This window comes from Cimex lectularius, unplaced genomic scaffold, assembly GCF_000648675.2.
Source record: "Cimex lectularius strain Harlan isolate CLEC.00 unplaced genomic scaffold, Clec_2.1 scaffold201, whole genome shotgun sequence".
Classification (NCBI taxonomy): domain Eukaryota; kingdom Metazoa; phylum Arthropoda; class Insecta; order Hemiptera; family Cimicidae; genus Cimex; species Cimex lectularius.
This window is the reverse complement of record NW_019392805.1, coordinates 222,605-289,284: the sequence shown is the minus strand read 5'-3', so window position 1 is coordinate 289,284 and position 66,680 is coordinate 222,605. Positions and strand designations below refer to the sequence as shown.

General features: G+C 36.8%; 2 protein-coding genes and 1 long non-coding RNA gene across 4 annotated transcripts; all 3 read left to right on the top strand.

Annotated features, from left to right (window-relative positions):
• Positions 1–25,026: 25,026 nt before the first annotated feature.
• LOC106673162 (RNA-binding protein Nova-1) lies at positions 25,027–51,142 on the top strand. Of its 2 annotated transcripts, none has more exons than XM_014405178.2 (8): positions 25,027–25,440; positions 37,167–37,316; positions 37,375–37,526; positions 40,533–40,686; positions 40,748–40,924; positions 44,378–44,564; positions 45,894–46,155; positions 46,653–51,142. In XM_014405178.2, the coding sequence occupies exons 1-8, from the start codon at positions 25,185–25,187 to the stop codon at positions 46,911–46,913; spliced, it is 1,599 nt and encodes a 532-aa protein (XP_014260664.1). In that variant the 5' UTR covers positions 25,027–25,184; the 3' UTR covers positions 46,914–51,142. The 2 variants fall into 2 exon arrangements, with proteins under 2 accessions (XP_014260664.1, XP_014260663.1); XM_014405177.2 differs by having other exon boundaries at positions 40,748–40,951.
• LOC112127339 lies at positions 42,835–43,587 on the top strand. The gene is made up of 2 exons (XR_002910518.1): positions 42,835–42,912; positions 42,986–43,587. It is a non-coding gene; the product is annotated as an uncharacterized LOC112127339 (long non-coding RNA).
• A 5,882-nt stretch (positions 51,143–57,024) lies between the features above and the next one.
• On the top strand, positions 57,025–65,611 carry LOC106673163 (probable maleylacetoacetate isomerase 2). The gene is made up of 8 exons (XM_014405179.2): positions 57,025–57,364; positions 57,454–57,505; positions 60,640–60,788; positions 60,856–60,933; positions 62,804–62,930; positions 62,988–63,090; positions 65,106–65,241; positions 65,313–65,611. Exons 1-7 carry the CDS (start codon positions 57,347–57,349, stop codon positions 65,230–65,232), a joined length of 654 nt encoding a protein of 217 aa, XP_014260665.1. The 5' UTR covers positions 57,025–57,346; the 3' UTR covers positions 65,233–65,241; positions 65,313–65,611.
• The last annotated feature ends 1,069 nt before the right edge of the window (positions 65,612–66,680 follow it).

The following is a 66,680-nucleotide window of genomic DNA, read 5'->3' as shown; positions in this document are numbered from 1 at the left end:
GTATAAAACTCAGAATCAACAGCCTTCAAATATAAAATCTTAATTATTCAACTTTCGTTAACAATAGTTTTTTTTTCGGAATGTGCAAAACATATAAACATTTTAATATTTTTTTTTATAGTTTTAATAATAGCCAGAGATCGGTTTATTCTCTAATTCTCAGAAATGGGCAATGATCATGAGGGATGACGTTTCGCGTAAAGATGTCTCTTGGCCAATGAGTCCTTGACTGTTTTCCCCTATTCCTCCGCTCGTCCAAGATAGATTGGAGTCTAATTTGAAATAATTAGGCAGGTAAATAGATTAAAGGTGAATTAAAAGAACCCAGACAGAAATTCATATACGAAAAGACAGCGGGGCAGATTAAATTTCTTATTCTTTCTAATCGTCTGCCCATCTTTCATTTGGCCTTTTGTTCCTTGATCAGTTAACTAAAAAGGAGATAGATATAAACGGCCATGTCCAATACACGATTTATTTAACTCACTGGTAAAATACAATATCAAATATTTGAGTTACTTATTCTACATATTCTACAAAAGGGTGAATGCCGATGCAAAATGGTAAAAGGGAGAAAGAGAGAGAGGGAGTGAGTGAATGAGTGAGTGAAAGAGAGAGAGAGAGAGAGAGAGAGAGAGAGAGAGGGAGAGGGAGATTGAGTGAGTGAAAGAATGAATATCGATTTATTTAAAAAATTTCGCAAATTTAGTTCGCGAACAAATTCTTTTTCAATTAAGGAGAAAGAAAGTAAGTGAATGAGTGAGGTAGAGTGAGCAAGTGAGATCGAGATAGAGAGAGAGAGAGAGAGAGAGAGAGAGATAGAGAGAGTGTGAGTGAGTGAGAGAGAGAGAGAGAGAGAGGACAGAGAGAGAGAAAGAGTGGGTGAGGGAGAGAGTGAATGAGTTAGTGAGAGAGTATAGTTGAGTTAGTGAGAGAGAGAGAAAAAAGTTAATGAGTAGTAGTAAGTAGTAGTGAGTAAATGATTGAAGGTGAGCAAGGGAGAGTGATTGAGAGAGAGAAAGTGTGAAGTGAGTGATAGAGAGAGTAAGAGAGTGAGTGAGAGTGAGATGGAGAGTTTGATTAAGTGATTGAGACATAAAGTGAGAGTGAGGGAGAATATATATGTGTGTGTTAGAGAGAGAAAGAGAGTGAGTTAATGAAAAAGTGAGAGAAAGAGAGAGAGGGTGAATGAGTGGGTGTGCGAGTGACAGTGATAGAGTAAGTGATGTAGTGAAAAAGTGAGAGAAAGAGAGAGAGAGTGAGAATTTATGTGGGAATGCTTTTCATTGAGTGAATTTTGTTTTGCATGGTTGAACAACAATTACGATTATCCGTCACTTATTATTCAGGTACAGCCTTTGACTACATAAGAGTAGAATCTTTAAAAAAAGATTTCTAGTTCGTTCGGTGTGTCAGCAACTGAAACGTCGAACTTAGCTACAAGGAAAATGCTACCCCCGACACGTTCTGCACGGAGACCCAGACTTCCTGTCAGTACAGTCCATCGTGGGATATCCTACGCTCAGATGGCTAGACACACCGAGCCCTGGAGTATGGAGCACCCCACACTACAACGCCAACCTGCATCGCTGCCTCACACACTCTTCTACAAACCTTCTGTCAATCCTGAATTCCTTCTTCACAGAATTTAGAAACCTTATTATAACTGTCATTTCTCTGTTCACCATAATCGTTATAAAACTTATTCCTACTTCGTCAACATGATCTCTTCTATGAACGATTCCCTTTCCATCCTACTCTGGAATTCATACGATGTCTATACACATACTGATATCTGTACACTACTACATGACCGAAAAGTGCACAATGCACTAATAACAGAAGCTCGACTGACGAAACACAAACACTTGCACATAACAGGACCCTGACGGTACAGCCCATGGAGATACTGCAGTGTTAATTCAAATCCCATTGCTTTCCTACAATGTACAGCCGGATATCCTTTCACTCCGCGTCCATTCCCATCGTCTCAATATACTGCCAACCAATAAAACAAAAACACCCTTCCACTTTCAATAAATCTTCGGATGTTTTGGGCCATGATTGTTCTTCAGCGGCGACTACAATGGTAAACACTTGCAATGGGGCTCCAAAGTGACCAACCCGCGTGGTCGCTCTTTTCACTCAGCACTTAATTCTCTCCACCTTTCCACTTAAACCGCCTGATCTTATAGACTTGTTCATCTTAAACAATCGCGGACCTCTCCACACTTCAATATCAACCATCCACGGTCTCTCCTCAGACCATAGTCCTATTCTCCTAACCATATCCGCCATTCCAGTTCTTAAACCGAATCCCGAATTTCTAATTAATGGTTCTGTAAATTGGAACGCCTTTCTCACCCAAATAGAACCTTCCATCGACCATTTCCTTAAAAAACCCAGACGTACTGGATGAAGCTTTGAATCTATTCACCACTGATATCCAGCAGGCGGTCAGGATGGCACAACTAGCCAGGCCTCTCAAAACACCCTAACTATCTAAGCCCCTCTTGATCACACATTGCGAACCTACTCTACCTAAAACGCCAGGCCCGACCCGCGCGGCACATACCAAGGCATCTTTCTGATCACAAATCTTTTACTTAATTATCCCGTTTGGCTAAAAAATAATTAAAACTCCACCACTACAATGCTTTTGATTCCTACTTATCCAATGTCTAATAAACCTCTCTGGATAGCCACGAAAAAAATCCTGAAACACCACATTCCATCTTTTCCCCACTTTCGAGACGATCGAACCTGGGCCGAGTCTGAGCAAGAAAAAGCCGATACATTTTCCCTCCATCCCCATTCTGAGCCTGACAATGTTTCAATAGACACAGATATTGATGGATATCTTATACCTCCCTGCCTCCGAAAGCCGTCACTCCCGCAGAGGTCAAATACATCCAGTCGCGCTTTCCCAACCGCAAAGCTCCTGGTTTTGGACTAATCACATCCCAAACTTCCTTTAAAAAAATCACATACCTACATAGCTTTACAATTGTACATTCCGCACTACCCCAATTTTCCCATCTTCTGGAAATACTAGAACACCATCCTCTTCCTGAAACCTGGCAAAACAATTCAAAAAGCCTTTTCGTATCGTCCTATTAGTTTACTTCCCATCATGTCCAAATTATTTGAAAAAAAAATCTCTTTAAAAGACTATTGCCAAAATTAAACTCATCCAATGTTCTCCCAGATCATCCGTTTGGCTTTCGCCCCATCACTCCACACTCCAGAAAGTGTTCGAGTAGGCCGCACATCCTACTCCCTCAGCTCAAAGAATATTTTATGGGATGTGGTACAAGCGTTTGCACAAAAGTCTCCTGTACAAATTAAAGTCCTCCCAAATACACTCTACTCAATCCTCCGCTCTTTTTAACAGTGCGGTCCTTCCGGTCCGACAAGGATCAGGTTACGCCGAATACTACTGTCTGGCCGTGGGAGTACCGCAGGGCAATGTGCTCGGACTACTCCTCTATACGTTTTATACTGCTTACTAAACCTTACACCCTGCTTGTATCTATTGCCGATGAAACAGCTGTACTAACCTACAACTCCTGCAGTTGCTTCGGAAGATCTTCAGGGGACATCACATGCATAGCAGATTGGTCAAGACATGGAAATTGAAGATAAATGGATGCAAGTGGTTCCATGTCACATTTACACTTCAAAGCAAATCTCCTCAATATACAATATACACTACATACTACAACAACGTTCCTATCCCCAAAACCGACTGCGTTCTTTATCTTGAGTTCCACCTAGACTCACGCTTAACGTCGAATCAGTTTATACGCCTGAATCGAAAAGTTCTAAACAGACGCTACGATTTACTCTATAAACTTACAGGACAACAATCCAATCAATCTAGTAGTTCACAGTACTACAACCGATTTGGACCGCATAGAACTGCGGGGCACCGCTAAGCCTTCTAATATCCAACGTCTCCAATCCTTTCGGAATAATGTTCTCAGATCAATTATAAATGCTACGTATTATGTCTCCAATACACTCCACAACGACTTAAAATCCCGTTAAAAAACATAATCTCTCGAAATTTTACCAAGTTCCACGAGAATCACTCTCATCGGTTTGGCCCAAGTCCACCAGAACCCATCTCTGATCTTTTAAGGCTTCTCAGAGGAAATGGCCCCGCGACCTCCTTTCTGATGAGAAGTCAGTGAAGTTCATCTAGCGAAGTGAAGTGGGAGAATAATATTGATTATTTGATCCCCACTATGTAAAATAGCTGTAAATGTGCCTATGTTAATCAAATTACACGTTGTAAACGAAAATTTCAGATTATAATAAAATATTGGAATTTGAAAAAAAAAAAGTTCGTTCGGAATGGTAGAAAGCAGGCGGCTGGTTAATCCGACGTACAGACGCAGAGATGGGTAATTGGATTTTATTTATAAACCCTACAAATTTATTTAGTGAAAATCGTGTTGCGTGTCCTGCCAGTTGTTGAACTTTTGTCACCAGTTTGATCGATCGCCAATCCTATTCTCCTATTTCCTCCCCGTCGATGTTATTTTAATACGCTCACTTAAATATTACTGCTTTGCTATCTGTTTTGTTTAAAATAAAATATAATAAAAATGATGGATCTTTTCTCTGTCTGAAAAAAATGACGGTTTGATAGTCGCGACTTGTGGGGCGTCATCGCTGATAGGTTTTGCTGAACTGTGTCAGACCGAACTATTGTCTGCGGTTTGATCAGCCCTGATGAACAAATTCTTCCTCTTTCACGTTATATAAATGCACCTATTTATTAGGATGTGTCATGAATTTGAATTGAATGCCCAGTTGGTCTTTTCTGATATGATGGCGTTTTTGTCAGACGGTTTTCCGCTTCCTCATCCCTGATCATGGTATTCGGAATTTATCTGATATAGAATAAAACCCTTGCTGTTTTACATGTTTCATAAGAAGACATTGTGAAATACCGAAGGCAATTTCTGTATAGGAAGGAAATGGAAGTCTTAAAGATCACATCCGACTATCTAAGATTCCGAGGGGGGATGTGATTGCAGCTTGATGCTTATTATGCGATTATTGCTTTTCTGCTGAACTTGTAACGCCTAAAAGTTAATGTTTAATGTTTAGTTTTATTAACTTAAAACAACTCGACGTCAAAGTGTAAAACTTTACAAGTCATGGCGATTTAAAAAAAAATTAAATGACCTTTTTTCCCAAACAGTTTTCTTGAGATATCCTACTTTTCGTTTTTTCCCCTCTTAAAAAGACATTTAGCCGTTGTGAGATTGTGAAAAAAGTAATTTTTATCCGCGTTGGCAACATTAAGGGAAATAAAGGTCAGACGTGTTTCTTATTAACCAAAGGCTCAGAAATATTACATAAAATTCTCCATGAAAGGCGAAATTGAAATTTAGAACAAACATTATTCAGCAGTTTAAATATGACGTGTTGCAGCATTAAAAACAAACAAGCAAAAAAAGTAATAAACGACGAAATGGATTGCAATTATCTCGTCGGTGATTCTTGCAGGAAAAAACAAACACATTTTAAACTCCAACGATTTGAATTGTACAATAAGAAAAAACAGGGAGAGTGAGAAAGAGAGTAAGGGAGAGAGAGAGAGAAAGAGAAAGGGAAAGAGTGAGAGAGATTGAGTGAATAAGTGAGTGAACGAGTGAGAGAGATGTAGTAAGTGAAAGAGCGAGTGAGATGGAGTGTGAGATGGAGAGGGAGAGAGAGAGAGAGAGACATTGTGTGAGAGTAAGTGAGAGCGAAACAGAGGTTCAGGGCGTGAATAAGTGAGAGAAAGTGAGTGAGTTACTGATAGAGTGAGTGAGTCAGTGAGTGAATAAGTAAGTGAACGAGTGAGAGAGATGTAGTAAGGAGAGAGCGAGAGGGAGAGAGATAGAGAGAGAGAGAGAGAGAGAGAGAATGAGAGAGAGGGCCCTTGTGTGAGAGTAAGTCAGAGAGAAACAAAGGTTCAGGGAGTAAATAAGTGAGAGAAAGAGAGTGAGTGACTGATAGAGTGAGTGAATAAGTGAGAGAAAGTGAGTGAGTGAGTGAATGAGTGAGAGAAAGTGAGTGAGTGACTGATAGAGTGAGTGAATAAGTGAGAGAAAGTGAGTGAGTGAGTGAATGAGTGAGAGAAAGAGAGTGAGTGACTGATAGAGTGAGTGAATAAGTGAGAGAAAGTGAGTGAGTGAGTGAATGAGTGAGAGAAAGNATTGAAAGATGTTAATTGGTCAAGCGGACCACGAAAACTAGTGAAAGCTAAGAGAGAGAGAAAGAGGGTGAGAGAGTAAGTGAGTAATTGAGAAAAAGAGACAGATATGGAGAAGGACAGGGAGAGAGAGCGAGTGATTTTTTTTTTAAACAAAAATCCAGGGCCGATCCATTCACAAATGTTTGGACAAATCCATTCAAATGTTTGGATTTGTAATGCTAAAAAATTTAGAACAGGGAAAAATTTCACGGATTTCCTGCCTGGTGAAATTGAACAAAAACATTTTCTAGTCACTTTTCCTCCAGAAATTATTCGTCTTCACTTAAAAACTTTTCCGGCTCGACGTTGGACATTAAATATTGAAAGCTCGGTATGGAACTTTTGGAAGCTGGGTCGGCTCGGTTGACAAAAGGAATGTTGGGGTCACTGCGGATAGTGAGGAAGGTGACGTAATTAACTTGAATTCGCTGGATTTCAGTTCCACTCCGTAATCCATATGGACAATGTGATCGCAGTAGTCATCTACAGAATTAGTGGAGATTTGACAGTCAAAAAAGATATCATCCTAAAAGTCTTCGCAGTTGTCCAAGTCTTCTGTTGTGTCTACTGTACAACATCAGTCTCGATACAGTCCTACGTATCTGACTTGAGTGTTGGTGGCCCTGTTGTAGCGGGAGTCGGTAGACTCGGTAGCGAGCGAAGGGACTTGTGTAGCAGGCGAGAGATGATGCTGCGAGTACCTTTCCTGCTGTAGCTAATAAAGTTCCGTCTTGTTTCATTTGATCAGTTGACAAAAGGAATGTTGGGGACACCGCTGATAGTGAGGTTAGTGACGTTATTAACTTGAATTCGATGGATTTCAGTTCCACTCCGTAATCCGTGGTGTTTGACAGATCTCGTCGAATAGTCAGCTTTATATACAGAGTACACATAATAAACAGAAATGCTGCAGGCCCATTGGCTGTTGCGTGGAAGGCGATACCATTGAGGAACCAGTGGTGACACATAGTCGATCACTAATGATAGGTGGTCATCCTAACAATATCCCTGTTCTACATCCAAACTATTCTTTCATAGAGTCAGCGACGACATACGTGTGTCTCGTCACTGCTATCTATTTCAAACGGATTTAAAGCCTCTCGTGCTGTTTATTGTAACGGCTTACTCCATTGATAGTCGATTGAGATCTCGTTGACGAGTCTGAATTAACCAGGTTGAGCTCCTACGTATATACACAGCTGGTGTAAATCTCAGCCTGCAGCGTGGAAAGCGAAATCATTGTTCAAGCAGTGGTGACAATGTCTTAACCACAGGTGATCACAAGTGGATGTCGGTAGTTCCTTGATGCAGATATGCAGTACACTGTTTTTTCAACGTGTACACTCATTCAGTCTTGCCCTCTACTTTATGTACCACTGATAAGCTCAGGATGTTCTTGGATGTTAGAAGTTCGAGTTGGAAGGCCGAAATACTGTGTCATCCTCATAGATGGTGTTGGTACATATAGGAAAGAGTAAAGGGTAAAGGGGGTGGCAATCGTCCATTCCCAGAATCTTTAGAAACCAGTTTAGAGTCCCAACAGTAGGTAGCTTAACTTCACTCTTCCCCCCTCTAGACGAACTACTGCGTTCAAGATATTTGATGGATACGTTTTCTGTCAATTTGTAATTCTTTAGATCAATCTGCATCATCGACCGCTGCGAGGTAAGGATCTGCCCGAAAAACGTCCTTCCGTTTCTTATTCTAATTCAAGGAGAAGCCACAGCAGCGGCTCACAAGCTCATAAATGGACAACTACTTGCAGGGATAGCCCATGTCAACGAAGAACAGAAACTGAAGGAGGAGGTACAGGCTTGGCCATACTAGGCATACCAATCGATGCCAACTAAGCCAAACTAGAACTTCATCAAGAAATACAAGGTATACAAGAAAGGGAAGAGAGGGCCTAAGAACACCTCTGAAGGCCAATTCCTACTGGTATACTGACGGCTCAAAAACAGATAGAGGCACGGGAGCTGGAGTGCTCGGGATGATTGCGAAGACTGAACTTAGTTTTTCAGTCTAAAATATACACATTTCAGAAAAATAGCCATTTTCTCTGACAGTCAGGCGGCATTTAAGGCCTTGCTATCAAGCGAGGTAAAGGCAAAAAGTGTATGGAATTGTACGGTAGCACTGGCAGAAGTCAGTAGCACCAATGACCTGACCCTGGGCATTCTGGGCATAGATATTGAAAGGGTGGACACGTTGGCCACAAAAGTAGCCAATGTTAATTCTTTAGGCATCGTACTCTATTGTGGACGGGTATCTTGCCACCAAAAAGGATCCTTAAATAATTCAAAAACTGTTGGAACAGCACCCCACGCCTGAGGCACCCCTGACCTCATTCCGACAGGGCACTGCCGTCTAAGTAAGCACATGCACCGGATAGGACTACAGACGGAAGAAACATTGTGCAGATACTACCAGGTCTATGTAGGTACAGGTTCTTGCAACTAGAAAAGGAAAAGCCGCAAGCAATATCCGCTAGCAAGGCTATGAAGGTTTACTAACAGCCTGAACATAGTCATAAGGTTCCCAAATACTCGGTCGTCCTTAAAAAGGGCAATGAGGATCTTTATCGTCCGCACCTGGCCGATTAGGCCCTATCAGACGTTTTGAATCTCAAAATGAGAGCTGACGTACCTCCGCATACGACTGATGTGTGTTACAGCCGCAGCGTTGGTGTAGAAGCTGTCCCAGCCCCGAGGGGCCAAGACGAACCTCGCTCCCCGTTTACCCATTCCGAGTGGTTGGGTCCGCAGACCGTATGCCGCGGGTAAAGGTCTATCTAGGCCGAAATCCATCACTCCCTAGATAGAGAAGGCCACTCTATCTCCCAGAGTATTGGGTCTCCCCTAGCGTAAGAACATTCGGATCCGCTCCGACCGGGGTTTTGTTTAAAGTGGAATTGCTAACCACTCCCTAGAGGAGACTCCCTTCGGACGCCATTCGTGTACATTACATACTTCGAGTAGGCACAACCGACCACTATCGTCGGATTCCCATCCGCCACTTCCCACGTATTCGAGGGACTCCGTCAGCGTAATCTGCGAGTCCTCAACGCTATACGCTTCGATGGGCCGATCGTATCCCGTGAGGCCGGGTTTATAACGATGGACATATGCAAGTGTTCAGCGAAGGTCACAGATAGAAGAACAGCCTCTGCTCTAAATCTCGCCAGGGGCCTCACAACTAAACCAGTACGAATCCATTCCCAATGTAGCAAGGGCTGGACTTTGGAACATTTCTGCTACCCCGTCGTACAGATGGTTACGCACACTCCCCCGTCTATGCAGACAGGATCTGGTACCACACCCGTCGTGTGCCTCTGATAAAGCATTCGCCGTCCGCTGCCGTCGTGGATGCCGACACGAATCCAGCTTGTGCTTTAGAGAGGTTGCCATTCTCCCAAGGCTACATCATTATGTTGTGCGTGGATACCCCGCTTGCATCCAAGTGTTGGGAGAGGTCTCAAGGAAGTATGCCGAAGGACCTGGATAGAGAAAGGCACGAGGCTCACCTTTTCATGTTGCACCCTCGTCTCGGCCACACTGTACCACCCATTGTCACCGTAGCTCCACATTAAGCCAACTATGGCTCCCCTGGGTGGATAGAAGAGATGAGATGGCCGTTCAAGCTCCGAACGAATCGACCGCCATCCCGACCAGTCATCTCGAGGGACGAAACCGAGGTTGTATGACCGCCCGGCATACACCTTGGATTAAAGTTGTTCATTCTCAGATACCCTTCTCCACATGGTGCCTGAATACGGTGCCAGTGATTTATAAAAATAGGGAAGCACGATAGATTAACTCAGGTCGAGGTGCAAAAGGCCTGGTGGCCGCCTTTTTTATCCCTACGCGCAGAAAAACTGCTGAATCGGTTTCGCTGATTTAAAGTTAGGAAGATATTCACTGCTGGAGATTCTTTTTTCTTTATTTTTTAGTACTAATGCTATACAAGGAAATAATCTTTTTTCGATAATCATAATACAGATAACGCGTAAACCCTTCGTCATCTCACATTACAGTGTGCAGAGAATAGGCTTTTTTTTTAATTTTTAAAGGGTCGTAGGAAAATTTCCTATGAATTTTTCCAAACTTCGCGTGCTGGCAATGAGTGTTACGTTTGAAATAATTGGCGATTCACCGTGGAACGGTCCTTCCAACCGAGAAAGTACAGCTTTACCGGTCTATTACGAAAATGTCAAGTTTCTCGTCGGGTTAATGGACTCGTTTTTGGGTCATTTTTATATCCATCGTGCAAGGGCGATGGAAATATTTCCAACTCCGAAGGGAGAAAACAGTATCAGCAGATCCTCATCGGATCTAATCTGCAGTAAAAAAAATTTCCCCTTGAAATACAGTTTAAAAAAAACTATATTGAGTAAGAACTCCGGTTAATGTACAATCGTGATAACTAAATCTTCTTCGATATCCTTGAAAATTAACAGTTCTAGTACTTACATAACCCGTGGTAAAAATATTTACGTTCAGATTCATTTTTTACCTTTTTATTACCCACGAAGAAAGGGACACCGATTCGTATTTTCCACATTATCACCCGTTCAATTTACGACCTTAACACAGGGAGATAAGATTTGCATATTAATCAACAATTATGTAAATTTACTCTTATGTTGCAACAGTAAGGTTTCGTATGAGTTTTTAAAACGTGTCCTTTTTAATTATGAGAATATTTCACACATTGGACTGACGGCGATTGTTCTTTTATATGTTGGAACATAATTGAACAAAATTAATTTTAAATAATCCCAAACTTTTCGTCTGCCTTGTCCAACGATAATTCTTTTCAACCACCATTCAGTCCATTTTTATCCAGCCAAGATATCTCCCTAAGGCTAGCCACTATGAAAGTCGCGAAACGCCAACCCAGTACCCTCGCCAAAAGGTCTCCTTGTCGGATCCTGGGCAAAATATTTACCAAGCGAAGTGTCAGATACTTTCCGATCAGCTTTGCACAATTTTCACTACTCATCTAGATCTGAATGTTCCACAGCACTCGTTTCCGCCGAATTCCTCAATTCCTCCATGGTTAATACCCAAAAACATTGGGACAAATCCACAATGTCCAATTTCCAACCTGAAACATTAATAGAATGAGAAATTCAAAGCTTCAAGTTCTTGTCCTGAGGAATATAACACATGAAAAATCAATAATTCAAGTCAAGTGAGTGAGTAAGTAAGAGAGAGAGAGAGAGAGAGAGAGAGAGAGAGAGAGAGAGAGAGAGAGCGAGTGAGGAGTGGGAGAGAAGGAGTGAGGGAGAAATAAAAAGTAAGTGGTGAGTGAATGAGAGTGTAAGAGAGAGAGAGAGAGAGAGAGAGAGAGAGAGAGAGTAAGTGAGTGAGTGAATGAAAGAAAAAGAAAGTGAGTGAGAAAGTGAACGAGTGTGTACAAGAAAGAGAGAAAAAGTGAGTGAGTGAATGAGAGAGGAGAGTACGTGAGTGAGTAAATGAAAGAAAACGAAAGTGAACGAGCATGTACAAGAATGAGAGAGAGAGAGAGAGAGTGATACGAAAGAAAAGACCAGCATAGAGAGTGAATGAGTGAGCAAATGAGATAGAGGAGTAAGTGATTGAATGAATGAATGAGTGAGTGAGTGAGTGAGTGAGAGAGAGAGAGAGAGAGAGAGCGAGTGAGGAGTGGGAGAGAAGGAGTGAGGGAGAAATAAAAAGTAAGTGGTGAATGAATGAGAGTGTAAGAGAGAGAGAGAGTGATACGAAAGAAAAGACCAGCATAGAGAGTGAGTGAGTGAGCAAATAAGATGGAGGAGTAAGTGATTGAATGAATGAGTGAGTGAGTGAGAGAGAGTGAGAGAGAGAGAGAGAGAGAGCGCGAGTGAGGAGTGGGAGAGAAGGAGTGAGGGAGAAATAAAAAGTAAGTGGTGAATGAATGAGAGTGTAAGAGAGAGAGAGAGAGAGAGAGAGAGAAAAAAAAAAAAACTACCCCAAAAACAACTCAGAGAAAGAGAGAGAGAGAGAGAGAGAGAGAGAGAGAGAGAGGGAATGAGTAAGTGAGTGAACGAGAGAAAGAGAGTGAGTGCGTGGCTCACTCACTCATTCACTCTCTCTCCCCCACTTCTCACTAACTTTCTCTCTCACTCACTCATTTACCCACTCACTTACTCGCTCTTCTCATTCGCTCACTCACTCTTTCCCTCTCTCTCTCTCTCTCTCTCTCTCTCTCCCCCACTCCTCACTCACTCTCACTCATTCCCTCACTCACTTAGTCGCTTTTTTTCATTCGCTCACTCGCCCACTCACTCGCTCTCTAACTTTCTCTTTGTCTCTCTCTCTCTCCCCCTCATTCTTTCACTCACTTACTTTCTCTTTCTTAATGGCTCACTTTCTCACACTCGCGCTCTCTCACTCACTCACTTACTTTCTCCAAAACTTTTTCGCTCACTCCTCATTCACTCTCTTTCATTCATTCATTCGCTCACTCACTTACTCGCTCTTTCTCTTATTTCTTCTCTTTTTCTCGTTAATTTTATTTTCTCGTGTATATAAGGTCGTTCGCGACCTAAATTTACGAGATTTTTTTAAATAAAATGTTTTTCATTTATTCTCTCCCTCATTCACACACTCGCTTCCTCTCTCTTGCTTGCCTTCCATTAAAGGCATTAAAGTTAAATGTTTCACTATCCATATTTTTATTCGTGATGTGAGTATAAAATATGGGTAAAGGTTCTCTTACGAAATTCCGACGAGGCTGGATAAGGAAAACCCAGTGGCAATTTTTCATTTATTTATTAATTAAACATTACAAAAGAGCCCGGCTGTGATGTACATTCGGTTGCACCGCCTTCCATGTAATTTCGTTATTCCTTCCTCACTTGCAGTCCTTTTTAGTGTTGAGTTCCTCTGCGTGTTTTTAGCACCAGTCCAGCGAATCGAAGTGTTTCCAAATAAGGAAGTTTTGTCGAACTCGGAAAAGGTGAAAATCCGGCTAAGCAACGATGGCTGCAACATCCAAACTATTTCGCTCTCAGGATCTGGGATGCTGGATTTATTGACCCTCTTGGACTCTTTCACTAGGATTGTGTGGAAATTTTGACGAAAAATCCTTCTTTTGTAGAATTCCTCTGATTCAGGTTTCTTTCTTTTTTCTGGCTTTATAAATTGTCGACAGTAGTATTTCCTTGTCTTTAAAAGCGTCAACATTATTTCATAGTCAGTAAGGATGTTGAATAAATAACCAAGCATCTATTAAAGCATTAACCTGTAAAAAATTAAATTAAACAGTGGATGCATATAAAATCTCCGAAACCCGGGGAAACGCAACAACCTTCTGATATCGCGGTTACCCGGACACCAAGGAGTTTTGGGTAACGAAAAGACGGACAAACTGGCCAGAGGAGGATCTACAAGACCATAGTTCCTGAACCTACCTGGTATGACAAAACCAAACAGAATCCTCTATCACAGAATGAATCGAAAAAATGTCAAAAGGAGAAGTGAATAAGTACTAGAGGTGATAGGCACAGTAACCTCACCAAAGCTGGAAAGCTCATTGAAAAAGTTAGAGAGGGCTAAACTCAGAGGAGTGATGGACTTGCGATCAGTCTTCTGAGAAAAAATCTACGCAACATGGGCATATTCAACGATGACCCCATTTGTAGAATATACAACGAAAAGGAAAAAACAGCTACCCAGATTAAATTCGAATGCGAAGCATTTCAAAGCGAATTTAAAAAGAAACCCCAGGGGAAGGAATTGTACTAAGGACAGCCAATGACCAAATACTTCTTAAGAAAAGGATCTAGTCAATTCAACTGAACTAAGGAACTATGAAAAGTACAGTAAGCCAGAAAGCTATAATGCTTGGGGAACATGAAACCCCCACTTCCTAGATTTCCATTTCCATCATCCATCCAGGGCTGTACCCTACCAGCGATTCTCATGTTTGGCTCGAGATTAGAGATGTACTCAAATGAAAGAAACTGTTATAAGTTTGCCACGCTTTCGCCTTCTTCAGGGCAAAAAACTGTTGTTGTATGTCATGGTGGAAGCAGAAAAAAAAAGCAACCCACCGTTGATAATCCATTAATCGCTAATGATCTACGCCGAAAGCTTGGAAAACTTATAACAGTTTCTTTCATTTGATTTCATCGGTGAACCGGATGTAGTTGGAGCAGGAGTTGGTAGACTCGGTAGCAAGTGAGAGGCTGCCATGTCGGCTGTTGAGGGTGCGAGAGTTAAAACCAGAAATGATACCGCGAGTACTCTTGTTACTGTAGCTAATACTTCATAGTTGCTCCAATAATGGGTGATGTTTGAGATCTCAGTAACTAGTCTGCATTAAGCAAGTTGAGCCCTGCTTATATTGGAGAATGGCGTGTTCTTTGCAGCGCGTTCCTCACAGTTATTAGAAATGTTCTCCAGAATTTCACGTCGGAGTCACCACGTCGGAGTTTTGGTGACCCTGAAAAGGGCCGGTGTTGAAAGATGAGGCGTTGGTTGAAATCCTTTGGCTGATGCCAAAGAGCCTGATGTCGTAGTGAGAGTCAGTAACGAGCGAATGGCTTCGTGCAACAAACAGTCACGTCGACTGTTGAGATTCCGATAGATGATGCTGCGAGCACCCTTGTTGCTGTAACTAACGGTTGCGACTTGTTCCACCGAATCAAGTTGAGCCCCTGCTCAAGGACAGAGCTGCTGCAATCTCATTGAACCGGTGGGGTGACACGTAGGACCATCATAACCACATCCCATCTACAACCAAACTATTCAACATCCAGAATGGGACTACACAACGAACTTGCTTCGGTTTTATTAAAAAATTAACATCCTAAAGACGCATTTAAGGTGAGGTTGATAACAAATTAATTAAGGTTTTTAGTTGAAATAAAAAAGCCAGTGTCACGAGCGGGATTCGAACCCACGACCTTCGGCTAGATACGCCGCTACTCTACCACTTGAGCTGTCGTGACGTCGATCCACTCGGACACCAACTGCCCATCTCAACCCCACAGTGGCATATCTAGCCGAAGGTCTTGGGTTCGAATCCCTATCGTGACACTGGCTTTTTTTATCTCAACTAAAAACCTTAATTAATTGAAAGATATTAATTGGTCAAGCGGACCACGAAATCTATTGAAGTTGATAACAAACTTGACTAATATTCTTACTCCACCTAATTATTATGCAAAATACATCGCCTGAATTTCTAACCAAAACAAAAATAGAAATGAAACCTCTTTTACTTAACAGATGGCCATTTTAGAGTAAACAGGCTGTTGAACAACAACATCAAAATTTATAAACTTTTTTCAAAATTTTAATGGTGATTTTAATGTTAATTGGCATGTGCATGAGAATAATTCACATGATCAATTGTTCAGCTTGTTTTTTCCTTCTCTCAATAAAAATCTGAGATATCTTATCCTTAACTCTTTCAAAACAGTGCTGATGGTTAATTTGCGATAAAGACCCTCTCCCACCTTTTGCAAGATGAACGTCGTGGTTAGTATTTTTTTTAAATTATTCTACGATTCAACAGATAGATTCAACTATTCGATGCATGACCTTGTTTAGGATAAAGCTGTAGGTTTTATAAGCACTTCGTCAGGGTTTTAAGCAGGGAGAGGCAAAGACGGGCCTTCCGTTTCACCCTGTGGAAGTTCAAAGCGCACTCCTCACGAAGGTCTACAACTGCTGAAAGGTGGAAGGAGGGCGTCTGAACTCAAAAGTGATCAGAATACTGTTGCTGCAATGAATGGACATGTCATCAACTAGGAATTTTTTAGGATTTTACTCATTATAGACAATAGACTAATTGGACGGTAGAAGGATTGTTACGAGGTTTTTTAGGCTTTGGTATCACCTCGATTAGGAAAAACGTCTATTGGGTCAATTTTCATCAACTTACGTCTATAGTAATTATAGCCCGCAATTAAAGAGACAGAAAATATAAAACAAAAGAGTTATTCTTGTTTAAAAGGCGTCATTTCTTTCTTCAGAACCTAATAGAATCACATTTTCCAACTGATGCCAATATCAATTTTAGTAGAAATAAAATTTGTCTGTAGAAACTCTATCGCGGAATAGTCTAAAGAAAATACTCGCCAGTTTGCAACCGGGCCTTGAGACTTGTTTTAAAAAGAGCATAAATGCATAGGGGACCAGGAAATGAACCGGCGCCAAGATCGAGATGAAATGTTGGTTAAAGTTGTCACACAAGTGTATTTATAACCATGGTCGAATTAATAAATTCACCTGCATCGGAATTTAAAATTGAGACCCCAGGGGGCACCGGCCTTGTTTTTTTTATGGGAAATTAAATTGTTATCGCCCGTTTTATTTTCCCCGGGTAATAGAAGAAATGCGAAGTGAATTTTCCCCGTGTGCTGGGGCGCTCGAAACCGTTAGAAACACAAATTATTACGTACAGTGTTCTATCCCTATTCCAAACATAGGTAAATCCAGTAATCTAAAATGGAAAAAACTTCAAGAAGTCAGAATGAAGCATTACTTGCGAAGAGGGGGAGAGAGAGGGTATGTGAGTGAGTGAGTTAGTGAGAGAGAAAGAGTGAGAGAGTGAATGAATGAGCGGGTGAAAGAATGAGTGAGTGAGTGCAAAAAAGTGAGAGAGAAAGAGAGAATGAGTAAGTAAGCGAGTGGTAGAGAAAGTACGATAGAAAGCGAGTGGGTGAGAGAAAGTGAGCGAATAAGGGAGCGAGTGAAAGAGAGTTAATGAGTGAGTGAGAGAAAAAAGAGAGTAAGAGAACGAGTGGTTGAGAGAGTATGAGCGAGTGAGAGAAAATAAAAGAGTGAGTGAAATAGAATGAGCGAGTGAGCGAATAAGTGAGCGAGTGAAAGAGAGTGAATGATTGAGCAAGTAAATGAGTGAGTTAGTGAGGGAGACAGAGAGAAAGAGTGAGGGAGTTAATGAATGAGCGGGTGGAATAATGAGTGAGAGAGAAAAAGAGAGTAAGAGAACGAGTGGTTGAGAGTGTGGAAGTTGGAGATAACAAAAGACCAAGTCCAGCTTAGACCATAACAATTTTAGGAAATTTTTTTCCCCTGTTTTATGAAAAATTAACGTTATGAAATGAAAATAATTAAGGTTGTGAAAATTTACGGCCAATTCAGACATGTGATTTTTTGACGCTTTGGTTCAATGTCACAGGGCTTATCGACTGGGTTGTCGGTTAACAAGGAGGACTGTAGAAAACCGACTAATTATTATTGTGAAAACGTATTCGTTTAAAGATAAAACCCTGGCAAAAGTTGGGACCAGGTCCAAAGAAGTTGAACTCGACTCGACGGCTATAAATCTTCATTACATTTTGTCACGCAGAACTGTATATCATTGGAAACGTTTTCATGAAAAATTCATTCAATGAAGATCCACGTGCCGTGATTACTCACGCACTACTCTAGCGGCAAGAAAAAAAGTAAAGAATCGCTAAACATCGGGCCATGTCAACAAAATTCCGATCTTAGTTTTCGTTTACTTTTTTTACTGTGTAACCTTGTTTACTAACAAGTCGCACGATGTATTCATTTAAATACGAATTTTTCCAGTAAATATTTAACGTCTGCCGTGTTGGTAGGCGGTGCAAATAGATTTTAAGATAAATGTAAATTAATATGCATCCTTGGTGCACGTGCATGAGAGAAAGCGAATGAAAGAGTGAGTGGCGAGTGAGTGAGTGAGTGAGTGAGTGGGTGAGAGAGAGAGAGTGTGAGTGAGTAAGTGAACAATTGAGACAGAGTAAGTGAGTGAGTGAGTGAATGTGTGAGTAACTGAGACAGAAAAAGTGAGTGCGTGATTGAGCGAGCAGGAGAGTGTGTGTGTGTGTGTGTGTGTGTGTGTTTGATTTAGTGAGCGAGCGAGGGAATGAATGAGTGAGAGAGAGAGAGAGAGAGAGAGAGAGTGAGTGAGTGAGTGAGAAAGTGAACGAGTGTGTACAAGAAAGAGAGAAAAAGTGAGTGTGTGATTTAGTCAGGGAGTGAGCGAGTGAGGAAAAGAGAGAGAGAGTGCGTGAGTAAGTGAGTGATTCATTGCGCGAGTGAGGGAATGAGTGAGTTGTTTAAATTGTGGTGGATACCAGGAGCTGGAGGTGTTCCCCTAAGCTCTGCAGTGTATACAGCTTATTCTACTCCTTCCTGCATCCATTTTTGGGTGCTCGCAGCACATGTGTGAATTGAGCTCCGGTGTACCGGTGTTCTTCCATCGAAGAAACTTATTTTCGAAGGGTCGGGAACATATTCAGGATAGCTGAGATCCGATCCCACCCAGACCTTCCAGAGACGAGTGACGTGTCAATTTTCACTGCGGCCACCGTTCTCCTTCGGCGTAAGAAAAAAGTCCAGGAGCGACGGTGGGAATCGAACCCCACGACCAGAGACCAGACAACAGAGAGTCTGACGCGTTAACTACCAGGCTACCGCGGTCACCGAACGAGTGAGTTAATAAGAAAGCGAGTGAGAGAATGAGTAAGGAGTGAAAGGGAGTGAGTGAGTGAATGAGCTGGCGAGCACAAGCCAAGGGATCAGTGAGCGAGTGAGAATGAGAGAGTGTGTGTGTACATGGGTGAGTGAGAGAGTATGCAAGCATTAACGCATTAATTATAAACAGCAAAGTACCACACTTTTAAGCACCGCTTTGCTTCGTCCCAAAAACGACACCAGTTGGAAACGCCGCCAGACAGTTTAGAAGTATGTAGCAACACTAAAGATGAAAATCGATCGTTGATCCTGTTTAAAATTTCTTTAAAATTTGCTCAGCAGTCTGATCGGTTTCTCTGTCCTCCCTTTCTTGCTTTGTCCGTCTAGATCAATTTTTGGCTCGTCTTTTCCTTTGTCGCTACAATAGATCCGCTCTCTAATTTAATTGATCTGAAATGTTATTGCCCTAGTCATTTTAATAATTGTTATTCAGAAATCGTGAGATGGGGTCTGGTGTGACGTAGGTTTCAGAAAAACATTTTCTTTATCGTGCCAACGTTTCGATCTTTATTGAGATCATCTTCAGGGCCTGAGATATACAAACATTGTTTACATTTAACAAATACATGCAGCATTGAGCACTCTCAACACGTCACGCAAGAACGGCACAATTACACAGAAGACAAACACTTTGAGTGAGTAGAAATACTTTGATTGAATATTAAAAAAAAATATATATTTTGCATTGTATAAATTCACTTTTTTCCACATCCTACATGTATTTGTTAAATATAAACAATATTTGTAAATCCCAGGCTCTGAAGATGATCTCAATAAAGATCGAAACGTTGGCACGATAAAGAAAATGTTTTTCTGAAACCTACATCACACCAGACCGCATCTCACGATTTCTGAATAACTATCGATTAACGGTCACTAATCACCACACACTTTAATAATTGTGTGCATAAATTTGATTTTGTTTTTAATATATTATAAAAAATCTACTGTTTTCTTGGTACTATTTGCGCCATGGGATAATAGACATGATTCCAATACGTCTTGGCGATAGTCCTACGTCGGGTGTAATCCGCAATAAACATTACCGAACATTGAACCATTTCTGTAAGACTTCTTTGAACCGATCTGACAAGTTTTCTTCTGTTTGTCCATTATTCGACCAATATTTCAATCCTTGCCCACCTTTGGCCATTCAAAATTGTATAACACCTTATATCCTTTTATATCTTTAAAATATATATGTGAATCTCGAAGTCGCTGTGGCATACATCGAGAAAACATTTCACAGTTTATGATAATCCATCCTAACTTATGATTATAATAGTAAGTTTATAATAGTGTCCGGCCAGGACAGGCCATAACAAATCTAAGCTTGTCAGGTAATTTTTTACGTGATTACCCTAGTAATTCTTGAAATGCCAAATACAACAAACTTTATTACTTGGATGCCTTATTCTCACGATAACTTTAACGTGTTTTGCCTCAGTTACTAGTCCGAAGAAGAGTAAGGATGTTAATTTTGTTGTTTTAATGAATCCGCCATAAATAATTCCTGACAAAAGGCGTACAACGTACTTGATTACCTGTTTGTGCTGTACTTGTTTCGCCTGTCAAATAAGCTCCAGTTAGTAGCTACTTGGAAGTCCTTCTGAGTCTACCATCACGACATCTTTATCCAGAGAGAGGACAGTGCCACAATTCTTAGGCTAATGCAGGAACAGGCTCCAATAGCCTACTCACATAACAAGAAGCAACTAAATCTTCGAAGTGAGCTTCCAGTTAGACAGAACTTTGGGGATGCCTACTGATGCTATGACCCCTAAATTCAGCTTTCAGAAAAAAGTTCTAATCAAAATACCTTGTACAGCAGACTGGGAGAAAGAGATCCCAGTTATGGTCAGGAGCTGACATTTACGGAAATAAACCAAGTACTAGAATTCATATAAGCCTTGGACAATATGCCACCGTTTTCCGAGCGGAAACTGTGGCTATTGAACACTGTGCCAGAGAGATAAAAAGGCTAAAAGAATAGCCATCTACTCGGAGAGCCAGGCGGCACTGAAGACAATTGCCGCATCCACGGTAAAGTCCAGATTCGTTTGGGACTGCATTACAGCCCTATCAGACATTGGAGAAAATAAGAAAATTACCCTGGTCTGGGTGCCAGGGCACACAGGGCAGAGGGACAACGAAGAGGCAGATAAATTGGCCAAGGCAAGTTCAATGAGGACACCACCTATTGGCCTTGAACCCTTTTGTGGTTTACCAAACTGCCAAAAGCGCGGATCAATTAAACGGTATTAATAATGAGTCCTCCACTCAATTGGAATGTAGCCCAGGAAAGAGCGATGCGAAAAAAAAAAATTATCAAAGGACCATCTCAGAAACTAACAGCAGAACGACTAAATCTAGGACGTGCTAGTACTAGAATAATAGTTGGACTGCTAAATGGACACTGCAGACTCCGTTGGCATATGTATAGACTAGAAATGGAGAAACAAGCCTGTGCAGATATTGACAAGAAGAAGAAGAAGAAACAGCGGAACGCGTCCAGTGTTAGTACGAAGGCCTATGTAGGCTGAGAATCCTGGGAGAGGAAAAGCCAGGCCCTGAAGGGTACAAACAGTTATTACCTGTTTGACCAATCTTCACGCAGGAAGGGGCCACCCAGACAATCTATTCCTTAATGGTGTTACCCCTTTGGTGACCACCTGTGGTTAACCAGTTATACACTAGATGTCGCCACTGCTTCAACAATGGTACATGCGATGCAGCCAATGACATTGCAATAGCACTGTTTATAAGAAAGAGCTCAACGTGCTTAATTCTGACTCATCGACGAGATCTCAACCGACTATCACTAATGGAGCAAGCCGTCAGCATTACCGACAGCTACAAGGGTAATCGCATCATCATCTCTCGTAATCTCAACAGCCGACGTGGTTGCCTATTGCACGAGACTCTTCGCTCATTGCCGACTATCGACACAACCTGCTCATCGACTTCGGTCCACGGACTTTGACGAACGGTTCCACTAGAAGGGCTCACCCTAATCCCAGTCACTAAACAACGTGAAACGTCTTCAAAAGTTGTAGATAATTCTGAGAAGAAATGTTTCTGCAGCATCTTTCCTCGTCCTTGTTCGTTAGCGTGAAGCACATCTTCACTTGAAGCATCAGATACACTTATCCTCTAAACATTTCCGAACTTTTCGAAGCTTATTCAGTCATACGGATTCTTCAATCTCTTCGTTAGTAGCTTTAAATCCTTTTATCCAGACTTCTTTGCATGTCAACGTTTTTCAACACATCCTATGAAAAATATTTAATTTTTTTAAAAATCAGTTGCAATTTCGGTGAGAGTTGAGTAAAAGCATCGGTAACTTCCTAGTTTCCAGACGGATTCTCCTACTGCAATAAACATAAAACATCCCAACCATTTGAGACGCGTGTAACAATTTCAATTTCTTCACTTTCTTCTTTCCAGTAAAAGCTTCTTTCTTAACCATCTTGGGAGGGTTTGTAGCCGATAACCTGAAAATGTTTCCGGTCGGTTTTAACTTTGATGTGACAAAGTCACAAGACAATTGCTGTTCAGATGGATATTTCTCATGTTCCAGAACTGTCGCTGTACAAAAGTCTTCTTAATCGTCGTTTCCCATCACGTTGTCATTTAGGTGTACTTGTTTCGAATCGGTTTCAACCTGTCCGGCTGGAGGTTATGTGAAATCGAAACAAAAGAATGATTAGACTGGGGGGGAAATAAAATATGCATCAGGCCGGAGAAAGATACACCACTCGAAGAAAACCAGGTGGTGGTCTGACTTTTTTGGTTTTGCGGCCTTTGTTCAGAACAATTTTTATAAAAATTCTACAAAATCGACAGGGCACATATTTAAACTACGTCTGCTTCACTGTTGACGTGTCTTTTGGTCTGTTCTATGTCGAAGACAGAAGAAAAAGTCCGTGTAGAATTCTCGTCACTTCAAATTATTAGACAGATGGACCAACCATTGCTAAATAGTAGGTCGAAAGAGTTTAAAAAAAAGCCGGTGGAGAAACAGGCTTGAAAATAAATATATTAAGTGGATTGTCCCCACCACATGGCGGCATAAGAAATTTTGGGACAGTTTGTGCGGCATCATGCAAACAGAAATAAATGGAATAGAAAGAATTTTGGGTCCACCTACTGAAATGGTTCAATACATTCGTGAGGTCCGAAAGTGGTGAAAAGACATTAGTCCTGCATATGAGAGTCAAGAAAAGGACGCGTATACAGGGACAACGGCCGCCACCTTGTACAGCAGTTTATTGACCGTTAAAAGAGAAGTCCATTATCACTCCACGATATTTGACCGACAGAACCATGACACAGTTACCCATTGAATTTGGATTTTCTTCTACAGCAACAGTCTATGCATGCTTGCCAAATCATTGCCTCCTTTTTATTATGATTAGTTTTAATTAGTCTCAGAAACTTACTATGCATCGCTTGCTAAACCTGTTCGATATTTTATCTATCTTCCAAGAGGAAAAGTAAAGCGCGATTTTTACATTGTTTGAGCGAGTTATTTTGTTAAAATACATGAGAAACAAGATGAGTCCCAGGATAGAGTCTTGATGAACACCAGGAGCAGTGTCGCTCTGTTTGGAAAGGGATGGTTGAAAAGAAACTCGGAATTGTCTGAATTGTCCAGTGCGAGAGGTGATGCTACGAGTACCCTTGTTGCCGTAGCTAACGCTACTTGTTTCAACGAGTCAGGTTGAGCTTCTGCTTATATATAGAGCTGCTGCGCTCATCAGCTGCAGCGTAGAGGGAACCATTGTTGAAGCAGTGTCGACACCTAGTGTGTAACTGGCTAAGAACATGTCGTCACCGTCACCCCTAATTTACATCCAAACTTTCATTCATGGTGTTAGCGACGACGTACATATCTCATGTCACTGTCATCAATGTAGCCGATTCTGGCCGTCGGTAGAAGGCAGGTTAGAAGGTCAGACGAATTTCGAACTCTGAGGAGGGGACATTACACAGTCGACAGTAGACACTTTTGTTCAAACCGGCGACTATTATATCTGCCGCTCTATTTCAAACTGGAATATGGATTTAAAGCTTGCGTATTATGACGGCTTGCTCCATTGAGATTTCATCGACGAGTCTGAATTAAGCAGGTTGAGCTCTTGCTTATATACATACAGAGCTGCTGCAAGCTCATCGACTGCAGCGTAGAAGACACGATTGTTGAAGCAGTGTCGACACCTGGTGTGTAACTGGCTAACAATATGTCGTCACCATAACCTCTGATTTACATCCAAACTTTCTAGTTTCTTTCATAGTGTTAGCGACGAGATACATGTTACTCGTCGGTAGAAGCAGGTCAGAAGGTCAGATGACCCACGAACTGTGAGGAGTGGATAGTACATAGGCGACAGTAGACTCTTGAGTTAAAGCCGGCACATTGATTCATTGATTGCCGGTTGAGATCACGTCGACGATCTAAATTGGGCAGATTGAGCTCCTGCTTATGTACATATCGAGCTGCTGCAAGTGTGTAACTGATTAACCTCAGGTCATCACCATAACCCCTGTTCTTCGTCCATACGACTTCGTCCACTTTCATAGCGTTAGCGACGACGTAAGTGCATAATACATATGTCACGTAACTGCCATCAATGGAGCTCTTTCATTACGTCAATAGAAGGCAGGTCAGATAGCTTAAAACCTCCGAACCCGAGTATATCTGCCTCTTTATTTCAAACTGAAATAAGCGGACTTAAAACCTCACGTGTTGTTTATTTCTTATTTGGTAGGTGGAGCCCATGCTTATAAGCGGAAGTGCTATAAGCTCATTGGCATTGAAGGGGAAGCCATTCTTGAAGCACTTATCAACTACAGGCAGGCACCTCAAGTAGCTATCATAATAGCTTTATGGGTGAACAAAGAGCAATAAGAACGGTTTTATAAGTAATTTATAGATTCTTTTTTATATTATAGGCGGTAGTCGAAGACACCTGCATCCTAACTGGGTGTAAAAGGGTTCTATTCTTTTATAAGTCTAGCTTTTTGTTTTGAAGATTTTGTTTATTGCGTCTTTGATGATGGATGATGATCATTTGATAAGATCTCGGTTAATGAAGAGTTAAAATGGTTTTTGTATCGGACAGAGGCGGGGGCGTTTCTATTTTTTGATACGGTAAACGAAAAAACGTAGGCCTGGGCGCGGGCCGATCCGGTGTCGCACGGCCGACATTTATTTCCAGTTGTGGGACAAGGTCACCGGCAAAGGTTGGACGGGGCGGTGAAGGACGTCGGTTCCAAGCCACGAGCCCGGCCGAAACTTTTACTTCGGTCCCAGATCCCGTGGTGAAAAGATCGCCAGACCGCCGGGGGAAAAAAGCGAAGAGTTTGTGCTTATCATCCGTCGGAAATCAAATTTGTGGTTTGTGGTTTGTGGATTGTGGACGGAACGAGCTGCCACTCGCCGGGCGATGATGCTGATCGAGGGCGAAGGAGGTGGAAACTGCGGGCGCGGCGTGCTGATCGTCGAGGGTGGAGGTGGAAGCGGTAGCAGTGGTGGGGGCGGCAGTCGTGTAGATCTTTACAATAGGCGAGCCGCCCGTTTCAAGATGGCAGCCGACTCGGCCGTCGAGACGTGTCCGACCCAGGAAAACGCCGACTCCCGGAAGCGGCCGCTCGACACCGACGCCGAAGACGTCAATTGCAAAAAGTCAAACTGTTCCGCAGGTGAGTGGCCCCGAGCGAGGCGGCCCCCGCCTCCGCCGCCCCTCGGATTCTCACTTCTCTCACAACTGCAAAAGGTTATATTTTGATAAGGGACGATATTTCCCCGCCCGTCGGAACTTACTTCGAAAAAAAAAACCCTCTCGCCCTCTATTTATTTTTTTACATTTTCAACCATTTTGGACGCGTACCGTGTCGATTCGATCCGTCAGACGCGACTGTCATTTGTCGATAATCGCCCGAGGGCCCGTTCGTCCTCGCTGTTTTATCCCTCCGAGAATCGTTCCCTGGCACGGACGCATCCGTTGGTACACTAAAATGGTCCGCTGATAATACCGACTCCCTGGGATCTATGTACACCACCTGACCTGTAATCTTCACTTTTCTTACAGGAATTTCTCTCTCCCGATTGAGCCGGGGGATAAAAAAAATCCGCGTTTTCCTCTCGAATCTTCCCGATCCAAATCGATAACCCCGACCGCCGATTAAATCTTGTTATTGACCTTGATTGGATTGATTAACGCGTCGTTTCTCTTCTGGCTTGTCCCAAATCGTCCTTATGACGTTTCTGTCACCTTGGACGTTCGAGACCGGTTGTGTGCGGTCCGACGTCCTCACGCCCTTGATTGTCAATTCTGTTGTGATTGGCATAAATGCACGATTGATTCTTTGAAGAGCTCCACCCTGGTGACCTCTGACCTGGTCCTTTCGACCGCTTGACACACCGTCCGGATGGACAGTCATTGGCATGACAATGGCACCTCCTAACTTCATTGTCATATGCATTTGTCACAATTTGAACTGTTTCCATTCAAATCCTCTCAAACGACAACTATCTGACTTCCATACCAATTATCTTGAAATTTCTCACTTACTTTTTAAAACGGTATTGACAATTAGCTCATGTATGTGTTGTACATGTAGAAAAAGGTTGCTCGATTAAAGAGCGACATTGCTTGGCTCCGTATAGAGAGTGCAGCTAGTATTTGCGTACCATGTTCTAATTTTTAGAAGAAGCAGGGTTGTTTTATTATGTATAGTCCTGATAGTTTTAGGTTATTAGTGTGTGTGTTGAGAGTGAATGTATTTTTATGTTTTATGTAAACAGGTGAGCCAATGGTCAAATATTGACTACCCCATTGACCCTTAATTGAGTCAGTTATATAATAGGTGTGAAAGGTATATCGAGTACTCCGCACCCTGAGTGAATGGTATATAAATAAGACAGAATTTATTTAAGAGCGAGTGAAAATGTAAATTGGTTTGGCTTTGCTGAATGATTGCATTGGGGGCTGAAATTACCTGTTGATAGCTCCTGGAAATATAGTCCTTTAAAGATATCTCATCTTGTGTTGTTTAATGTATATTGAGCATGTATGTAAAGTGTGACAGGTCTGAAGGTGGAATATTGAGAACCCCATCGACCAACAATTAGTACTAAACACTAAACCACTGTGATTCGGCCCTCTGACTGTAAAAATGCAATTAAAAGCATGATTAAAAGAAGATGGCAGCATCGGTGCTGGATCGACAGAAAAGCTCTCACATATCAAGAGCACTGTTCATAGATGGATCTAACTTAATTAAGAATAAGCCATGTGAGGTTGACGCACTGACACTTTCCTTTTGGCCGAAGCCCATGTATGTGTCCGGCATGTAGAGAAAGGTTGCTCAGTTAAACCTAGTTGAAGTGTGCAATTCCTTGCCTCCATGTAGGGAGCGTGTAGCAGTGCCACCCAATATGAGAATCGTGCTTGAGCCAGCAGCGAGGGTCCCCTTTTCCGAATTTTAGAGGAAACAGGGTTTTCTATTGTCCATAATACAAATAGTTTTTGTCACTAGGGTATGTTAACAGTGAATATGGGCGTGAACGTGTAGTATGAGAAGGCTGATGATGGAGTACCCCAACAATCATCAATTAGATAAGTTATATAATAGGTGTAAAGGGTGACGAAGGAATATTGAGTACTTCATCAACTTAACTGAGTGAATGGCTTGTAAATAGGAAAGAATTTATTTAAATGTGAGAGTGTATGTGGGTCTGGATTTGGAGACTGACTGAAATGACCTAGCCGAACCACTGACTCCAGACTGCCATCACCCAGAGTGAGTGATTTTCAAGGTCTGCTGGTAATTTATTGTAAATTACAAAAACTGGAATTGCCGGTGGACTGTGAGAAATGATAGGCTCGACTCTAAACGTGTGTATGTAGTACCAGTAATCAGTACTCTTTTTCAACAAAACGTGTCAGTTGAAAGTATACAGCATATTGAAATGCATCATAAACTAAAATATTTATTCTTTCTCATTTCCTTCGTCTTTTTTCATGAGTCAAAATGAAACAAAAAAATTGTTTTTTCAATCAGTCAGACTTGAATTGCCAGCCAGCCAGCGGCGAATGTGTCCAGACGTAGTGAAAGGTTGCTCAGTGTGTCTCACTTTGTTGCAAAAGTGTAATTCCTTGTGCCTATATAACGAAGCATATGATTGCCTGTTTTGATTGTTACATGCAACAGTTTTATTGTAGCTCTGAAAAAAATGTATGAAAGAATGTGTTTAAGAAAGATAGAAAGTGCCTAGGTTTAAAAAAAAACTGCATGCATTGGGGGGCTGAAATGATCTAGCTGTTGACAGCCCCTGGAGTTTGATAAGACCGAGGTCTCACTCCATACTTCCAAAACCCGAAATCAGCATCTCGCTGCCCACTGGTAATTATGAAGTACCTTCTCTTAGGGGAGTAATATTAACAAATAATTAATTTTATTATTAATTTAATCTTCTTAAGCGGGAAGTTTAAAAAAAATCAAATACTATCAGTTTTTAAAATTTTCTAAAAATTCAGTGTCAAGTGCAGTAAAATGATACATTTATACTCTTCATTGTAAAACCTATTAACTTTTTTCTATTGTATTATAATTATTTTAAAGTACATCACTGGCAGAATCATCTAGTAAATTGCTAGTTATGATTTCTGCGACTAGCAACATCGAGATTTATGTTGCTAAGGAGCTCTGGACAGGAGTAACAGCCATTTATCACCTTCCATAAGAAACACATTCATAACTAGAGCACAATACTATACGGTGAACATATGGCACAGGTTAATTATTCAGATATCGTGAGAGTATTTCTACTGGCACAATTACACAGAAGACAAACACTTTGAGTGAGTAGAAATACTTTGATTGAATATAAAATATATTTTGCATTGTATAAATTCACTTTTCCACATCCTAAATGTATTTGTTAAATGTAAACAATGTTTGTAAATCCCTGGCCCTGAAGATGATCGAATAAAGATCGAAACGTTGGCACGTTAAAGAAAATGTCTTTCTGAAACCTACATCACACCAGACCGCATCTCACGATATCTGAATAATTATCGATTAACGGTCACTAATCTCTACACATATGGCACAGGCTAACTGTTTGTTGGATCCCGATTAAGACCTATCTTGTGAATTAGGTGTTTAATAAATTAACTCTGAACACCTTCAACTAGGTTTTTTGGCAAGTCCCATACCAAAACAATCTGTAATACTCAAGAACAAGTCAAAGCTATAACTTTGGTGATAATTGGTCCCCGGTATAACAGGGAATGAAGAACAGATATAACATGAATGTAGTTGATTTAAAAAGAATGATTGCGAATGTAATAAAATTGAATGGGGCATCCGATGAATTAAAATAGAAACATCTAAATTATTCGGATTTAAAAGACTTTGGTCCATGTTCTGTGGATGCCTGGGTCTGGAGAGGAAAAAGATCAGGTTCTGCTTAAGTCATACCTAGATGCGAGAACCTTCTAATGGGCTTATGAGACTATGCAGGTGCCCATTGTATCTCAGTAGAGCACATAATAACAGAATGTAAAGAAAGACAGCCCATATGCTCCAGGGATACCAAACCAGCAGCAGTACTGAAGAATACTCTGAATTAAAAATTATTATTGAAGTATACATTTCCTGAAGTTTTTTCTTTTTTGAGAAAACAAGTATTCAACAACAAGGTATTCTTTTGAGAAAACCCAGCTTTTAATTATTTTGACTACACTGATTTATATAAGTTCAAATCTGCACACATATCTACAGAGCTGAGCCTATCAGTTCTAGCATTCCACCAGAAATAAATTACCAAAAGGACTTGATAATCACCCACCCCGGGTGTTGGCAGTATGGGGTCAGACTTCAATCTTAAATGTCCAACCAGGCTCTATTGACTGCAGTAGGTCATTTCAGCCCCAATGCAGACAATTCCTAAAACCAACCCTACTCACTCTTAAATGCATTCTTTCCTGTTTACATACCATTCACTCAACTAAGGTAATGACGGACTCAATATGCCTTCTTCACCCTTTATACCTATTGCATAACTAACCTAATATGGGATACTCCACCATCAGCTTTCTCACACTACACATTCATAAATACCTTCACTCTCAACACACACTAGGGACTTGAAACTATTTCTATTATATACAACAGAAAACCCTGTTTCTTTCAAAAATTGGAAAACCCTCACTGCTGTGCTCAAGCAAAATTCTCATCTTGGGTGAAAGTCCTACACACTCCCTATATGGAGCCAAGGAATGGCACCCTTCAACCTTTTTCAGCCGGGCATATGCGGGCTTTGGCCCAAAAGTGCCAATATGTCAACCTCACATGGCCTATGCTTAATAGAGATAATGACACTTCTTCTATGAGTAAGATCCTCCGAGGGCCACCTATTGATATGCTCTGTGAGAGCTTTTCTTCCGATCTAGCCCATCAATGCTGCCACTTTCTTTTAATCATGTTTTTTATTGCATTTTTAGTGTCAGAGGGCCGGATCCTGTGGTTTGGTCCAGGGGTTGGAATTTTTTGGCCTTAACCACCTCGTCTGCTTTTCGTTACCCTCTAGACCTAACTGTTGGCTAAACTTAGGTAATAATGAGGAGTAAATGAATCTGCAGAATCAAAGGTCATAAGTCAATAAGTATTTCAATTGCGATCCATGTAAGGTGTACAAGGATTATATAAAATTATAATTGTCAAAGGCAAATCTATTAAAATTTTCCAAATTATTAATTAAATTATTGACAATGAATGATATGAAAATTAAAACAGGGGAGGACATAGTTGATTATGATTAAAAAACATGACTGGGCCAAAGAGATATCCTTGGGGGACACCAGAGATTGCACAGATCATTCTTAATGATCTACCACTAAACTTTACCTTAACCTTTTCAGGAAGATTCAATTAATTAAGGTTTTAAGTTGAGATAAAAAAGTCAGTGTCACGAGCGGGATTCGAACCCACGACCTTCGGCTTGATACGCCGCTACTCCACCACTTGAGCTATCATGACTTCGATCCCCTCGGGCACCAACTTCCCATCTAAACCCCACCTTTTGAATTTTCCCTCCTTTTTGCCATTTTTCAAATGCCGTATAATCGGATTGGATTCTCGGCGACAAATGAAATGACCACGGAGAGCTTTAGTGAAGTATACTTCAATTTAATTCATTAAATTCACTATTTTTCGTGGTCCGCTTGACCAATTAATAACATTCAATTAATTAAGGTTTTAAGTTGAGATAAAAAAGTCAGTGTCACGAGCGGGATTCGAACCCACGACCTTCGGCTTGATACGCCGCTACTCAACCACTTGAGCTATCATGACTTCTTTTATCTCAACTTAAAACCTTAATTAATTGAATGTTATTAATTGGTCAAGCAGACCACGAATAGTAGTGAATTTAATGAATTAAATTGAAGTAAACTTCACTAAAGCTCTCCGTGGCCATTTCATTTGTCGCCGAGAATCCAATCAGATTACACGACATTTGAAAAATGTCAAAAAGGAGGGAACATTCAAAAGGAGGGGTTGAGATGGGAAGTTGGTTTTGGCCCGAGGGGATCGAAGTCACGATAGCTCAAGTGGTAGAGCAGCGGCGTATCAAGCCGAAGGTCGTGGGTTCGAATCCCGCTCGTGACACTGACTTTTTTATCTCAACTTAAAACCTTAATTAATTGAATGTTATTAATTGGTCAAGTGGACCACGCAAAATAGTGAATTTCATGGACTTTTCAGGAAGGTGAGCGTGATATAGCTACTCAGTGAGGATATCACGCTCTAGTCTCTACTGTTAAACTGAAGTTCAAAGTAGTCATTTCCCACTGTCACTATCGCTAAAAATAAAAACTTAAACAGCACATTGCTTCCAACTTGAATCTAAATGCTGGCTGAGTTGAATGGGTTAAGATTTCAATTATAAAGATAAGACCTAATCCAAGCCTGTCTGCTATCAAATCAACCGTTCAAGTATGTCCAAAAGATCATCATCAGCTGTATCAAAGGCTTAAGCAATATCAGCATACATTGTATCAAATTCTTCCTATTCTTGATGGCATTAAAAATGAATTCCTTCGATTAGGCCAGTCCTAAAAAAACCCATGCTGCTTATCAATTAGGAAGGGCTTGGAGAATTCCTTGACCTGATCAGCAATAATAGACTCGACTTGTATTTAAGTTGTGAACAGAATGAGTGTTGTGAATATGGTTATAATCATCTGCGACATCCACAGGGTATGTTAAGCTGTCCTGACAGGGATTTCTTGTCGTGTCACTGGCAAAAAATGTTGTGCATTTTCAATTTGTTACAAATTGTATAATGGGCTGTGCTTTTATTTTTCAAACAAAATCTAAATTTAATTTTTTTTTTTTTTTTTTTTAACGTTTCTCTCAAAAATTTACTTTTGGAAGGACAGACCATCCAAATCTTTTGTAGGGGGGGGGGAATTAGCGTCCGTATGTAAATTATTAGAACAACAAATACACCCTTATCTCTTTATTTTCAGTGTCTCGTGGGTTTTTTCACGCTGGCCATGAGGAAATTGTGAAAATTCGTTAATTTCCTTGAAAAGTTGCCAAATAAGAACTGATTTACTTAGTGATAATGAGTCAAGCCTATTAATTTACATCCTTTAAATAAAAAAGTGGAGAAAGAATTTACATAATGTGCTTCTTTTTTTTTGAGAACTTGCATATTTTTCCTTGCAATTCCTGTTGCATAAAGATTACATTATAATGCTGTTTTTTATCCTTCGAGATAAGGCACAGATTATTATCCTAAACTTCCTTTCCTTTTATATCGAATTGTACTATTTTCATTCTATAATTAAATATAACATATATGACAAAACTTAAATTGGCACTGTTTCAAAATTTTAATCATCTTTTAAAAGAACGAGTCTTTATATTTTATATGTGGAAATGTTTTTTCAGTGTAAAAATATATTGAGCAAATTTTTGAAGAGTAATTAACATACCATATGCATTCTTCTTTGGATACAGCAGTAACATCATATCTATATTTATTGCTTATCCTATCTTTTTTTTTACATATTTTATTTATTTATTTTATTTTTGTTTAGCAAATACAGTTTTATTATAATGGAAAAAATATGAAAATCTCAAGAAAATCCTTTGGAAATGTTATGTATTATACTATGTTTATCATTGGCGATCTCTGGTCAGCCTATTTTTGCTGTTTATTTTCTTTGACTAGATTAAAACTTCAACAAAACTTACACTGCGATGAACCATAACAGACTGAGGGCAGATAATGAAAATACGAGTATTAAAGGCGATTGGTATTGATATAAATAAAATATATGAAATGGATTAAAATTCGTTAAATGCATTGTTTTCAAATAATAAGTTAAATCATCTTTAAAATAATAATTGCTCTTTGAATCATTGTGGCTTTATTGATTTCCCAAAAGGAGTGGGTTGATTTTTTTTCTTTGACACTTCCTTCTGATAAAAAAAACTATTATCGTTAGTTCCATATCTGGGCATCCTTTGATCTTTTAATGCACTCACAATGCAATGATAAACGTGATAAATTAGTTTTTGTCGCGATTCAACATTTTATCTTATTAGTCATGAAATCTTGCTCTAAGTTATATTTGAAAATGTGCCTTGATTTATATGAATGCCATAATTTGAAGACAGATGAGAGAGATGGATATATCAGAGAGTCCATTCGCCAGGATTGGCTTTTCTTCCAAATCCGACATAGGGGCGATAAAAAAGTAATCTAGGTCAAAATAACATTTATTAAGTGCTTAAAATCAGCGAAGGAGCCGAACCAGACACTCTAAAGCTTTCTCACTCCATGAAATTCTAGCAAAGGTCTATCTCCTTTGCAACCAACAACTGCATTTAAAAAACAACATATAATTCATCACTGGGTGCTGACCTGTGACCTTTCTTCTTAAAAAAACAGCAGTATATATAGTTTTTCGTGCAGCCATTTGAGCGCCTTGGTCTGGTTACTCTCCTTTTATGTTTATACTAAGTCGATATACTAAAATGCTAGCCTTTCGTTTGAACCTCAGGTTGACAACTATAGAACAGACCCAAAACCAGGTTGTGAGCATTTGATGTCCCACCGTAGCACTGCAACCTGGAAAACAAGCCAGGACTAAAATAGAGTCAAAAAGTTTTTACAATTAGTTGTAATTAAACATTACTGGTTTATAAGAAATTTGAATATATAGAATTTATAATTGATATCCTTCCCACTATTCTTTTCCATGCACAATTGCAGATTATTTTCAGCAGATTAGATAATAACGTCCTTGTAATCTGAGAAAAAAAATCATTTACTATTTAACATTGGCTACAGTTTGTCTTTAAATCGGCATGTCATCCAGTAAATTTCTTTCATACCTTTTAAAACTCTTATTTGGAACAAATATTACAGATAATTTAAATGAAATATATCCGCGATTTACTCTATGTTGGTATCCCGGTTTGTCCTTTTGTTCAAAATTAATCTCAGGCTTGGACAACTTGGTCATTTCCTATAGGACATGCAGAACATATATTTTAAATGACAATTAATTAAGGTTTTTAGTTGAGATGAAAAAAAGTTAGTGGCACGAGAGGGATTCGAACCCACGACCTTCGGCTAGATACGCCGCTGCTCTACCACCTGAGGTGGGGAGTTGATGTCCGAGTGGATCGAGGTCACGATAGCTCAGGTGGTAGAGCATCTAGCTGAAGGTCGTGGGTTCGAATCCCTCTCGTGCCATTAACTTTTTTTCATCTCAACTAAAAACCTTAATTAATTGTCATGTATTAATTGGTCAAGCGGACCACGAAAGTAGTGAATTAATATATTTTAAAATTTTCAATGATTTCTCTTATGAAGTCCTATTAGGAGGACGAGTGGTGGAGTGTATATTTCTCCATCACCACTTAAGAATCTAAAAGTCGATGGAATATTTAATATTCTGACCCTCTAGAAAATCAAGAAATATACTCACCCAAATGTTTAGACAATTAAAATGCTATTTCCTTTAATAAAAGTGACAAAGAAACTCGAAGCTTCGAGAAAAATTGATGTTGACTGGCCCTGAAAATTCGTATGGACCCAAAGCATCAGTCATTATAGGCGACCTTACACATCTAGGACACTAACAAAAGCTTCAGTCCAAAAGTTACGGATTATATTAATTTTGGGATTCCACATCAATCCCGCTTCGGGTGTTGAAAAATTTTTAACCTAGGCCAATTTTTTGGTTGATTTTGAAATTTTTTGTCATTTTCTTCATCAATAATTTTGTTCACGGATTGGGTTAGGTAGGATTTGGAACAGATTAAATTTGGTGATCAGGAAGAGTAAGGTCGGTTCAGTTACTATCCATTATTTATTATCATTCAGGATTAAAAATTAATAAAGACATATTATTGTTGGTAAACTATTAGTTTTTAATATTAAAGATTAAGGTACTAATTATGGTAATATTATATTATAGTTAAATTATAGTTTTTCATATATATCTTTATATATATAATTTTTTTTTTACGGGTATGTTTTTGGAATGAATTCATAATTTATGAGTGACCATTTTTTGTTGATTTCACTTTACCGGGCAAATGCATAGGTTAAGTAGGGTTAGAGTTAAGAATGGGCTAGGTTAGGGGAGGTAGGGTTAGGATTAGGGATGAGTTAGGGTATCATGTACATGATTCACTATTTTTCCGTGAACCATTTTTGATCATTCTGTTTTCCATCGAAAGAATCGAAATCCAGTGATTGAAGTAATTTTCTCTCATGGTGGTCTCATCTGCATTACACAATCCCAGAATTCTTTCCCTAGGGCTTTGGTAGTTCATGTCTCCCTCTTTAAGAAACAACTATTTCATTGTATAGGCTGTTTGCATGCACACACAATCTAAACTTTAGTTATATTTCAACTTGTTTTAGCCATTAGATTAGATTGGATTAGATTAGAAAAGGAGTCGGCCTCTTTATGACCTGTGCACCCTGACCAGTATTGGTCTATTATGCATGTCCATTGTTGTCTGAGCTCATTAAGCAGGCTTTTTACTAGATCCCAAAGCTTTTTCAAAGACTCGTGTGTGTATCTTTCAGATACAGGCTTTTCCTCTTCCAAGAGTACCTCAGCCTACATAAACCTTTGCTCGAACAGACTACATGTTCCGTTATCTCTTGTTCTTCTTGGTAATATATCCACAGGCTGCTACCCTAGCTCTATAAGCCTTTGGAGTCTGCACTGTTCATTTAGTCCAACTGTTATTCGAGTTCTAACTCATTTTAGATTTAGTGGTAGTTCTGTCATTACTGCGATGTCCCTTTGATAAACTTTTTCGCATGCTTCAGCTCTGGGCTTCATTGGACAGACTTATTTTTAATCCACTCCATGCTTTTGGTAATTTTTCAGGGGCAATAGTTGTCCTCATCAAACTTTCCTTGTCACCTCTTTGCCCTGTGTGCACTGGAACCCAGACAAGGGTAATTTTGTTGTTTTTCCCAATATCTGAAAAGGCTATACCGCAATCCCAAATCCTTCTTGGTATAGTATTCCATACCAAAGCTTCTGTATTTGTGCCATAGTCATACAGGATTTTTTAAAAACTTTTTAACGTACAAACATAAATACCAAATTTTCCTGTGAACCTTAACCCTTTCAGGCTATTGATGAGTTATTTCATTTGTGCTAGGAAGCTTCCTAGGCCTCATGACTAGTAATTTTGTTCTCACCCCTCCCATATTTTAAGAGCTCTAGCTTGACACGGCATCTATTGGGCTGAGGTTGTATCCAATGTGTAGAAGACATTTCCCACACCCTTCCTTACCCAACCTCATCATCAGCAAACCACTCTTTTCTCCCCTTTCTGTACACAATCTACCCTCTCTATTAATATCTTGCAAAATTGAGACATTTGTCTGGAAAACCATTAGGCCACAATATCTCTGTCTCATTGGGACTACTTTCATCTACCTCTCGCCCCTGCCCTTCCCAAACCTCTACCCTATTGTCTTTCTGATTTTTCGCTTCAAGTATGCCAAGTGCCCTCGGTTTTGGTTTTACATTGCTTACGTTTGCAATAATTTTCAGAATATATTTTGGTTTTTGTTCTCCTTATTTATATATATTTATTTTTTTATATGTAAATTAAATACAATTTTGTTGGTTTTTCTCCTTCCAATTTACTTACTTCCGTTGAAAATTATATCTTAGGAATGTACTGTCAAATTTTGAACGGAAATGGTGCACCTCAAAAGGAGTAAAGCGATTCGAAGGGAATAAAATAAATCAGGCCGGGCTGGGGGTCATGTATCGGCCAAGAATATAAGCAGGGAACGCGTTTTAGCATCCTAAAATAAAGTTTCAAAAAGGTTAATAATGCAAGTGTTATGTTTCTAGGTGGCAATGACGTCATTTACCATTTCAAGATTCTCGTTCCAAGCGTTGCTGCTGGGGCAATCATTGGAAAAGGAGGAGAAACGATTGCCCAATTACAAAAAGAAACGAATGCAAGAGTTAAGATGTCAAAAGCAAACGATTTCTATCCTGGTAAGTTTTATCCAAAAGACTGCTTAATAAAAATATTGAATCGTAATTTGTGACTTAGGAACTACTGAAAGGGTATGCCTAATCTCCGGCAACATAGACTCAATTATGGAAGCACTGGATTTTATTACGTACAAAATTAGAGAAAAGCCTGATCTAAGTGGAAAAATTGGCAGTGAATGTGATGCCAAAATTGGAGATAGAGAAAAGCAGGTATGAAAGTTATTTATTCAATTTCTGTTTTTAATTTGTAAGTGTGAAACTACAGTATCAAAACAGATTTGGAACAGTAGAAACCATCTTCATCAATATGCAATCTATTTCGGTTTCTAAGATTAACATTGACATCATAAATTTGCATGTTTCATAGGAAATTTGTTGTTGAAAGTTTTTAACGTAGGCATTGGTATCATTATTACAACTAAAAGGTCATTTCATGCTATCATTACCATTTTTTCAATCCCTTTTAAGTTTATAAATTTACTGTTTTAATTTTTTTAGATTAATCAATATTATATCAGTCATAAATTGGCATCTGAAAGACGATTATAATGATGATCGAAATGACGTAGATGATCTCAGGTGTGCCCATTATTCATTGTAAGTCGGTTTTCTGGTGGCATCAGTTTTTATTTATATTATTGTACACAGTTATATCCGAGTGGGCATGAAATGACTTTAGTTGTATTATTTTAATTTTATTTTTTTAAATAAAGCAGTTTTCATATTTATTGTTATTATTTCTATTAACGCATTCACTACGCCTTAATTGATTTTAATCCAAAAATGGGACCCGCTATTGCTACCAAAAACGTATTTGAACCAATTTACTGAACCCTTGAAAACTGACATAAAAAGATGGCAGTTTCCGAAGAAACAATCCTTACCACGGTAATGCTTTAATAAATGTAGAAAGTCGCGAATGATAATTGTACCTGAGGTTTAATAGAAAACACGAGATGTTTGAAGTGGTCAATGCGTTAAAGTAATATTTTAGTTGCTTGTGAATTTTTACATAAATAATGTAATCAAGTAAGTGATTAATTTATAAAGTACATTCAAAGAAAAGAAAGAAAAAAAGGTATTTTGTTGTTTATTTCAAACTAGATGTATTTTTATCATTATATTAATTACCACATATTTATTTCAATGTAAACCAAATTAAATGAGATCAGAAATTCATGAGTTTTAAAAAACTATATTGTTATAATGGTTTTTGAGAAAATTCACCAAAACACAAGAAAATCATTTAGTTATGGATTAAAACTTAACTAAAAATTTGTTACCTAGTTTTGTTCTAATAACGCAGAGGGCCTTAATTAAATCTCCTGGGAATTGAGTCAGATTATGCTTTGTGAAACAGAATCCCAGTGCAGTTTGAAGCTGTTCACTTATTGGATTCAGCTGTCAGATGTCTAACCTGTTTCTTTATCATGACCCATAAGTGTTCTACGAGATTTATGTCAGGTTGTGCAGGCAAATTAATAGCGGTAATCCCTACATCCTCCACGCTATGGGTGACAACTCGAGCTACATGCAGTCGAGCATTATCAGTGCGTTAACACGAAGTTGTCTAAATGGGACTGTAGCTTTCAGAAGAACTTCCCTCACCTTAGTGCAGTCAAAGATCAATTCTATATGATAAACAGTTCAGGGCATGGATGTTGACTCCACACCACCATAACTTATTTCTGATAAGCCTGTGAATGATTCACATATGATGCAAAGCGTTTATATCACATTCTGTCCGTACAGGTTGTCTAATTGGCACAAACCAAACCGGCACTCATTTGTTAAGAGGACAGCCCCTATTGTTCAAGTGTCCAAGCAATGTACCTTTCTCCTGAGCGTCTCCATATGAAATTACGCTGATCTGAAAATTTGAGGCCAATTCACCTTATCTGTAAAGAGAACTCATCCCCAATCTTTGATTGTCAAATTCACATGTTCCCGTTGAAGCCTCGCCATTTCCTGAGCCGTGGTAAGAAGAGGTCCATGAGCCAGGTGCTGGGCCATGAGATTATTTTCATTGAGCCTTCTTCTTATTGTCCTGGAGGAAATCTAAACATTTTGGACTTGCTTTATCAGATTTCTTATCTCATTCCCTTCAATGCTGTGGTTTCCTAGAGCTTGATGACGAATGAATCTATCGTTCTTTCGTGTGTAAACCTAGGTTGACCCTGTCCTGGCCTTCTAGTGTGAAGCCCTGTATCTCTGAAGCGGCAAAGAGCCCTTCCTATCGTCGAGTAATTTATACTCAATCCCGTGGCGGCTTCACACTGGCTGTATCCTTTCTCTAATAATGTTATGACTCCATACTCACTCAAATGCCTGACTAGAGCTACTGAAAAAGGTTTAAGAATAAGAATAAAACCAAATGTAATCAACAAAGGAAAAATATTAACTGAAAGTGATATTTTGTAGTAGCAGAATGGAAGGGCATAATGCTACTTTTTGTGCAAATGGGATTAATCAGTACAAAAGTAAATAAAGGAAGTAAACAAAGCATTATTTACTGCTTATTTGGACTACGATATCTCCTAATTTCTTGTAACTAATGTACAATGATAATGGCTTTTATTTTAAACTAACTAAATTGAGTGGTGCATTAAATTTGTCCATTAATGTATTATTTTTTTCATCTAAGTCATCTATTAATCATTATTGTGGAAAATAAATAAATAGAAGCGTCCGGTTTTATTTTGTCTTTGAGTGTATAATCTGTTCGCATCTAAAGCGGCCCATAGACGATCAATATTATTGCACAATATTTTGGGTTGTGCAATTTAATTGACCGTGTGTAGAGATATTGAAAGTTTGTGCAATATATTGCATGATTGACGAAAAATTGAAAATATATTATACAACCTGGAAAATATTGCACCGTCTGTTGGCATTATTGCGCAATATCAGTCAGTTTGTGAAGTACAACAAGTAGTAACAAAATATTGCACAAACTTCAATATCGCCTTCAAACTATTCAAGTTCATTGCACAAACAAAATTTTGTACAATATTATTGAACGTTAAGGAGCAACCGTCAAATTATTGTGCAATCTATATTGCACAATAATATTGACCGTCTATGGGCCGCTTAAGTCACTACCGTGTGTAATATCTGGATTATGTATTTTATACACTTGTTTTACTTTAAGAGGGATGAACAAATTAATGTCAACCTACATATTAGTAGAAAGTTAATAAAATACTTTGATTTAAGGTCAAAATTCTTGTTCCGAATACAACAGCCGGGATGATAATTGGCAAAGGGGGAAGCTACATAAAACAACTGAAAGAAGAAAGTGGAGCTTACGTGCAAATTTCTCAGAAAGCGAAGGATCAGTCCCTTCAAGAAAGATGTATTACCGTGATGGGTAAATATTTAACAACCAGCCGTAACATTTTTTCCCCCTTAATTAAAGGATTATTATTTAGGTGATGTCAATAGCAACAAAAAGGCTTGCGCTATGATCCTGGCCAAAGTTCAAGAAGACCCACAGAGCGGTAGCAGCTTGAACATCAGTTACGCAGATATCTCAGGTCCTGTGGCCAATTACAACCCCACCGGATCTCCTTTTGCTCAATCGACTAGCCAACAACCTTATGTCACAGGTGCTTCAATTACATCACCAGTACCATGTAAGCATATCCAACCTAGTCGCCCTAATCAAGCACTTGCTAAGTTTTCAAAAATAAAACAATCATCCCATACTTGAATTCATTTAGCTTTATTTTTCACAATTAGCCCATTTCATCATACATTTCTTAATCCTGATTTTTCATTACTTCTTGGAAGTGAACTTTCTACCTCATTTAAAAACCTAGCTCTTTTCATGCTTAAGCGTTGTATTTGATTCATTATTGAAAAAAATTAATTTTTAAATATCTCTGCTATTACATTGGAAGGCAAGTTTTTTACTTTTGTTGGTGGTACAGCAGTGTCATATTTGCAGAGGTTAGTCGCTAGGTTAAAACCGTCTTTCTTCTCATCGATTAAGACCTGCCAACTGGTCAGTTGCAACACTACGCATAGGGGACCTAATAAATATGAAATGCGGAATAAATTTAGATTAAAACCTATTTAAGTATACTGTATACACAGGAAAATTGTCGATTGTGATTTTTTTTGTAGCCCTTGGGATACAAAGAATTTGCCTGCCAATGGAAGCTTTTTTATTTTTACTAAAGTATCAAATTTAATCATATATAAATATTGAAAATTTTTAATTAAGATAAGATTTAAAATGCATACAAATGAAATTGGTGTTGTTTGTTTATAATAAAAGTGGTTCTATTTTTTAAACCCATTATGAAAATGATCAATGTTTTATTGGTACTTTTGTTGAAAGAATTACTTATTTTATGTTATTTTTTGAAAACATCTTATGATTTATACAATACTTCTTGAAATTTAAAATTGGTAATTAGACATTCATTTTCAATGCAAAATATTTATTTTTAATCTTACTTTTCTAGGAACAGCAATAGCCATACCTAACTATATCCTTACCTAATTCCAATCTTTACCTGATCATTCCTAACTTATACCTATCTAACCTAACGCCAATTCTAGCCTAATCGTTCCTAACTAATCCCTGACTAACTGGACAACCCCAATAATAACCTAACAATAGCTAGATGTACACTAGTACAAAGGTTAAAAAAATAAATTAAAAAAACTACTTAAGTATAGTACCTAATCATTACTGACCTATCAATACCTAACATAACCTAACTGAAATTCTAATTTAATCATCCGTAACTCATCCCTATCTAAATAACCTAACTGAAATTCTAATTTAATCATCCGTAACTTATCCCTATCTAACCTAACCATTCCTAACCTAACAACCCAACCTATGCTCCCTCTTCAGTACCATGATATGAAAAATTAAATGATTAAAAGTTTTAAAAAAAGCTAAAAAGTTGAAGGTTGAAAAGCCACAAGAACACCCGAATACATGGATAGAATAAAAATTACAATATATTTGTTTACTTAATAATAAGCTATTTTGAGAAATACTAGGAAAGAGAACTTAATAGAAAGTGCATGGTATTAATTATCGTGCACAAAAATTGGCAAATTTCTTTCTTGCAGATTGCTCTCACAAAGTTCCTCTTTGGGAACTGTCCGGAGAAATTAATAGCAATATTCACAACAGACGTGATACAGTCAACCCTCCTATAACGCGGTACTCTCAGAACGCGGTTTCTATATAACGCAGAGCTGAAATTGCGACAGCCCTCCCATAACGCGGTACTCTTACAGCGCGGTTTCCGTTTAACAGAATCCCATAAGTCCCTTCCACACAGCCTATGAATGACTCTAGTAACTAGATATTGTAAGAGGTTTTAATGTAAGTTTTATTTTCCACTCAAAAGCACAGCTGAGATGCATAAACAATATGTTTATATAAACATGCCAGCTTATCTCATAGCCGTTTACGACATCGGTTTCAGTCATCTCAGAGATCTTTCACAGTATATACGTTTTGTTGGTGACCAAGTCTTTCTAAAAAATTTTCTACACCTTCCGTTCGTTCAGCTTTTAGCTGCTTAATTTGTGATTTATAATTGGACAACATTACACAATACGATAAGTAATATTCTTAAGTTGTACTAATATAATAATAATAAAGTAATTAATTTTATTAAAATAATTAATTACCCTAGATTTGCATCATGTCAAACACAAAAGAAACAAGGAAAGGATTAAAAAGAAAGTTTATATCGCTTGAAGATAAAATCCAAATTTTAAATCGTTTAGAAGGCGGGGGAAAAATATTGTCTGTTGCAAAATCAATAAATTTGAATGAATCTACAATTCGAACCTTAAAGAAAAAAGCAGATAATATAAGGAAAACGAATGGGTGCCAAATCTCGATTTACAAGATGTGAAAAAAGGGCTAAATTTGGCTAAAGAATTATAACTTCATTTCATTCAAACTGATCGTTCAACGGTGATCAAAAGTTTAAAAGAGAGTGAAGAAATTGCTTAGCTCCCTATAGAGAGGTTTTAGTGGAGTTAGAAAAAAAAGCTACGATCGGAAACCAATGTGAAGAAGAATCAAGTGAAGAAGACATTTTGCCCATTAAAAGAAGACGAGTTAGGCGACTCATATCTGACAGCGAGGATGAATGTTGAAAAATAAATAATTTTACAAAAGTCTTTCTTGTTTTTGTTGGAAAACAGTCTTTTAGTTTAGTTTTTGTTTCATTTTTTTCGTCAATCCTTATATGAACTCTTCAATTCAATAAAAATAATTCATAATTTATCTTGTCTTTTGTATTTATTGGTCTCCATATAACGCGGTACGAATGATGTGATTTGTACTAATTCCGAGTTTCTTATAGCGCAGTTTCCATGCAACGCGGTAGACGGTTTCCATAGAACACGCTACGAATTAGCCTGGTTTGTACGATTAAATCCGAGTTTCTTATAGCGCGGTTTCCATATAACGCGGTACGCACTCACCGTGTTATAGGAGGGCTGACTGTAAATGCTTCATCGAACACTGCGTGTTTCATAAACCTGCAAAAACAGACATGCCAATCGCTTCGGTCAAAACCACTGTATGTGTGTGTGTGTCTGTGTCATTACTCTCAGAGTGGCTGATCTTTTCATAACTTAAAACCTTCATTTTTTTTTAAATCTAGGCTTATTTATTATTGAAATCAAAATTTCTTTACTTTTCTTATTCTATTTTGCAAACAGCTTTGAACCTGGTTTAACAACTGGTTAAATACGACAGGTTAATAAAGAGTCAGTTAAGTGTCACCATTGAATTTTTGGTCCTCATACGGTGAAATAATAAATATTGGAAAACAATCAGTATGAGAATTAAAATGTCTAAAGTAAACTTGTTTTTGTTTTGTTTCTTGTAAACCAGTTTAAGATCACAAAAAAAAATTTGCATGAATTGCACACCTAATGATGTGTGGATATGTATATATTATTATATAGGCTGCCAGTAAAGTGAGGCTTTTCTTAAACAATGTTGATTTGAAGTCCTGGACCGCTTTGAACATAGTACCATCATCACCCACATCATAATATGATTTTAGGGGCAGGATTAATAGAATCATCTGGATTAGCTGGTATCACATTGACCATCAATTTGGAACCTAATTCTTCCCCACCGCAAGCAGTTGTATCACAGGTTGTGAATGCTATATCAGTTGCTTTGGGCAATACAGGCTATCCAGAACTTGCAAAAGCCGAGATTTCTACCGCCATATCCACATTAGGAAAGTAAGGATTTTATGAAGATGATGTTATATTTTATTTATTAAAGTTGTTATTTGTTTTTAAATTGAACATAACCAGTATTTTATTTGAAATCTGAATTTAACAATGTGATAATTTAAAGAAATTTAATGTTGATATATAGGGGATACATTGCAAAATTTATTCTTCAATCTTGATTTTTTCACATTGTATATTTTAAATATTTTAAAATATATAGAAGCTTAACCGTAATTTGACATCATAGAAACATTTTTTTCAGTTTTATTACCTGCTTGCAACATTCCAGTTCATTACCATGGCATATTACAATCCAGGTTTTTGTAAATGTAAGGAAATTGAATCAGCCATCAGCCATATTTCAATAAAAGCATTAGTTAACTAAATCCATCAACACACTACAGCACTCAGCATGCCAGAGCATTATCTAATTTCATTACAATATGTTTTTTTTTTTTTCACATTTTCCCCCTTTTACCATTTCCATAATAAATGAATGAGTAAATAATTTTGTAAATTTGTACATTTGTTGGACTAATTTTTAAATAACCATACTGCATGACGAGTCTAAAATTGGCCAGGAACAGATAAACCTCAAATAAAACTTGTATAAAACGGGACTTTGGTGGCCGCAACAGTTTAAGTGTTGATGAAACAGCACTCATTACTGTAAGGTAAAGGTCCTGGGTACTTACAAATGGGCTTTTTTTCAAAAACACTGGCACCCCGAGGGTTGATATTACCTCTGGTGTTGCAAACCGTTATTACAAAAAATAATAATAAAATTATCTTTTTAAACAAATTGCAAGATAATGCAAAAGTAATTTTCTTTTGCAATGTTGCATGTTGTAACATGCAAATTCTACATGAAGAACCCAGTTCTGTTGATTCACACCCATTATTAAAAAGACCGATAACTTAGGGTGATATGACCTATATTGTCACGAACCCTTTGAAAACCCTAAAAAAATGAATAAATAAAACAAATCATATAACAGAGAAATTTCAGCTGCTTGTACTACTAGAATTTTGAATGTAGGAAGTCGAGTTTTTATAATTTTGTTTGAGCACAGCAAAATTGGTCAGTTTTTCATAATTATACCGCATATATGTTAATTTTAAAGTTAAAAATGATTAAAATTAAGTTTTGAATGATTATGAACATAAGTTGTAATGTAATATGAAGAAGTAGGCGTTCTGAGGCTGATTACGGTTCAAAATATTTACCAAAAAAAAGGCAGTGATGGTTCAAGGCTGATTCAATTTTTAATAAACTATAATCTCGGAATTGTTTAACAGCAAATAATTCCTAACTAAAATGTTGAATTATTTTAGATACAGAATGCTTGGCGTATGTCTAACCGGCAATTCTCCTCCAACCACCTACGTTGGAATTACGACAATGGATGGAGCGCAAACTCCGAACGGAGTTTTCGGACCGATTGGAGGCACTACAGCCAGAACGGTTCTAGAGTTAGCCCTTGAACCATTTCGACACACCGCGTCTGGTCCGAATTCTCCGCCTCATATAAACAACAATACTTTTGCCACTGTCGCTAATCACGACCAAGGGGACAAAGGCAAGGAACCGAGGAAGGTAATTATTTATAAAAGAAAGTCTTCTACTGCATTCTTAATTAAAAAAAAAAAATTCAAAAAAGTTTTAGTTTAGCAAGAAGCACATTCTTCCAAAATAATGCTTGTTGCAGAATAGTGTTGGGAATTTTTATTAAACCTAAAGTGATATAGTTCTACTTAGAACATCAGCAACTTAATTTCCCTATTAAATAATGAATGTGCTTTATATATTTGTTTTTAGAATTGGAGAGGATAAACATTTTGATATATTTATCAACATGATTTTTTTTTAATAATTGAATAATTCATTAAGTTTTGTTAATAAATAGGGTATTAATGAGAAAAATGATTGCCACTGTTTGTGTGCAAAGCTTATATATATATTTATATAAATTTCACAGTAGAGGAAAGAAAATTATAGTTTGCTAGTGAGTGCTTCTGCCTATTTATTTTTAATTTTTCTGTAACTTGCTTCAAACCTAGTGTAGTATTTGGTTATATTAGTTTGACTTCTAGGTTGAGATGGAAATTGCGGAAGCTATTGTTGGGGCCATATTAGGACCTGGTGGTCGATCTCTTATCGAAATTCAGCAACTGAGCGGAGCAGTAATCCAAATATCAAAGAAAGGGATATATGCACCTGGTACAAGGAACAGGGTAGTTGCAATTAGTGGCTATCAAAATTCTGTCAACACTGCTCAATATTTAATAGAACAGAGAATTAAAGATGAGGAAATAAAAAGAACCCGTCAGAACCAGTTGCTAATGCTTCATTAAATGTTTTATAAAGTTTATAAATTGTTATTCAATTTAAATTCTCTATTGAGTCTTTTGTTTTGTTGAAAGATTTCTAATTTTAAATGTTCAAAGTCATTATTTTTTATTAGTTACTGGTGCTATGGAATAGAACTAATTATAGAGAAGTAAGCAGTGGAAGATTTGGCATATTCTATTCATGTCTTGAACTATAATGACATTGTTTTATCGAAGCTTAATTTATTTAAAATATATTAAAACTTAATTTAAAAAAAAAGAAAGAAACAAATATGGCATTCAAAAAGGATAGTTCGTGGTCTGCTACGATGTCATTCACATTCAGATTGATTCATCAAGGATAATCCTTATTTTTGAAAATTGTACGTGCTAATTAATCACAAAAAGCACCATGTGCACTGTTGGATTTCGAAAAATCACACGAGCGTTTTAATTTCAAAACAATTAAAATTAATATCGTATGTAATAGCTAAATCATCCACTGTATACATTTAAAAAATGAAATTATATTGTTTAGTAACAATTGACAAATGGACCGTTAAATATATTAAGTTTTTGGAGCATTTCTGATCAAAATCAAAGGATGGCTTGATCGCCCTAAAAATTACTTTTATTTTTTTAATCAAATCTATGCACAAATTATTTAAATGAGAAATAATTGCATATTGGTGTATATTTATTGTAAACCTGATGAACTACTGTATATTAATTATTAAGAAAACGATAAAGATTCTCTTAAAAGTGGATAAATATAAAAACTTCATTTTAGTTCCTATTATTTTTCATTATTGATTGAATTATTGTTATTATTAGTTTTGTGATAACAGGTAAAGGTTTACATTTGATTATAAATTGTAAATGATATACTCAAATCTCAAATGGTAGAAAATGTTACCTCAGTTAACTGGCGGAAAGTATCAATTTGAATGGTGTCACCTAGTTTTTAAAGTTTAATTAAAAGTAGCATTTAGTTAAAGAAAGCAAATTAATTTTAGTAGAAATCTTTGTGAAGATTTTTAGATTGCAAAAGATTATATATTTAGGGCGATTCCAAGTTTTATCTTTTATTTTGAACAGAAGTTTGTAATAAACATTTATTCTCAAATATGAAAATTAGTTATAAGAAAATTAATTTAATTATGAAGTTTTAGTTTATATTTAGGAAACTATTTGGGCTGTTGATTGATAAGATCAAATATAACAGTAGAAATATTTTAAAAAAATAGACATTTCAGAAAGTTAATTGTATGAAAAGTGCATAAAGAAGTCCTATGTTCTTGATATTTTTGAAAATATTCTTAGCGTGAAAAAGTGATATGAAATTATTCAATTACGAAATACTAGAAAAATAGATTTAAAAAAAAAATGGCGAATGATGTAAGTTGCGGTGCTGCACACTTGATTTTAGCCGTTCACCATACTTGTTTCAAAAGGGTTTCACCCGAATTATGTACAAAAGTCAATTGAAGAAAGGTCAAGGTACATATAGGTGTCAGGTGTGATTGTGACCGCACTCTCGTACGGCTTGTTCTATTCAATGAATTTTAGGAAGGCATTCGAAGAAATTGTTTGGTTCGAAACCTGAGCGACAGAACATTTATTTTTCGCCGTTGTTTAGTCATAATTCTACAATTTCACCATCTTGGAGGTTTTTTCGTTCAAATTTTATTGAGTTGATAATTTATACTTGGGTTTGTCAAAATAGACTTGAAATTCTGTCGGAAATTCGAAATATTAGGGAAAGAAATTTATTGTAAACATTTTTATGGATATGGGGCTCACATTTAGAGATGTGTTTCCTGAGGGGTTTTTAAAAAAATTTTTTTTTCCTAAATATGTAGGAAATCACTATACAAACTGGTTCACTTGAGAGTCATGAGTGTTCATTGTTTAATCATTTTTTTTTCTCATGTAGTTGGCAACTCGTTAATATTAAAGTACTTTATGGCTTTTCATTTAAGGGTAAAATTAGAATCATCACTTTTATTACTTTTAACCTCACAGTTCAAATTCTACTTAAATGCTTAACGTAACAATTAATTTAATATTCCTATAGGTGAGTTATTTTTCTTATCTGTTGGTTTGACACATTGCATCACATTCTTAACCCTTTTTCCTCTATATTTTAAATTGGGGTAATATGTTACATCACATATCTCACCATATTTTTCCTAAGGCTTTAAATATTTGATGGTGATTATTTTTTCCTCTTGTTTTCACGATACACTAGTTTCAACTAACGTTCGATATAAAATTTATGGTTTATATTGGATTGTATTACATCGATAAACGACTTAGGTCTAAATTTTATGCTCGAATCTCTAATTCATAATTTTACTTCTTTTATAAAGAGCAAATATATTAGAAAATATTCATCTACTGATGCACTGTTGATCTCACAATTGCAAGATTGTTTTTATAAATTACTGTCTTTCTACCATATTCTATTGTTAAAATTGCTTGGCCTACGGATGTGATGTAATCCTATTACAGTTGTAATTTTAAAATTTTTTGGCCTAAATATTGTAACATTGTTACCAATGTTTATTCCTCATTGCCTTGATTTAGTAATAATACTTATAGGTACTGTACACATTTTCTGCCTTGTGTCTGAAGTGTGTGAACTGTTTATTTTTCCTGGTTGAACTACATCAGGGAAAAAAACTCCATTGTATGGAATAGTTTATTATGGGTCAATCAACTAACAGTTACAATAAACTTTACTAGATATGTAACTTTTTAACTAAGATTTCTAGACTATTCTATCAACGTAACATTACAGTTCCATTTGTAAAAGAGATTTTGACCATAAAGGAAATCTCAGATTAGTTATTTTAACTAAAGTTGTACATATAGTAAACAGTCAGTACTTAACCATATGTTACGTAAAAAATTTGGGCTTCATCGAATGTTTTAACATCTTACAAACCTATAATAAAACTTATAAAAGATTGTAAAAGAAAAAATACAATCATGTCACGCCTTCCTTAAACTAGAAAACACCTGAAAATTTTACCATCCTTGTTCATCTTTTTAGTTCAACGGTTTGTAAAGTTCTTTGGACTGAGAAGCATAAATTCTATATAATGCTTCTAGTTATACTGGGAAATAAATTTGTTTTAGCTATTGCTTAGGGATTTTTTTTTTTTTCTTAATGTGTTTTACAGTGTCCAGTTTTGTATAGTCTATATTTAATGTTATCTAAAAGCATCACAAATAAAGAATAGAATCTGAAGATGAAAAAAAAAAAAAACCTTAACGTGTTATAAAAATCAAAATATTTAGGGTAGATTAGATGTTGAGTATGGTTTTTAGAATTCTCATGTGTGAAAAAACAAGATTATGTTTCTGAAGATGCCATTTTCATCTCACTATCACTCCCTCCCAACTAACTAAACTAAACTATACAATTTACAAGATCTTATTAAAAATTAATGAATATTTGATAAATGTAATTGTGCAAATGTTCACATAAAAATAGAGAAAAAGTCACCTACTTGCACTTTTGATTCAATTCTACATTTTTGTCAATCGTACAATTTCAGTTTTAATGGCATCATAGTAATGTGCATTCATCATTATAATTTTAAAATAAAAAACATTGATGGTAATATTAAATAATATGGTGATAATGTCATACGTAGTTTGTAGGTGTTAAAAAAAACAATTGTTTTTTAAATTAAAATTGTACCGTTAAAACAAAAATTAATAATGTAGAACTGCATGCTTAGTGAAAACAATTGTATATAATATGAGGCATATATCAGTCCAGATATTCATATGTCCATTTATGGTTAAATAATTTCATGTAAATTCAACAGAACTTGCAGAAAAATGTACATGAACGTGAAAATGCACGACATGTATGTTAAAAAAAATTTGTGAATCCATTTAATGTTATCTGTTGTTATTGTTGTTAAATGTATTGGATGTTCATTGTTTTGTGTCAAAAAATGTGTAATAATTGATATACTAAATAGAAAATGATTTGGTATTATAGTTATAATGCCTTACAAGTACCTGTTTTTATTATATTTAAATTTTACATTTATCTATTTTTTTATGAATGAAGGGAATATCATTAGATTTTTTGATGAAAACGTTATAGTTTTTTATAAAGTATGAAAAAATTTTACTTTGAAATTTGTTCAAATTTATAACAATTGGAATCATGATTCTAAAATACATGCTGAAAAGTCTACCAAACTTTGACACTTTCCAGGAAAATATATGAAAAAACAAAACAATTACGCTTTTATGCAGCGATTGGTTAAACTGTATCAATAAAATACGCTCACTAACTTCATTATTTGCATTGTAGTTCACTTTCAATGAATATGTGTCCATAGTAAAATTAATATAGAAATTATAATAAAAATTCTTAATTTCTAATTGCTGATATTAATTATAAGTATAACATAAAAATTAAAAAACAAAAAAAACAGCTTGGAATAGTAAACCTATGTGAATATATTTTTGTAAAATAAGATATATATTGTTGTTAATTATATTTTATATAGACTATTTTGTTAAAATTTAAGAGTTTAAATTCTTTTCCTCATCATTTCTCTGTTTATGTGTAGTATGTTAAAAAGAAAAAGAAGCGTTACCTTTATTAAGTTTTAAATATGTTTTGTAATTAATGGCATGCTAAAATCTATTTATTTAGGGCAAATTTGCCATGTGGCTGTACAGCTTGTTACTATATTTAAAGGTTTAGTTTTATGTATAAACTAAATGGAAAAACTTTAAGTCAATTTGACGCCCCGTATGTGCTGGCGGCTGTTTTGATCCAATTAATTTGATTAATTCACAATATCTAGATTTTATAAAATATCTATTAGACAGTATAATTTTTAAAAATCATATCTCGTAGCAGGTTGAAAACTTAATTAAGTTTAGACCAGGTGGATCTTTGAAAAAAAAAAAAAATAATTTCTAACTATATAACTGCTACAGTTGTTCTGTGATAATTACCCAGTTTACTTGCTCAGCATCATATTTATTTGTATAATCCAATCAGCTTTTATTTCAAATTTACCAATTAATGATTTTGAAACTAAATCACATTAGGCTTTATGTTAATGACTTTGTTGTCAAAAAAATATATAATATATATTGTGATATTCTTTGTATCTGCAAATTAAAAAAAAAAATGTTACCATCAGTAATTTAATGTATAAAGGCTGTAAGCAGTATTGAGAACCTACCTTTGAAATTGTATAACATTTTACCAACATTAAAATTAGTTAATGATAAATATATAATTTGTGACATTTCTTATTAAAAAAAATAATAATAATCGTGACTAGGCCCACTTATTGCTAGAAACTTTATTTTAGAAAAAAACAATCAGCCATGTAAACATTTATTATTATTATACACTTTTTTTACAGAATAAATAATTCTTGCCATAGTCTACATAACTCCACATTAAACTACCTCTTTCTACAGAATAAAAAAAGTAAAACTTTTTTTATAACTCTTAATATTGTTGTTAGTAATTACTAAATCTTATAATTTTTTAGTGCTATAATGAATTACATAAATAATTATATATATTGAAATAAATAAATGAAATTATTAAATTGTTAGGCTGTGAAACACTGGTTGGTAAAGTGTTTAAATTGAATGAGCATGTCATCACTAGCACTTTTATTTTAATAATGTTCTAATTTATTCTACCTTAGTTGAATATAAAAAAATATATATTATTTTTGTTGAGGGATTATCAATAAAAATTAATGATCAAATATTTTTTTCTGACAAAACTTAATTCCTCTTAAATACTGTTTTTATTATATAAACCAGTTTTACTCTAATAAACTTGATTGTAAAACTTAAAAAAAGGTCCTAGTATATAAACATTTTCATTTATATCCTGATTTGTTTTCTCAACCCGCAGGACAATGAATCGCATCAAAATTTATCAAACCTTCACCTCTTGTTACCGAATGTTTGCCGAATAGTTAATACGTTATGTATCGAACTGTTTATAGACAAACATTTTTTTCATTGATATTTAAACCTGTGTAACTGTTCTTTTCAACCTATTAGATGTGAAAATAAAACATTACATTTCATTGATGTAACCACTGCATTTATTTTGCACTCACACTCATTGTCAACCACGTATAGTCCCCTTGTATCCTAATCATATCTCATCTGTTAAGTTTGAAATTTCAGCTAGTATAGATATTGTTCATTGTAAGTTGTTTTTTTTTATTAAAAAAAAGTTACAGGTGCAACATACTACTTCGTACTTCTTAGAATCGGAATTTGTGTAAGCGAGGGAAAAGAAATTATATGTTAATTATCTCATTGGAAATGACAAATAACAAGAATCTCCTACATAAGACAGCAACATGTTGCAAATATTATTAATAACGTTTTACAAACCACAGAGTAAAATTTATGATTTATGAGTGGAAACTATAAGCAAATAGCATTTGCATATTTTCTCTGCTTTATGGAAAAACATTGAATCATGGTTATGTAACCTAACCTGAATCTGTCCCTAACAAACCTAACCTAACCGCCTTTAATCCTAACTTTAACCTAACAGAGTAAAATTTTGATTTACGAGTAGAAACTATAAGGAAATGTTATTTGCATATTTCCTCTGCTTATGGAAAAACATTGAATCATAGTTATGTTACCTAATCCATCCCTAGCCCTTATCTCACTCATTTGTAACCTAACCAAACCTATTTCTGACCTTAACTATAACACTTTAAATTCACTAATTTCGTGGTCCGCTTGACCAATTAAATCATTACAATTAATTAAGGTTTGTAGTTGAGATGAAAAAAAGTCAATGGCACGAACGGGATTCGAACCCACGATCTTCGGCTAGATACGCCGCTGCTCTACCACTTGAGCTATCGTGACCTCGATCCACTCGGACATCAACTTCCTATCTCAACCCCACCTTATGAGATTTCCCTCCTTTTTGCCATTTTTCAAATGTCGTGTCTTAACTATAACCTAACCTAACCCATCTCTAATCCTAACAGAGGAAAATTTAGATTTACAAGTGGAAACTATGATAAAATAGCATTTGCATATTTCCTCTGCTTTATGGAAAATTTTTGAATAATAGTTATATAATCTAATATACCCCAACCCTTATCGAACCTGCCTCTAACCTAACCGCATCAGTTTCTGACCCTAACTGTAATCTAACCTAACACGTCTCTAATCCTAACAGAGGAAATTTTAGATATACAAGTGGAAACTATGAGGAAATAGCATTTTTGTATTTTCTCTGCTTCATGGAAAAATCCTCTGACCTTAAATCTAACCGACCAGAATAAAATTTACATTCACAAGTGGAAACTAAAAGGAAATAGCGTTTGCATATTTCCTCTGTTTCATGGAGCAACATTGAATCATGGTTGTTAGCTAATCCACCCCTAACCCTTATCGAACTCATCTCTAACCTAACCTGTCTCTGACCCAAAAAGGAAACAAAAGTACAAAATATCAGCATGAGGCTTGCACCCTCAAGAGGGCTTTACTTAGTACCCTTACGACATTAGAATCGAGCAAAAAAAAAAAAAAAATGTTGGCCTTTCACAAAACGGAAATGTAACGTAATGATTAATAAAGAAAAAATGTATGAAGAGGTCATCTCCAGGAAGCGTAGATGGAAGAACATCACATTCTTTACGGCCTCCATGCTTAACATCAATGATCAATTTACAAAAAAAACCTTGTTACATTCAAACTTTAAGATCACATATCAGTGTTCTGCATGATCAGTACTATTGCAAACCCATCATCTGCATGGTCTGAACTACCGCAATCCATCATCTCCATGGCCTGTACTTCCATAAAAATCATCTCCATGGTCTGTACTCTGGAAAACAACCATTGTATTCATGGTCTGTACTCTGGCAAAAAAACCATATCTTCACGGTCTGTACTATTGCAATCCATCATCTCCATAGGTAGTACTCTACAAAAACCATCATCTTCATGATCTTTACTATTGCAAAAACCATCGTCTCCATGGTCTGTATTATCGCCAAAACCACCATCTTCATGATCTGTACTCATGCAAAAACCATCATCTGTATTGTCTGTACTATTGCAAAATCACTATTTCCTTGCTGTGTACTCTCACAAAAACTATCATCTCCATGGCTAGTACTCTCACAAAAACCCTTGTCTTCATGATCTGTACTATTGCAAAAACCATGGTCTGTATTATCGCAAAACCCATTGTCTCCATAGTCTGTACTCTCACAAAACCATCAATGATCAGCCCTTGGCTCATCACATCAAAATAACCCAACACATTCCTATCAGACTTTCATGCTGGGTATAAATCACTGCTCAAATGACAACTAAAAAAATAGTCTTCTCATAACGTATGCAGTGTGTTCGGTTAGTCGTGTTACAAACTTTGCAAGTAAGATTTTACATTCAAAATGGAACCAAAAAGTCCTAATTAACTATGGTCCGAATCTCAAAAGTTTCGGAGTTATTCCACTTTTTGCTGATTTTTTAAGATTTCACAACCTTGCTTCAAATAAACAATGATAACTCCAAAACTAAAAGGTTTTGGGCAAATCTGTTGGCCATTGAAAACTATGTTAAATTTCCAATAAGAAGTGATCAATACTAAACTCTCTTTATTGGCGAGAACTTTGAAAAATAATTCTTTTTTTCAATGTTGAAAAAATTTACTATGGTGATTCTAAACTACTATTTCCAAACCTAGAGACCAGCAAATTTCAGAAAACGTATTCATTTAATATGGTGGTGTAATTTCTTTTTTAATTACCTTTTTCAGATATGAAGAAATTGATGAAGGATAGGAAAAAAATTGTGGTTGATGGATTGGTAAGGTGGAAAAAAAAAGAATTTATTAAACTTTTTTAATTTGAGTTAAAAACCGAAATAGTGCAATTGTTTATTTATTTATTAAATTAAAAAACGTTTAATAAATTCATTTAAAATTCCTTAAGTTTTTCATTTTTTTAAACTTTCCACCTTAACAATCCGTCAACCCTTAATTTTTACCTTTCTTTCATCAATGTCTTCATCTTAAAATTTTGATTTTTTTAAAAAAGCAATACACCACTAAAAAAGGATATTAAGGAGTAAGTTTTCTGAAAGTTGCTGGTCTCTAGGTTTGGAAATGGTAGTTTAGCATCACCATAGTGTTTTTCAACTTAAAAAATTTTTTGTGTGGTGATTAGTGACCATTAATAAATATTTATTTAGAAATCGTGAGATGCGATCTCCAGACCGCATCTCACGATTTCTAAATAAATAAATTAAATTTTTTTTTCAAAGTTCTGGCTAATAAAACGCTTATTCCGCCAACGTCTACAAGTTTAGTATTGATCACTTCTTATTGGAAATTTTACGTAGTTTTCAATGGTATCAACTTATTTGCCCAAAACCTTTTAGTTTTGGAGTTATCATTGTTTATTTGAAGCAAGGTCGTGAAATCTTAAAAAATCAGAAAAAGTGGAATAACTCCGAAACTGTTGAGATTCGGACCATAGTTAATTAGGACTTTTTGGTTCCATTTTGAATGTAGAATCTATCGGCAAAGTTTGTAACACGAGTAGCCGAACACCCTGTGAGAAGGGCAGCCCTGGTTCCGAATTTTTATTGAAGGCGGATGAAGGGTAACGATATTATTATTATTATTATTTGTTGTTGTTGTGAGTTCAGCTTGAATTTAAATCCAACACTGACATTTAAATTACGAAAATGTAGAAGATAAAGTGTTTTATAAGGCGGGAAGAATTCATGCACGTTGCACCCCTTGAGATATGTTGCTAATCGCACTTTTCATCTTGTCCCACCCTCTGTTTCTCTTTTATATTAAAAAGAAATTATGTATTTTTTGCTTGAATTGAAATTGTTTGTTTCCTTGTTAAAGGAGAAAACTGGAATAAATGTCGCATGCGGGAAGAAATAAGCAGGTGGAAGAATGCGAGTCGAATTTTTTTTTTATATTCTTCAACTTCTCCTTGGAAATGTTGTACGTTACGCAACCCAAAACCCTGGCAAGGGGCCAAAAGAAGAATAAAAAAAATATCCTCTCCAGAAATGCCAGGGATATTCGTTGTAGAGGCGAGAGAGCACAACTGGCCCGTTAATAACCAGTTTTTGATAAGGGTCGGGCTCGGGGTAGGAAATCCAGTTCTCGATCCTAAGTCCCAAGTCCCAAGTCCCAACTCTCGTCTCTTCCCTTTCCGACTTTCGTCTCGCCCTGGGAGTGGGCACCGGTCTGGTGGGAGCGGTGACAGGACCAATCGACGACGCCCCACTCACGTTGAATTTAATGTTGTCCGACGCCCCGGCCGAGGGAGCACCGCAGACTTTTGACAACCGCGTCCGGTGCAGTTGATTTTACGACATTTTTATTTTTAATATTATTATTTTTTTACCTGGACTATTTTTAGACGAAAATGTCAATCATTGGCAAGGTTTGTTATCTTGTATTATTTTTATATTCAATCACTTTTTTGTACAATTTTTTTACTCAAGATGTTACATAACAATTCATTAATTCCAGCCCATTTTATACTCTTATTGGCGCAGTTCCTGCTCATGGAGGGTCAGAATAGGTAAACAATTTTTTTTTCAAAACATATATTATAACAACAACAAAAAATACTGAAAGCAAGAGTATCCAGCATCTCTAACACATAAAAACTATACAAATACAAATTTATTTATTCAACTTATAACAATTCAACTAGGCATTAAAATGTTTAAAATCAATTTATGTTATATTACAAAATTGTTATAACTCGATTCTCATTTGAGAGTTGAAGTTAGCCTGATAAATTTGCACTTAAAATTTAAGTCTTATAATCATAGAGAGCTCTATCAGTAATACCAAATATTACAGTCTGTTAAAAAAATTAACATGTAAAAAAGTTAAAGCAAAACTTATTTTTTATTTTATTTTTTTTTTCACAAAATTTATTTAAGATTTTCTTCTTAGCTTCTTCCTATTTTTTCTCTCATTTTGAAGCGGTAGGTATGATACACATAACAAAAGAAAAGAGTAGATTGATCTAGCATTACATTTTTTAGTAGTCTAAGCTGGTCTTTGCCTTTTGTATGACTCTTCTTTTCATTCTCTCTCTCCCTTTTCTTTTTCTTTCTCACACTCCCTCATTCACTCACTTACTCACGCTCTCTCTATCTCTTTTCTTTTTCTTTTTCACACTCCTTCATTCTCTCTCTCGCTCTCACTTTCTGTATCTCTCTCTCTCTCTCTCTCACTCTCACTCTCTCTCTTTCTCCCTCTCTCTCTCTCCCTCTCTCTCATTCACTTTTTGTTTCTCTCGCTCACTCACTCTCTTTATCTCTCTCGCTCTCTCTCACTCTTTTTCTCTCTGTCTCTCACACTCATTTTCTCTCTCTTTCTCACTCACTCACTTACTCACTCTTTTTTTTTCTTTCTCACACACACATCTCACACTTCCTCTCTCACTCACGCACTCCCTCTCTATTTTACTCTCATTTCTTTTTCTTTCTCACACACTCCTTCATTCTCTCTCTCTCTCTCACACGCTCTGTATCTCGCTATCTCTCTTTATCTTTCACTCACTCATTAACCCACTCTCTCTTTTTTTTCTTTCTCACACACTCTCCCTCATTCTCCCTCTCTCACTCACTCCCACTCTCTCTCTCTATCTCCCTCCCTTTGATTTTCCATTTTCATACATTCTCCTTCATTTTCTCCCTCTCACTCATTTGCACACACTCTCTCTTTATTTTGTTCTCTTTCTCTCCCTCCCTCCCTTTCCCCCACTGAAATAATGTTTCATTTGTTAACTTTAAAATTCTGACTTGTTGAATTGTTCCCCAATTCAGATTACTGCAATGTTCGAAGTGCCGAAGTCCGATTAGGGAGGGGGCACCTTGCTCAATTTATTAAGTTTTTACTTTTAACTAGAGCCAACATTTGTACACATATACAGGGTGTCCTGTTTAGACGGCCCGGCTGAATTTCTCTTGAATCAATGACATTAAAAAAAAAATATTTAAAAAATACGTGTTTAATAATTCAAGTCAGTTTCAAATTTTTACCTTTTTTGTAGAAAAATTTTACGGTGTACCATAGGCCCAGTTCAACTTCAAAATTTCAACTACGATTCAATACATCCTGGCACATCATTTTAAAGGATTTTTTGCGCTGAAAACAATGGTGCAATTGGATTTTAAATTAAAAAATGATAAAGTGATGGCAAAAACTAAAAAAAAAGCATTTTGTTTATTTCATTGTTAATTAAAATAATTTGCTTCTTTACTAAAGAAAACAGTAATTGCCTTTATTGTTTACATTCTGTCATTGTTTGTCAATCTCATTATGAGAGTAAATCTTAATTCCTGGAAGTAAATAAATTTTACAGTAGTACTTATTCGTTACATCCAGCCTTCCATTCGAAATGAACCGAAGAGCACATTTTTCCGATCAACGGCGAGTTGATATGTCGGATTTTAAATGGTCAAAAAATCATCTTATTAGAAATATCGAAGTTGAACTGGGCCTGAGGCACCCATCTAAAAAAGGACACTTTTATATTGTTTTTTGCTAATACTTATGATCATGGTGCATTGATCATTTGAAGAACATTGCAAAATTTAAATATTTTTTATTACTTTGACAAATAAAAATAAACTAGGCAGCTAAGTAAAAGTAAAGTAAACAAGACACAGTTGATTGTTTATTTCTCAAACAAATATTTACCTCAGTATAAATACAAAAGTTATCTTTCATATACATTTTTACATGGTCTTTTCACATCGCAGTGTGAATCTCAGTATTGAAAAAATTAAATTCAATTAAGAACAATTGTTGCCAGTTTTATCTTATTACGTAACGGGTAACTTCAAAATTCCCCCCTCCCCCCACCTTTAGATTAATATTATGATTCCTCCACATTTGACGAGGTAGTGTTGAAAATACTAACAATGATTTTTTATTCATATATTTACAAATAGTATTTTAAGTGTAATTAATAGATGATAAGAAGCAAAAGCTAAATAAAACGGTGTGTCTTTTCTTTTTGGTTCGTCTCTAACTGCATGCTGCATTAGAAAGAAGTGCTATAAGTCTGTATCAAGATACACTTGACACCAGAAAGTTCCTTGTTGAGTGCTTTATTTCTCAGACCCCAGAGTGTTATAAGCCTTAGTATTCAATTTTGAACCATTTACAATACTTTTTTTTTATATACTCACTAACCATTTGGCCACCTTGGTCCCAAACATAAAACAATTCCTGTCGTACAGAAGACTTATTGTCCAACTACCCATTGGGTGTCTTGGATAAGGAGTCAAACCATTTTACAATACAATTTTCATACTATAATCAATTAAAAAACCATGGGCTCTATCCAGCAGTGTTGGATTTAGCAAGGTTCACTACACATCGACATCATCTTATCCTTGTAGTGTCTGTTTTGTCACCTGACAAGATTCTGCTTTTTAGAGTGCTGCTATGTTACTGCATTAGATTCTGGAGTCATATAAGCTAAATATAAATAGGATGATGAATCGGCGGGTGGAGGGGGGGATTTTTTTGTAAATATGTGTTTAAATTTGTTTGTTTCTTTTTTAAGCAATGCTATATTTGTTCATATTCATTTTTTCATTTTTTAAAATATTTTATCCCATTATTTATCATATATAAATAAAAACCTTTTATTGCTTTTTTTCTATTTTTTTTTGTAATTTTTTACAGCTTTGAATTTAAAGGAAATCCCTTACGACATAAAACCGGTCAGTTTAATCAAAGGCGGTGGTGAACAGCACAGCAATGAATTTAGAGAAATTAATCCGATGGAGCACGTACCGGCGTTACAGATCGACGGGCATACGCTTATAGAATCAGTAAAATATTTAAATACAGAGATGAATTCGTGGCTTCATAAATAAAACAATTGTGAAATTTTTCTAGTTGAATATAATGTACTATTTGGAAGAGACGAGACCTCAGCGTCCACTGATGCCACAGGATCTGTACAAAAGAGCAAAGGTGAGCCTTAAATTGAATTGCAATAAATAAAGTTTTTCTTAAGATGATAAATTTTATGATTTATGATGAGAACTTCTTTAAATTCACTAATTTCATGGTCCACTTGACCAATTAATATATTACAATTAATTAAGGTTTTTAGTTGAGATAAAAACGTTTTGAGAATGTTCATTCTCAATTCTTTACAACATAAATCTAAACATGATATGACTACGCTGTTTCCCTTTTATACTAGGTAACCAGAAAAGTCTTCATCAGAAACTACAAAATCAAACATAAAGCATCATATTTTATTTCTCAATATTTGGTTTTCATGTCAATGAGGGTCATTTAGTGACAGCCAACAGTACGACCTTCAGTACAGGATCCATTTTTTGTTGCGACAATACAGTAAAAAACATCTAATTTGTACTGTGGAAGCAATGAAAGACTAATGTTTAAACGTTGAAGGTTGTTACCGTTCCGTCGATTTATGAGGAATTTGCTCAACTTCCATCTCTTCCTATCGATGTAAGCTAGAGTGATTGGTTTCATTACTTACGTCGAACACCCTGGCAAGCTCCTTAAATGGCATGACAATCAAGTTCGATAGCTTCCCTCAATTCGTCGTCATTCAAGACAGGTCTACCAGACTGTGGTTCATCTTCAATCCGCTTGTTCGGATAATTCCCAAAAACTATCTTTTTTAACCTCTGAACCACTTTTGGGCAGGATCATTTATTTCTTCATCACCAAATCCAGTACAAATTTTAAGAGTTGGCTGCCCTAGTACCAAGTTTAATTTAATACCATAAGCATGCATTTTGAAGCCATGACAAGGAAAATAGTTTATAATTTACAGCGAATTGTTCAAGACACTTGCTTTATCATTGGGGGAATGCCTAACATATCTCCAGCTCCTTGGAAACATCAGGTAACTCTGAAGTGGGTGATACAAGGGGATTGGAGGAAATGAACAGGCTGATGAACTAGCAGAAAATCAGGAACAGCCCTTTTGGACTGGAACTGCAAATTGGTACGCCAATAAGAGCAGAACTGAACAAATGTATGGAGAAAGAAATGACACACTGGATGTGTAGATCATCAGGTGCAAAATGATAAAAGAAGTTTATAAATTTATTAACATCTCAACCAGGAAAACAAAAAAATACCTCACTCTCAGCAAGCAGGAACAAAGGAAAATTTCTTTATACTGGCCATTATTCAATTACCATTTCAAAAAAATGGGAATAACTGCCGACTGTCAAGAAAAAGCAGACATCATGATGTGTCTTTTGCAACGGCAAAGCCAGAAGCCTCTTCGGAAAGGCAAATATGATGCTTAAAGAAATAAGTGAAGAGGAACCGTGGAAAGTTGTCCACTCTTTGAGGCATGGAAGTAAAGAAGAGTCTTTTAGGTTGCAGTGGAAGGACGGGAGATTTTGGTCACCAGTAACCCCGCTGAGAAAAACAAAAGAAAAGAAAAGCTTCTTAACCTTTGAGCGGTTGTGCCTCCATCTGAGGAGAAGAAACTTCCTGTAGCTCATGGCGGCATGCAAAATCTCCATTTCTGTACTGTCTGAACTCTTTTATGAGTTCCTGTGAGAACTAAGGTTCTAGCGAATCTGATTGATCCCAATCTTGAATTTTTCCGATGCCAGGAAACTTCCCACAGGTTTAGAAAACAATCAAAATAAAAAAGTAACAGAAAAAATTAAATTAAATGAATAGTATGTCTCTGCCCATTTCTTTAAAATGGATATATTTAATTAAGAACAATTTCAGTCAGTTTTATTTTTGTGGGGCAACTGATAATGTCGTCTGCCTCTTGGATGAGTACATCTCAGTTTAATCCAAATAAATTTTTTTCTTACATAAATAATGTGCCTAGGTCCGAGAAATATGTGATGTCATAGCTTCAGGCATACAGCCATTGCAAAATCTAATTGTATTAATTTACGTGGGAGAAGAGAAAAAAAAAGAATGGGCACAGCATTGGATAACCAGGGGGCTCAGAGGTATACAAAAAATTATTATTATTATCTTTATGCATAATAATATTAAAAATATTTCAGCTGTTGAAAAATTACTTTCATCTTGTGCTGGAAAGTATTGTGTTGGCGATGAGATTACGTTAAGCGACTGTTGTCTTATTCCGCAGGTTTTTAACGCACGCAGGTATGATTAATTTACACATTTTTTAAAGTAATAAATTTAATTTTAAGAAGGATTGATTTTTTTTTAAAAACACGTTAAATATAAAACGTGTTTTTTTTTTGTAAATATAAATAACAGTTTGGTGTTCATATACACTATTTGTCCACACCGCCTTCTGAATTCCTACTGTTCCTTCTGTTTACTGGAAATTCTTGGTAAACTCATCTGTACACAATTACTCCCCATCATACAGTATTGAAATATAATCCGTGATCATCAATTTAGATTTAGTGGATCAATTTGTTCAACAGTGCCATCTGGGCAACATCTCATCCTTGCTTGAGGAGAAGCTCTGCTGGTTGGGGTCTTCACGATGTTGAACATTCAATTGAGTCTAGTACACGGGTTGTGTCTTGAAACTCAAGGTCCTACCGTCTTCACACCTCCTCATCCTTAAGTCCTACCAGGTCTGCAGGTACTTTAAGTATGGGTCAGATCCACACTCTACTTTGTACAGGGTAGTGTCCTCAGTCCACTACCGTATTCTTTACATACTGCTTTCCTAGCACACTGATGACAGTACCATTTCTTCCAACTCTATCCTCCCTGTTATAGCTAACTTCCCGTTTATATGGTGCACAAAAAATGGTGAATCAAATTAATAACCCTCGATAGAGAAGAGGAAGGAAAACCTCCCCACGGACGCTCTATTCAATCGCTGATGATACAGAGTAACCAGACTATCTACGCTGATGGGTCCAAGATGGCAAAAACGTGGATGCGGCTGCTTACATTGGGAGGGAGATAGATATATTCTCATATCCTTCCTTAGCAAGTGTTTTGACATTGGCTATATCCGTCATACTAAGGTTTGTTGAAGGAAAAGAGAAAAACATTCATTCGAGAGTTGGTGTGGGTTCGTGAGCACTTAGGTAATACAATGGGAATGAAGAAGCAGATAAGGTGACAAAGTTACCCATGATGAGACCATATGACCCACCCACACATGTCCAATGGATATTAAAATAACACTGATGAAATGAAAATTGAATGCATGAATCCGCAGTACCGGAAGAACACATCAATCTAATAGAGAAAAGGTCATACTTACCAGGTTGTACTTAGGTCACACATGGACACCTCTTAACAGGGGCTCACCCCCTGATATATCTCACATATCAAATTGTAGAGAATTGATTGAGCAAAGAAAGAAATTCAACATTCCACATGATTTTCACCTTGAGCATAGCAGCTTGCATAGGTCATTTCCAGTACTTCAGGTCCGTAAATAAATAAAACTGCAAATAAATCATATGTATATGCCTGTGATATATGCTGTTTATTGGAACAAATGTATTTATTAGCCAGAATGGAGGGGCCGGTCCCAGAGGTACAAACGAACAAGATATGTACTTATTGACTTGAAAAGGAGAAATTAGAATCAGTTCTTATTTGTTTCAATGTACTGTGTAATTGTCATTTATTAGTATGAAAGACCTCGAGAAATGAAATTCAAGTACTCTCTGGGACAGTGTGAATTAAGTCCAGTGTATGAATGTAATTTATTAGCGTGAATGTAAAGACCCCGAGGAATGAATATCAAGTACGCTGGGGTAGGGCGAATGAATTGTCACGTGTAAATGTAATTTATAAGCATAACTGAAACCCAAGCAATGAATATCTCGTACTCTAGGGTAGTGTTAAGCCTGACACATGAATGTAATTTATTAGCATGAATGGAGGGAGCTCGCCCCCAATTTCTCCAAGGGTTATCGAGTACTATGGCAGTGTCCCTATGGAAAATGATAACATCTGGGCTGGGAATGGAAATTATTTCACTCCATGGAACAACAATAACAAAAGATGCTTGTTAGTTTTTTCTATGGTTATTAATAAAAATTACTAGTACTACTGCTAATAATAATGGGAAGAAAAAGAAGCAAGTAGACTTGTATTTGAAATTTGTGAATGATAAAAGTTTCTCTTTTATTCGTAATACTTGGTTTATGGATTTTTATTTTATATTAATTTTTCAGGTTTCAAGTAGATTTAAGACCCTTTCCAATTATTTTACGAATTGACCGGGAACTTGAAAACCACCCTGCATTCAGAGCAGCGCATCCTTCCAATCAACCAGACTGTCCTCCTGAAGCAACAAAATAAGATTATTTGGTTCGTTTATTTTATGTTAATGATTAATTTTTTTTATGATGATGCATATCTTGATCTTTGTTGTTTTTCAGATACTTTCGTGGTGGGTTACGTTTGGACAGTGGTGAACGATAAGCAGCGTTGATTTTGGAATTTGCTATTTTCCATGGTTATTATTGTAGGAATTTATTTTTATATTTTTAGCTTGCTGTTTATGGGTACTTGGTTATGTGCAGTAGAAAAAGTTACTGTGTCTTTTTTTATTATTTTAATTCATATTTTATATTTTGTTGAGACAATTATCATTGAAAGTCCATAAGACAGTCATCAATTTTTAATGTGCAATATTTCTTCACTGTAATAAAAAATATTATTATGTTTTTTTCAAGTAGATTTCGACCTTTCCCAGTTGTTTTAAAATGAAAAAAAAAAATGGACTAATTCGCCACGAAGTCAAAGACCTTTGATAAAAAATTTCATTTTTTCAGAGGCTCAACAGTATCTAACACTAGTGATAGATTGGTTTGATGTTCTCACACACTAAAAACAAAAACTTCTTCATATTTCTATGTGGAAACGGTTCAGTAACAACAAAAGAAGTTAATGAATCAAGCTACCGGTAACCAATAAGCTTTGCCACCATTTTCCTGGTGCAAAGTTCTCTTAATCTCTTTGAAGGAATCTTTGCACCGAGCTAAGAGGTAGTGGTTGGACCTCCTCATACACTCTTCTTGTAGTTCTTGTTCCTAGTTCATTGGCTCAGTCATGAGCATGCTGCAATAGCCAGGAACCCACTGGAACCGACGGTTTCGAACTGCCTGCTGGTAACAGCTAGAAAAACATCCTTTGAATCCACCATCGTCCGGCCTTGGCAATGATCTTTAATTATTTTAAGGCTAAAGGTTCCCTAACTCATGATCAAATTTGGTATCCCTGATGCCCTCGCGCATAGAGTTCAAAATAGTGGAAATTCATGAGAAATATGTCCACGTTGACTTTTAACTTGCCAACTGTAACATTAGATCCATTGATTTGTACTATTTCAATGAAGTGATCCTGCCTGATAAAGGATTTTGGGAATCAAGACCAACTATGTGCTGGGATCAGATCTTTTCTTAGAAATTTGGCCAGAACCAAAGATTAAGATCATCGATAACTCAGATTCGCCCAATCTTAAGACTTTGGTACTGATGTAGATGTAAATCCAACGGAAATTGGCATAGGTTTTGTATCCCATGTTCTGTACTTGGAACATTTGGTATTTCATTTTCCACCTCCGTCCGGCTGGTTGGGCTAGTAGGCCTTCATGCAGGTCACCAGCACTGAATCAAAAGCACACCTTTTGGACACCTGGTGCATTTCCACTCTTTCACCATACCTTGCTCATTGATAGGAATCCATGGTTCTGACATAGGAACCTCTTTCCTTGCAAACCGTGGTCGTGTGGTTAGGGTATCTGT

Bases quoted from the DNA above. Each gene is read 5' to 3' on its own strand.
- LOC106673163 (XM_014405179.2), top strand. The intron at 57,506-60,639 runs GTAAACAATTTT...AATTTTTTACAG, and splicing joins CTCATGGAGGGTCAGAATAG to CTTTGAATTTAAAGGAAATC. The intron at 62,931-62,987 runs GTATACAAAAAA...AAAATATTTCAG, and splicing joins GATAACCAGGGGGCTCAGAG to CTGTTGAAAAATTACTTTCA.
- LOC106673162 (XM_014405177.2), top strand. From the start codon at position 25,185: ATGATGCTGATCGAGGGCGAAGGAGGTGGAAACTGCGGGCGCGGCGTG. The intron at 37,317-37,374 runs GTAAGTTTTATC...TTTGTGACTTAG, and splicing joins AGCAAACGATTTCTATCCTG to GAACTACTGAAAGGGTATGC. The intron at 40,952-44,377 runs GTAAGCATATCC...ATATGATTTTAG, and splicing joins AATTACATCACCAGTACCAT to GGGCAGGATTAATAGAATCA.